The sequence below is a fragment of the Misgurnus anguillicaudatus genome, chromosome 7 (assembly GCF_027580225.2).
Source record: "Misgurnus anguillicaudatus chromosome 7, ASM2758022v2, whole genome shotgun sequence".
NCBI classification, from domain to species: Eukaryota; Metazoa; Chordata; class Actinopteri; order Cypriniformes; family Cobitidae; genus Misgurnus; species Misgurnus anguillicaudatus.
In genome coordinates this window covers 4130357-4202445 of record NC_073343.2, presented here as the reverse complement: position 1 = coordinate 4202445, position 72089 = coordinate 4130357, and the positions used below count along the sequence as shown (strand labels likewise).

Below are 72089 nucleotides of genomic sequence, written 5' to 3'. Positions count from 1 at the left end.
TGAAAGATCCTCTGCCTCATGTGCAATATATCACACCCTGCGTGTGGAAAAGGGCTTTTTAGATGGTAATACACTGAAGAAGGTAAAGAAAGTTTTTTCAGTAGTTCAGGGAGGAAAGGTTATGTAGTTGCATTTACACTGTCCTCAGTATGCCAGAGCAGAGATAATGCAAAAGTAGCCACCTCAAACTGTGCATGTGTCTTTCAAAAGATCAAACCCTTATATGTGGCAAGAAGCTTTGTAATGCACAATATGCTATTGCTTGAAAACAATTGTCTGTCTTTCTGATTGACTGCACATATTGCTCCTATTGACAGCCTTATATAACGTCTAGCACATTCTCTCTGTGTGTATTTGATAAAGCAAGTTCAACGCGTGCAATTTTGTGTGCAATTTTACTCGGGGGTGTATAGGTACATCAAGTCCAGAGCTAAATTTGTGAAGAGACAAAAAAATGTGTCTGACATCTTTCCTTGTAAATGAGCATTTTTGTCAGTCTATTATGTTAAGGTTAAGTAATTTCACTTTAATGGCAATGAAAAGATTATTAGTGAGTATTTGAAATGCCTTATTTTCACAAATGTCACTAGTCATTTCATAACTAATTTGACTGCAAAACCCTCTAAGTGCATGCAAGCTTTATGACAAAACCTCCACTTCTAAAAATAAAACCACAAGTTTGGACAAGACAAAATGAACAGTTGCAAATCACTAAAGATGCAACTAGAAACATTGCAAATGATGAAAGTTAAAAGAATTCGAAATGTAAAAATTAACAATCTGAACCACACATGCCCTGTGCTGCCACATTCGTGCACTGACAGTTTTAATGCAGATACAAAAGGGCTATAAACGATCACAATCGAGGCACTGTAAAAAAAATCTGTAGAAATTGCAGCGTGGTTGCCGGCCACTAACTTAACGTAGATTTAAATTTATGTTATTTACTGGCAACATTTTGTTCAAAGTTAAATGAACATTTAACATTTACAAGTCTTTGTCTTTACAGAGTAAAACTAAAAAAACAGCATCAAGCAAAACATTCTGGGAAACAAAATCTGAAGCAAAAAACGGAAAAAGGTTGATAATGATTTCTGGTTCCCAGAATGCTTTGCATGAGGCTGTTATTGTATAGTTTTATTCTGTAAAGATAAAGACTTGTTAATATTTAATATTTATTTAACTTTGAACTAACTCTTGCCAGTAAATAACATAAATTTAAATCTACGGTAAATTACCAGCAACCCAGCTGCAATAACATTGTAATTTCTACGGAATTTTTTTTACAGTGTATAGCAAAACTATTGTCAGTTTTGCAAAAAAAGTACTTTTAAACCACACCTTCTCATTTTGCACTAGCCGTGTGACGCGAAAGCGTGAACTTAAGTATTTCGTAATCCTGTTGAAGGGTCACACGTTACATATGTGAAACGCACACTTGCCGGCCATTTTAAACAATAAATTGACACAAATACATTAATTGGTATCATTCCACATACAACAACTTCTGAATGGTGATCTTTCTCCACACTTGTAAACACTAGAGTGGTAGTTTTGCATACATCATGCGTGACCTTTTGACGGGATTACGTAATACGTTTTTGGCGAAAATGACAATCGTTTTGCTAGATAAGACCCTTGGTTTGCATCTTTAATAGCCCTTTGAAACTGCAATTTTAAACTGCACTAAAATCTTAAAAACTGTTGAGGTCCACTAAAGTCAACTATATGAAGAAACATCCTGGAATTTGTTTTTAAAAGATTACTCAATTTTCTTACTCTTAATAACTTACTCACCCCCATGTCATTCAAAATGTTAATGCTTGTCATTTTTGGCAAAAAAAAAAAATGTACTTTTAAACTACAACTTCTCGTCTTCCACCGACCGTGTCACCCACCAGCGCGACCTCACGTAATTGCATAAGCACCGAGGGGCAACCTTCCGATCTCTCTGATGACTTTCTTTGTTCAGTTGAGAAGAAATTAAGACATCAACATTTTGGATGACATGGGGGGTGAGTAAATTCTCTGGATTTTTTTAAAGGAACAGTATGTAGGATTGTGGCCAAAACTGGTATTGCAATCACAAAACTTGTGGCTAAAACTGGTACTGCAGTCACACAAATGGTGGCCAATACCCAAAATGACAACATAAACATCAGTTGAGGGCTGCAACTCCACTTTTTAAATGACAATATCCTGGCCAGACCACTGTTGTCAGTGATATAAGTATTTGAAATGAAAATGGTTTCTTAATGTCTAGTGACATTTCAAGGCCATTTTATGATTAATTGATATACATTTCTTACATACTGTTCCTTTAAGAAAATTGAGTATTCCTTTAAAAAACATAATTTCTTCTCAACTGAACAAAGAAAGACATCAACATTTTGGATTACATGAGGGTGAGTAAATTATCAGATTTTTTTAATGCAAGTGGAATAATCTTTTAACTGTAGGCTACATTTAAAGGTACACAGGTCCTTGAGGTACAGTAATGTACCCGAAAAGGTACAACATTGATTATGTTTTGTATACCTAAAGGTACAAAACGAAACTTTACGGCACCACCTCAGTGACAGAAAAGGTACAGTTTTGTATATATATTTTTTGACAGTGTGTTGTATTCAGGTCCAAGTACTAACAAAGGACTCGAGTGTAAACATTATGTATGGTCGTTTCACATTCGTCTTTCGTGCACTTTAAGTACTTTTTTAAAAAACTCGACATGACGATTTATATAACATATGTTTATTATTATTATTATTATTATTATTAATGAATGTCTTATCATTCATTTGGAGAAATGCACACAAATGAGACTATTGTTGATTGAATTTGAGTTCAGATTAAAATCTCTGACCTTTGACTGCAAACATCTGAGGATGTCTGAGCACAGTTTGAGATATTGATATCTGTAACTTTAAAGCAGACACAAGTATACTGTCGTCTTTTCTTAGAAGAAAACATTTGTGCAAAAATCTCCTTTTTCTCTCATTTTATTCCCATTGCTTTCTCGAAAAAACAATTGACAGATTAAATAGATTTTTCTTATGAGTGGGTACCTCAAGCCAAAGGCTAAATATGTGTAGAGCATGGGGGAAGAGACAGAGTATTAATAGGCATTGACATTTTTGTATGCATGTTCTGCAAGATGGGTTCGAGGCCATCTGGTCTTAATAGAACATCAATTGATGTGAACAGGAAAAGAGACCAATTTGTTTTCTCACCAGGGGGTTTAGGGCTGGTTTGTAAATCTCGCATCCACACACATACACACACTTTGCGATACTAGAAAAAGCATTCTTCTTGATCCTTGCTATTGTAAGACGACGGCCTTACAGTAGAGACACCCAAGGCAGCCTACATACCCGCGCGTGTGTGAACGTTGTTTTAGGGATGTTAGCGAACACAGGCAGAAGGCGGCGGACACCACGCTTCCTTAAGATGTTCTCGGGGCTGTTATGAAAGGTTTCGTGTGTATTTGTGTGTCTGTACGCATCGAGGCGTCTGTTGAGGGGTTTGCTATTGTGAAAGGGGTTGAGGAAGGCATGAATACCCTCAGTCAGCCAGCTGGCAGTCTCGGGTCTTTGTACAGCCCAGCTTTTCATATTGTCTGCTCAGTTTACAAATAAACATGGCTGGGGATGAGGCCTACAACAAACAGATAGCCCCATTCATTGTGCCTGACAAGCTGTGGGGAAAGCCCAGGCCCCTGTTTCCACACACTACTCATTTCAGCATGCACATTCAGCCAAAAATGTCTTCTTATAGCTTCGTACGTATACATTATACAGTACACATACAATTTACATAACGCAGTCCTTATGCTTCCCATCCTGTGGTGTGTATTATATTTAATGTCATACCGGGGGTTCAAAGAGATTGAGACCATTGGTGAAGATGCTTTAGCATGTTTAAAAAAAAATTCTATTGTCAAAATAACAATTTGAGGGTTAAATTGAATTAGAAAATTAACATGAGTTGTTTAGTATTGGTATCTTCTCCTTTAACTATAATGGTAACATGTACCTGAGCTGGCATGGACTTCACAACTTAGTGCAAAACCTGAGGATCAAGGACATAGGTGCCAATTTCTTTTTCCGCTGATGGGTGCTCGGCACAACATCATGCAGCACTTGGGTTGCTTAGCAACAGCAGACGCTAAGGGAGCGCCCAAGCACTTTGGAAAATATAAGGAAATTTAAAAGCCTTTAAGATTAAAATTAAAGTAATAGTTTACCCAAAAATAGGGTGATCATATGTGCTATTCTTCCCGGACGCATCCTGGCCAGGATTTTGGTGCGTCTTCCGGAAGTCGTATTTGTTGACCGCATACGCCATTCAGTTAAAAACATAAGACATACAATATTAGTTTCATTCTTACCTTAAAATGTAACGGTTGCTTTTCTGTAATAATAATAATAATTCTCTATGACGTATGCGGTCGACAAATACGACTTCTGGAAGACGCACCCAAAATCCTGGCCAGGACGCGTCCGGGAAGAATCGCACGTATAGTCACCCTACCCAAAAATGAAAGTTCTGTCATCATTCACTCTCATGTAGTTACAAACCCAAATCAATATCTTTGTTCTGATACTGTAATCACGAAGGAAGATATTTTGAGAAATGTTTGTAACCAAACCGTTTGTGGACCCCTTTACTTCCATAGTAGGAAAAAATAATCCTATGTAAGTAAATGGGGTCCACGAATGGTTTGGGTACATAAATTTCTCAAAATATCTTCCTTTGTGTTCATCAGAATCAAGAAATTTATACAGATTTGTAACAACATGAGAGTGAGTGAATGATGAACTATCCTGAGTATGGACCAGTTCAAATGATGTAAACAACACTGGTCCAGAAACACTTCCTGTTACAGTTTGTGACAGTTATTTTTTATTTCACATATATTATTATCTTTAAGATGTTTGTTTATCTTCATTTAATTCAGGTTTATATGTTCTGTTGGTTTATTTTATCCCAACGTTTATCTAGTGTTTAAAAACGGAAACAGGAAGTGCTTCTGGACCAGTGTTGTTTACATCTTTTGAACTGGTCTATATCTGGCATTTTTTCAGGGGTGCTTGAGCTCCGAAGCACCCAAGGGATCGGCGCCTATGACCAAAGACTTCTGACCTTTCTTACTGTGGGTTCACACCAGACGCGAGTTCTACGATCTGTGCGAGAAGATTACATACAAAGTCAATGCAAAGACATGATTATATGCATCCTCGCGTGGGGCGATGCGAATGACGCGATATGGGCAGCGCATTTGACGCGAAAACATGCATTATTTGCCTTAAACGTGTCTTCGCCCAAGTTGAAAATATTCAACTCGAGCGAAAAATGACACGAACTTAAATCCCGCAAATAATAGAGCAAGTAACGCGATGCGTTTGGTGTGTACGTAGCATAAGACAGGAGTTAACATGGTCAGTGTCCCAAACTGGCTTATTTGTTTAGTGACATTAAAATAGTGCCAGCCTGGTCTGGCAGGAATTCATAGCTATGATATAAGGTGGCTAATTTATATGATATGAATTATATCAAAATGTACGATTATTAAAAAAGCACTAATGAAGCATCACCCTTAAGGGGGTCGCACAACGGACGCGCTGCACCGTTCTTAAAAAACCTGAACACATTGTTTTCTATGAGTATATGCACATCGGCGCTGCCAGGTGGTGCCTGTCCGTGGTGCCCAGCTACAACTCAGGAAGTTGCTCAAATCCCTGTCACACCACAGAACGCCACTCACATAGTTTAACATTAAATAACATCATATTTGTTCCAAATCATTAACAATTAACATTGGCTGGCTGCTAATGTATATTATGCATTTTGAAGTAGATGCTATCTGCCTAAGCCATGGGTCTTCAACCGGGGGTCCGGGGCCCCCAGGGGGTCCGTGACGGAACTGCAGGGGGTCCGCCAAATGATGTTTGACCAAGCTATTTTTTGCTAAAACGTAAAATATATGTACAAAAAATGTTACATGTCCCCTTTAAGTTGTGCACGTGCGTGGCCACGAAGGCGCGCGTTCAGTTTAGCAAGCGGACCAAAATAAAATATCTGAAGATTATAAATGTACACTCAGGAAGCAGCAGTAGCGACAGAAAAGGCATCATAAAACAGGTAAATCTTACAGGCATGTGTGTCTTTCTTTCAGAAAATTATTTTAGAATCAGTGCGACATTGTCTCATCTAAGTTATATTTCTGAACTTGGATGGCTGTTTCACGCGGTTCAGATTTAAAGCGCTAACTCAACAGGCAAATGACACCACACCTCGTATGCATTTTAAACTGTGACAACACTATCGCTCTCATTTAAAAATGAATGAAACTCGTGCCGTGTTGGTGCTTTGTGCAAGATTCTTAGTCAAGTTGCTATCCGACTATCAAAAAGTTGCCCCAAAGAGATGCGCGCGGACTCAATGCATGTTCTCCTATCTGATATGAAGTTATGCAGAAAATAAACCTGCGTTACTCAAACTCGTGACAATATGACGATATACGAGAAAGGCAACAAACCTCTGAATTATAAAGTAGCACAACTATATCCCCACCAGAATAGAGAGTCTTTGTGCCATTCACCATGATCAGTCATCTTTATAAACTGAAAGCCCAGGTTCAGGTAAATTCACAATAAAATGAAAATCTATTACACTGCAAATACATTAAAATAATATTATATTATTATTATTATATTCATATTATTCATATTATTTTTATTATTATTATATTCATATAAAAACTAAATCTACTTTAACAAAAAAATTATGCATGTACAACAACAGCATAATAGTGCCAATGTACTGTCTTAATATAGTATGGCTGTGTGACAATATGGTTTGTTGCTATTTATAAAACAGTTCCAGTCCTTGATTCTGATTGGTCAATAGTTGTCCTTTACTCCACTTTGCGTTGTGCCTAATACGAAAAGGCAGCCTCTCGTACCTTACTGATTACTTAAATATCAGTTTTACACATTTAGTATCAGGGGGTCCCTGCTCCATGCCTCTCTCATCTAAGGGGTCCCCGACCCAAAAAACGTTGAAGACCCCTGGCCTAAGCTATTTAATGTGCACCTTCGGTGTACGATACCTCAGAGTTGACCTAGACGCGGCGCGGCGCTGAGCTGCGCATCCGGTGTGTGACCCCCTTTTACCCCACCCCCAACATCACTGTCAGCAAAAGTCTCCAGTGAATTACGAATATGAATTATGACTTGGCTACATCGTTAAATAGTTACAAAGTTTATCTTAATTATTTTACATCATTGCTTAATTTTGGGGTTTTATTTTAATTTTGAATTTTATGTATTTTTTATTTCGTGACTCTGTAGACTTTTAAAGCCCATGAACTGCATGGACGACGTAGTGTTTGTACTGTATTAGCCTTCAAGCCTGTTGACAGCAAAGTGCGGCTAGAAGGTTTAAGCACAGATAAAACATGACAAAAGACCTTTTGAATCAAATGCTCTCTTTTCACGCACTCTAAGTACAGACTCTCTGGCTTTCAGATGCTCGCTCTCTCTCTCTCTCTCTCTCTCTCTCTCTCTCTCTCTCTCTCTCTCTCTCTCTCTCTCTCTCTCTCTCTCTCTCTCTCTCTCTCGCTTTTTTTTTAAGGAAAATAATAGCAGGTTGTATGGATCCGCCTCCTGGCCAAGGGAGCTACTTTGTCTTAATTACCTCAGGACGAGCGAGTGGCCCCTGAAGCAATCATCTTTGTTTGTTAAAACAGCGGTTATCTGCTTCGGTAGGGTCCATAAATAAAACATAGCCCAGATTACAATGTCATGTTCCTTAGGACTTTAGAACCTGGGAACCGATCACAGCAAGAACAAAAAATCCCTGAGCGTTGTACACACACAAACACACAAGCATGGGTATCCCTGTTTGTGTGTGCGTGCGTGCGTGCGTGTGTGCGTGTGTGTGTGTGTGTGTTGTTATTTGATGTCAGCTTGTCGAGACTGTCAATGCTGAGTGATCTAGAGCGAGCTGATTGTGGGTATCCACAGATGTAAATAACCTTTTTCACTAGTTCAAGGTGGGACATCTGTCCACTGTCATTTATTTAGTTTATTACTATGAACTGAGGGACAGCACCAGTGTGTGCTGTAGGCAGCAAAAGCAATAAATAATGACCTTTCTGTCTGAATTATAATCACCAAAGTGTTGCCATGGCACAGATCTGTGGCACTTCTCTTAGCAGCAGGGAAGCATCCAATCGTATGCCGGACATATGGATCCTGCCCAACCCTGAATATCGAAATGCATACTGATAAAATACACCTAGATTTCTTGTCTGTTAAAAGTTATGTCATCTTTTTAGTAGTTTGATGTTTAAAATAGTGTGACATTAAAAAGTAAAATAAATGCTATAGTTAGGCTTTACTGTCATGTTACAGTATGTCTATCAGATATAACCACAAAGGATTTCTTGACACTTCCCTTTTGTTACTTGAAATGACTTTTATACCGTGTCCAGTGTTTGATGTCACATAAAAAATGGGGAATAACAAACTATTTTGAAAACAAACTTTAAGGATTTTAAAACAAAACTTTAGCAAATATTTATCTGCACTATATTGAGAAATATCAAATTTGAAGCCAGCTAATATCTGAAAATTTATTACAGGCTTTTCTTCGAATATATAAAGAGAGATAAACAGTATTCATCAATATTGCACACCTTTCAGAGCAGAAAACTTTCTGAGCTTTCATTTCAAATTGGGAGTCATAAACCACCTTGATCTTGTATGCAGGGTAAGACTTATGAAAATTTCCCATGCCTTATCAACTTTTGTTTCATTAAAGGGAAGTGGAACCAGGTATGTGCAGGAACCAAATTTTACCAGGGAAAATTATGGCCCGTAATGTCTCCGAGATTCAATCCATTCTTGAAAATCTGCATTCGACAGTAACCTTAGAGAAAAATCGCCCGATTCCAATCTCTTGCCTGTGATGTAAACCGAATCACAATCACAGGAAATGAATCCAATCACCGAGGGGTGGTGCAACAATCTAGGTCAGTTTTGTAAATGACTGCTACAGGCAATAAGATTATGGAACGCACAGATTCGGTGAAATATGAATCAGTAAATAAGCTCTGAATGAATAACACTTTGCTTCTGTTCCGTGTCCTGTAATGTTTATATTTCAAAGTTATTTTTTACGATGAAGATGTGAGAAAGAAGCATAATGTATCTTTGTATTAACAGTACAGTAGATGAATTAGTAAAGAAATATATATATATATTTGCAGCATCTACCGGTCGCCAGCCATCTACTCCCCCCCCCCACACACCTTCATTTCTCCAGCTTAACTTCATTGTTTCAATCCCTTTCTTTCATCTTAAGACAAAGATTTATGTAAATCTTTGGGCCCGGCGTTAATGCGAGCCGCAGTGTGAGAAATAGCATTCCTAAATCGCAGTATTGTTGTTGAAAATGACAAGGCGGCCCCCTAATCCCACAATGCGATCATCCAAATGTGTCATAATGCTCTGTGTAGGCAGGCAAATCTGAATATCAAAAAGACGCCACGCACCTCGCCAGAGTCTTCAGTTCCTCAGAACCGCTTTTTTAAAGAACTTGCCCCGTTGTCACTTACGGAAAGGAAAAAATATAAAAAAACACAAATGTGACATTTGAGTGACTGGCTCAGTGTGCTGTTAAAGGCATTTTCTTTCTTTGTCTCAATGTCTCAGTCCTTTTTGTGCTCGGTTTGTGTGTTTTTTAATATGACCTTCTCAATCCGAATCTAGGCATTGTGATTTTTTTCTTTCAGATTTTGACTAGGAAAGTTTGATAACAGATTCATTGATCATATATTCAATATGCTGTGTGTGTGTGTGTGCGTGCGTGCGTGCGTGCATGCATGTGTGTATATGTAAGCAATAAGGTACGAGAGGCTGTGCTGTATCGTGAATAAGTAACGGCTGAAGGGCGTTGTTAGGCACGACGCGAAGCGGAGTGCCTGCAACCCCTTCAGCCGTTACTTATTCACGATACAGCACTTGCCTCGAGTACCTTATTGCTTTTATAAAACGGTTACCACACAATATTAAAGTAAAAAAAATATTAGTGCAACTTTCATGAAGTTAAATTAATAAAAGCATTCCTTCCGCTAGAAAAAATAGTCCCTGACTGCGAAAAACAACATGAAAGTTCAAATAAAAACAACAAACTGTTCTCAGACTTTGTCTCATTATATGTTTATGTGTTGCTAAGGGTGTTGCTAAGGGCGCAGTGATATTAAATAGAACCGTTGGGTGAAGCGGTCATAGCAGTGTTTTATTGCGAATAAAGCACACCTATTGACCAATCAGAATCAAGGATTGGAACTAACCGTTTTATAAACTGGCAATACTTGTCTACTGTTTTATTAATTGGATTTTTTTTAGACAATTTTATATTGTAGAAAGCAAATTCTTAGACAGAGAGAGAATATTGACTTCTTTTCTATTATTGAATACAATCGTATTATTATTATAGTTAAATATAATAAAAAAAAACTTTCTGTATACAGTACAGACTTAATTTTGACAGACTGTCAAAAATAAAGGTACAAAAGCTGTCACCGGTATGGTACCCTTTTAAAGGGTCCTAATATGCACAATTTAGGTACAGATATGTGCCTTTGAGATACCAATATGCACCCTTTATTTACAAAATGTACTTTTTGAAAGGGTTCCACCCTATTAAAGGGGACATATCATGAAAATCAGACTTCCCCTTTTTAAGTGCTCAGTGCTTCCATCAACCTAAAAAAATTGAAAAAGATCAACCCAGTAACTTAGTTTTGGTAAACCATTCTCTGCAAGCATGTGAAAAATATGTAATTGAAATTTGGCTCCCCTGTGATGTCAGAAGGGGATAATAAACAGGGGTGCACAGAACTGGTGCGCAGGTGCGCGATTAAAATCAAAAATGCGCACCAGACACTCCTCTTAAAGGCGCTTTTGTGTACTGCTGGAATTTTAGGGATTGCTCCATGCATCATTGATAAGATAATTATTACAAACATGTTAACAGTAATGCGTGTTAGCAGAGGTGCAACAGTCACTTGCTCGATTGGCCAATTTAAATATTTAAGCACAACAAGACGCGAAACAGATCTCACCCGATATCTTTACTCACGTGTTGTTTGCGCGCAACTCAAGCGCGAACACGATCCACATCTCAAGGTTTTAGACAGCTTGCTAGTAACTGACAGCGCGCAAATGCCAACTGAGTTTGTTTTCTTGCACTTGAGCGGACATTTTAAAACTAAATCATCTCAAAATGCCGTAATTATAGTAGTAAAATTATTTTACACATTAACTCTTTCGCCGCTATCTACATCAATCAAGAGAAAACGCTTCCCTGCCAATGACGAGTATTTCCGGCTTTCCACAATACCGCTATTATCCACCAGGTGGCGTCCTTCCGCAACTTTTTAAATCCGGAAGTATTGCCCTATGGCAAGCGGCTGCGTGTCCGTGTCTGTTTTAAAGATCGCTATGAATGGGATCTCTATGAAAAGTCCGTCACAAAAAAAAATGGAATTATCTTTGCTTTTTGCTCAAAATGTGGTGTTTTTGCAGAAACTTACCCATATTCAAAAGCTGATTACAAAATAACTACTGAAGGTAGGATGAAAAGTTTTTTTTGTTTGTTTGAAAGCAGAGGGTCTGTTCTTTCATTTGATATATTGTATGTCTATATATTTAAAGAAAAACATTTTCTGGAAGGCATCAAACTTTTGTGAAAATCATGAAAAACGCTGGCGCTGGCTGGCAACTTTTTTAAAAAACGCTGGCGGTGAAAGAGAAAAAAATGTGTGTGTAACAATGTACTGGATTCATGCATTTAAAGTGACAGTACACCCATTTTTTGAGTATAAACCTGATGCGGTTTTTAATATTAATCAAACCACAGACAAACAAAATCATAATTTCCTTGTCTTGACTAAATAACTTTTGTAACTTTTAATAAGAATTAATCCAATATACACAGTAAAGACTATGCAGTATTACCTGATTACTTACTTGAGTTTCTGTACTCTACCTGAAAATTACAGACCAGCCTGAAAACATGAACAGCACTGTTTATTTTCATTTGTATGTTTGTTCTATTGTATTTATTTGTGCTATTACTCATAATCAGATTTTTTTATTTTTGACCATTTACTTGTCTTTAACAATATTAGAATTTTATATGAGTTAGCAGACATTTATAAAGATTACATGTGTTAAAACAATAACCAGGCATATTTTATTTTATATACATCATCGTCTACCATGTTTAAACCAAAGTGATATGGCGAAGAGAGTAGTCAGGAGATTAATGATGTTAACAGCATGTAGGATGTCTGTGCTACGAATAGTGTACTAGGCTCCTTTAAGAACCAGGATAAAAAAGTTATGTGCACTCCTGATAATACCGCCCCTTAATCTGCACTATTTAACCACGACACTGCCATTTAGTGCAGATATCAGCTGATTTGCATTTAAAAGGACGCACCCAAAAACGGCACATTTTTCCTCACACCTACAAAGTGGCAATTTTAAATTACCTGTGGGGTATTTTGAGCTAAAACTTCACATACATACTCTGGGACACCAAAGATTTATTTTACATCTTAAAAAAGTCTTGTGAAATGTCCCCTTTTACAGCTTTTGTACCTTTTTTTACGAGACTGTATGTGTGTGTGATGTTTTGATATTTATGTGTCTGCTGCAGTTCGGTCTAACTAGAAATGCTGCATTTGTTAAGCCTCAAATTGATTTAAACATATTTGATTAGTTTTCTTGTCATTTGTTATGCCGATCCGTCCATCAGAGAGACAGAGGAGAGAGTCGATGCTTTCGGAAACTGCCATGAAACAGCCATGTCAATCAATTGGACAAGGACCAGTTAGTTGAATAATAATGTTAATAATTACACAAGTCTAGGGAATCCCTGATTCGCCATGGCTCGCTCATCGAGCTATCTTCCACAGAGACTCTTCACGTCCGATAATTAAAAGGACCATTATACTTTATATTCTTGTTTTCTGCAATTCCCACTGGGTCAGGTACGAGTAAAATAGAAGAAAGTAGAAAGTCTCCACACCTCACTCATAGATCTATTTAGCAGTCTGAATTCGCCCCCTCCCCATCCGACAGTAAAATCTTAGGCCGTCACTCGAGGCCCGGTGGGGGATTTTGTGGGAAAGAATAGCCGTGTTGATCTTGAAGTCTTAAGTCTCAGCGTACCTGTCAACACTCAGGCTCAATGGTAAAGACTGTGGCTTTAAGTCACTTGAAGTTGCCTTTTAATGAGTGGGGAGGTTTGCACACCCTGTCAGACTGAGCCGAAATAATTCCATACCTTCTGAATAACCCAAGCGTGTCTTTTAATCCTGGTGCTGTTTATGTAATGGAAATAAGCAGGAACAGGTTAATGAGAGGTTGAGTTCTGGCCTGCACACACACACACACACACACACACACACACACACACACACAGGATCAGGGCTGCTAATACTGTGAATTAAGTGTGAGGTGTGTTTAAATAGACATGATGCTTGCCGCCTCCCCTAAACAAAAACTTGTAATAGCAATTTTGGCATTTTTAGTCAAACAGATGATGTCATTTCCTTCTCCCCAACTCACATAGAGAGACTTATAAGCTATTTTTAATTTACTAAAAGAAACATTTGAAGCTAAACCAACATAATCATATGGCAGTTCGCAACTATTTTACGAGGTGGTTAATTCGTACAATCCTATTTGTACAATTTTGTACAGTCTGCTCCCACCCCAGTTATTGCTTTTTTCAATAATCATGCATTTTTGCACGATTCACATTGTACAAACTTGTTACCTCATAAATAGTTGCGAATTCCTGTGAGATCAGGCTGATTAAAGAGTTTATTACAGTTTTTTTTTAGTTTTATTTTGTTTTTGTAATTTATTATTCATATTGGGTCTCATTCACTAATAATTGTGTACGATTTTCTTATTTATACGCACACTTAAACTTCTCACGGAAACTTTCCGCCTCAATCACAGCACGTGCGTACGGACACGAGTTTGTTCTTATAGTTGTTCTTACGTTAGTTAATTTGGAGTGTTTTACATGAGCGGCCGCGTGCACGGGGTTGGTAATTTGCATAAAACACGCCCAAACCAGCTCCATATAAGGGCTTTTTCCTAAGTGCAGGTCCACAGAAAACTTTAGAGCAGTTTGTCATAGAAGCAAAAGAGCTCGAAAAGAAATCTATAATCATATTTATTATTGGTTCCGTTTTGCTTTGCATTTTTTATTTGAGAGGTTTTGCTGTCGCTGGAGGAAGCCAGTGCTGTCCACCGACCGGAGAAGTATTGGATGCTTTAACAAATATGACATTTAATTAATATCACAGAGACGCACATCTGTATCTAAAATAAAACAGAAAGGAGATCAAGTGATTAACGTTTGAACTTCTCATTACATTTAAATGACGTTTACATTGGGCATTAAGCAAACAATTTCATATAGAGATTTAGAAAGTGAGGAAGGAAAGTGTGAAGATTTGTCATTACGTGTATCTTCTTTATATGTTTAGAAAAAATAAGTAGGTTATATAATAATATGTTATATAATGTATATAATAATAATAATAATAATAATAATTTAGATCATGTATAATAATAAAATATAATACAGAAATATTATAATATAAAATATAATCATGGAAATTTTATATATTAACATTATAATAAACATTATAATTATAGCCTTGTATTTGATTATAGTGTACGTGATTATTGCGTACGAGTGGTTTTAGGTTTTCTTGAATTTTTCTGTACATTTATAAGACATTTTGATACAAAAGTTTTTGTTGAATCACGATTTGTTCGTGAAAACATCCGTGCGCACATCTCACGCACAAATTTGTGCTTGCACATGTTAAGTGAATGAGACCCATTGTCTTCTTTATATGTTTAGAAAAAATAAGTAGGCTATAATAATATATAATATAATGTATATAATAATAATAGATCATGTATTATAATATATAATACAGAAAATATTATAATATAAAATATAATCATGTAAATTTTATATATCAACATTATTATAAATATTATAATTATAGCCTTGTATTTGATTATAGTGTACGTGATTATTGCGTACGAGTGGTTTTAGGTTTTCTTTAATTTTTGCGTAAATTCAGAAGACATTTTGATATATACGTTTTTGTTGAATCACGATTTGTTCGTGAAAACATCCATATGCACATCTCACGAACAAATTTGTGCATATGCATGCTTAGTGAATGAGACCCAGTGTCTTCTTTATATGTTTAGAAAAATAAGTAGGCTATAATAATATATAATATAATGTATAAAATAATAATAGATCATGTATAATAATATATATACAGAAAATATTATAATATAAAATATAATCATGTAAATTTATATATCAACATTATTATAAACATTATAATTATAGCCTTGTATTTGTTTATAGTGTACGTGATTATTGCGTACGGGTAGTTTTTAGGTTCTTGAATTTTTGCGTACATTTAGAAGACATTTTGATACAAAAGTTTTGTTGAATCACGATTTGTCATGAAAACATCCGTACGCATATCTCACGCACAAATTTGTGCGTACGCATGCTTAGTGAATGAGACCCATTGTCTTCTTTATATGTTTAGAAAAAATAAGTAGGCTATAATAATATATAATATAATGTATATAACAATAATAATAGATTGTGTATAATAATATATAATACAGAAATATTATTTAAAATATAATTATGTACATTTTATATATCAACATTATTATAAACATTATTATAGCCTAGTGTTTGATTATAGTGTATGTGATTATTGCGTACGAGTAGTTTTTAGGTACATTTAGGAGACATTTTGATGCAAAAGTTTTTGTTGAATTACGATTTGTCGTGAAAACATCCGTGCGCACATCTCACGCACAAATTTGTGCTTGCACATGTTAAGTGAATGAGACCCATTGTCTTCTTTATATGTTTAGAAAAATAAGTAGGCTATAATAATATATAATATAATGTATAAAATAATAATAGATCATGTATAATAATATATATACAGAAAATATTATAATATAAAATATAATCATGTAAATTTATATATCAACATTATTATAAACATTATAATTATAGCCTTGTATTTGTTTATAGTGTACGTGATTATTGCGTACGGGTAGTTTTTAGGTTCTTGAATTTTTGCGTACATTTAGAAGACATTTTGATACAAAAGTTTTGTTGAATCACGATTTGTCATGAAAACATCCGTACGCATATCTCACGCACAAATTTGTGCGTACGCATGCTTAGTGAATGAGACCCATTGTCTTCTTTATATGTTTAGAAAAAATAAGTAGGCTATAATAATATATAATATAATGTATATAACAATAATAATAGATTGTGTATAATAATATATAATACAGAAATATTATTTAAAATATAATTATGTACATTTTATATATCAACATTATTATAAACATTATTATAGCCTAGTGTTTGATTATAGTGTATGTGATTATTGCGTACGAGTAGTTTTTAGGTACATTTAGGAGACATTTTGATGCAAAAGTTTTTGTTGAATTACGATTTGTCGTGAAAACATCCGTACGCACATCTCACGCACAAATTTGTGCGTACGCATGCTTAGTGAATGAGACCCATTGTTTTTAATGATTAATTTATTATCTATTAAGAATCTTATTAAGTCGTGAATGATAGGATATTATGGAGGATGAGAGAGGGAATGTGTTCAGGACACGAGCTACACTGTAAAAAAATGACTGTAGTAAAACTAAAATAACAGCCTCATGCAAAGCATTCTGGGAACCAAAATCTCAAAAGAAAATAAAGAAAAAGTTGATGAGGATTTTTGCTTCCCAGAATGCTTTGCATGAGGCTGTTATTTTATAGTGTTATTCTGTAAAGATAAAGACTTGTTTATGTTTAATGTTAATTTAGCTTTGAACAAACTGTTGCCAATAAATAACAAAAATGTAAATCTAAAGTAAATAATCTACAGAAATATTTTAAAGTGTAGAATCAAACCTCAAACTGCTGCATCACAGCTCTTACATTGAACTATTTTATCATGCAGGTCTATTGATGCATTTTGTAGTAAAATCCGTGTTCCCAAAACATAGTGGTTGTTTTGTTGTTTAGTTTATTAGACGGTGCATTTGTGACATTAAACAAATTGGTCCACATAACACCTTAGTTGCTGTTCCAAAGCTTCTTGTCTGTTTCCTACAACCGTGGAATTTTATAGAAACGAATCCTGTCTTGCATTCTTTCATCCCCTTTCCTTCATCCCTCTTTTTCTTGCCTGCTTTTCTTTCTGTACTCCATCTTCTCTCTTTTCCTTCACTGGGAATAATCCCCCCTACAGGAGACTTCAAAGAGCAGGGACAGGCTTAATTACCTCCCTGCCTTTAAAATGATGCCAAATCAAAACTTGTTCTGGTCCATCTCTGTCCCTGCCCTGGCAGTGCTAATTGTGGCCTTGGATTCTATTTTGGATGGTTTTGAAAAATTTCGAATTAAATCAAAACAAGAAGCGCATTGGAGGCCAATCGCATCAATTTCACATCACATGGCATTTTCTTCAGCTCTGTCTGATTGATGAGTGTTTTTGGAGGTATTTCAGAGTCGGATATAATATCATCTAACATCATCATACTGTATAGAGCAGTACTTGTGGTGCAATAAATAGCACATCATTCAAAAGTCGAAAGGGCTGCGCATGTTAAGAGTGTTTTGTTTGGCCACTGCTGCTATTTTGTGGGGAAAGTACTTCCATACGCCCTTCGTGTTTTTATCTTAGAGGGGGTATGAGGATGGGGTAATTCGATCCCATTTTTTCAAGCTTGTGAAGTTTTTAAACCCCTCCAGGATGTGCCGGGAGGTTTTGATGGCTGGCCGAGGGAGAGCATTACGTCGGGGTATTTAACACTGTGGAGAGTTGAGAACGAGGGGGTTTAATGACGACGTCGCAGACGGGATGAGCGCTAATTCACCTCCCAGGGCCCGCGATAGATGTGGCACCTGCGGAGTCAGCCATCAGTCAGCTTAGCCACCCTCGACAGGTCCCGGGAGGAGCTCTGTATCCCTCCAACTCACATTCACCAAACTCGCGAGCTGTCGCGCTCCACAAAATGGCCTCATAATGATAAATACACAAGCACGTGTATGTGGTAGATTGCATCTAAGTGAGGATTTTAAAGTAGAAGACTAGGAAATTAATTTTTCTTTTCAGTCTGTGACTAAATGATGACTTTTTCAGCAATCTGTTCAGAATAAACATGCATGATCCTGAAAAGCACATCATGTGCTTTAAATTCAAATTAATAGGTTTTTATGCTCTAAACTATTCCCTTAAGATTTTAAATCATGAAATATTTAAAATAATGTGTTTTGAATACTTATCAAATGAAGCAATTTCTAAATAAAAAATTTAAATGACAGCCAACTAAACTTTGTAATGTAATAACACCAAACACTATTCGTTTATATCAGATTTATATCAAGTTTATAATATAGAAAATGTAAATATTGTCTGGACCCTCCCAGTGTTTTCACTTTAGTTACTTTCAAAAGTTTTATTACAACTCTTTTGTTATTTTCAAATAGAAACAATTTGACCAAGTATTAGGAATTGTGTAGTGAGAAATAAAGAGTAAACGGCAGTAAAAATTATTTTTCTTTTTATTCAAGACCTGCATACCAAAGTTGCTTCAGTCCAAACAAGGGGCATCAGCTTCTAATGCTCAGAAGAAATATGGGAGGGAAAAAAGACTAAAATATACACAGAAGGGCGGTTTTCAAAAACAACAAGTGAACATAATCTGCAGTTTGAGATGAATGTACTGTATAAATGAGTGGACAAACAGTGTCACATCTTTTCTTAGATGCCACGTTAATCCAAGATTAATGCATTCTGGGAAAAGTTTGAAAATATACATGGTGGGGTCAGCTTGATTGATTCACGTCTGTATGAGTGTGGTCAATTTTAGTAACTCTTTAATTGTAGCCTTTGGTCAGAGGCAAAAAGCTTTGATGTGAATTGCACACAATTAGCAAACCGTCTATGTAGAATGAGGTTTGGCTTGGCTATCCTGTTACCTACACACTTTAAAGTCCCCTTAGAGTTGACTATGTTGATTATTTTAGTAATGTTATGAATATGTGTGTTTCCTGTGTGTATGTGCTTGAGAAGAAAATTTGAAAGAGAGAGAGAGAGAGACCTTATAAACGTTCCAGACCTTTTCTTTACTTCCTGATTAGAAAATGACAAAATGACCAATAATAACTTGGACAACATGTTGTATTTGTGCTCTATTCTTCTCATGCTAGAAGACCTGCACTTCACAGGCCCCATAAATCATGTATGAAGCCCCGAATCAGAGAAATGAGGCTTTGTTTAAAAAATAAAAATAGTCAAAGGATCCATCAGAGAAAAACAAAACAAAGACTGGGCAAGCATATAAAATTATTTACAACCAAGATAAGAGTGAACAAAACATTTACTGTTGTATATGTAGCTACAGTAAAAGGTCAGACAATCTCTTAAACTCATCTGTACATTTTAATTTCAATTTTCACAATTGTATCCTGCCAAATGTGTGTACATATACAGTCTATATATACACACGCACGCACACACACACTCACGCACACACACACATCATAGTGCCTACACATGTATTTCATTCCAGCCATTAAGAAAATCCATTAATGAAGAAGAAACCAGAAAGATATACATAACAGGAACCTCTGTATTTCTCCTGTAAACATCTTTCTGTATAATATCGCTGGCCCTTTCGCCTACAGATTCTGTTAGCAATTCTCTTTTATTCAATTTAATCTTTATTTTTTTACACCCAAGGCAGATAAAAATTACTAAAACTCAAGACTTTTACAGTTACAGTGACAAAACATTTTAGAGACCCACAATTTAAATTGGACTGCAAAATGAAAATTAAAAAAAGACAGAAATTATAGTTGGGAAAAATATATTTTTTCTTTTCAGTTTTTTTGTAAAATGCCCAGGCATTCTCCAATATTACAAATACTGGTATACTTTTACAGTAAACAAGAGAAATGTCATTATATATATATATATATATATATATATATATATATAAAATCCCGTCACCAAAATAAAAAAACAATATACACACGCCACTATGGCATTCAGAGAAATTTTATAAGCAAACTTTGAATAAAGAAAAGAAAAATTCTTGTTGTTTAAAACACACATACACAGACATATCATTTTACCCTTGTACTTGTTTCAATACTGTAAACGTATTTTAAGACAGAGTGCACTAAACGTTTTACTTTTTCTTTTTTCCTTTTTTTTGTCTTTTTTAAAGATTCTGTAGTTCCTGATTTTTGTCCAGTCTCTTTAGTAACTATTTGTAGCAAAAAAGTCATCCATTATTTTCAAGGGACGCAGTCTAGTCCTGAAGTGAAAAAATTGTACATATATTTATATATATATATACTATATATATTTGTCTATTGTGTGTGTTTTTGTGCAGTTATATGTACATATGCATACATATATACACACATAGACACACATTAGTATTGTGCTGGCTACTTTCAATTTAACTTTAAATGATGTGAAATCTGTTTTATCATTATTGTTTTAGAAGCAAATTAAAACCACATGGACTCAAATTTTTTTTTAAATCCTTTGCTTCACAAAAGCGTTGCATTTGTCTTATAAGACAATAAATAGGAAGATCAGTATTCAAGGCACACTCATGTCAAATTGAATGGCAGTACAAAAACTGTCCAAATAAATTAATTTCATTTTTATAGTGCCAGCATTGTGAAAGCCAAGCCTATCAACGCTGGCACTTCAATCTCAAATGCTCCCACTAGCAAGGCCCAATAAATCCATTTTTGAACATAATTTCTTGTTCAGAAGCCGTTTCTCTGTTGTTTTCAAATATGGAAATCAAAATAATAAAGTGCGGGTCAACTGCAAAGAGCTGTGTATGTTGTGTACTTTTCTTTCTTTCGCTCTCTCGCTTTCTGTTTCATGATTATTATTTTCTTTTTGAAACCACAATATTCCCTCAGTTCAATCATTTGTGGTGTTAGGGCATCTTGTCGAAAAAGGGTGTTTAACTGGCAACAAAACAGGTGTGTGACAGAGACAGCCCTTTTTAATAAAAAAAAAGAATAGAAGAGGAAAGAAAAGAGAAAAATCAGCTGTGCATTCTGTAAGCGTGTTGCTACTTCTGAGAATGCTCTCAACTACACATCACAGGAAGTCCTAAATGAGAGGAAAGAAAGAAAAAAAATGTCTTACTGTTTTAGCACACGCTCAACAGGTCATGACAAACACTCTTACTGTGCAATTGACTAAGCTGCTGATGGTTCTAACACACGGGACATGACCAGATTAACCAGATAAGTCAATAGCATACACGTTTTAAGTCTATAATCAGATTTGCTATGCAGTATAAATTTGTTTCTCAAAATGACTGATAAATATATATATATATAGATAGATAGATATATGTACAAAAATGCATAGGGCTGTTTCAAGTGATTTAAGAAACATTGTAATAGAATGACAGTATTACTCAAAGTATACTTGAATTAACTACCATCTAATCTGGTTAAAGTGGTAACTCCCTAACTGCAGACCCTAATGAAACCCCATAAATGAAACAACAGAACCAAATGCAAAAGAAAAGTGTTCAAATTTAAATGTCAATGAAAAACACAATGGTGGCTTTTGACTAATGTGCTCTAAGCTTTATAAACCCGAATTGGACTGTACAGACCCCTCTCTCTCTCTGTGTGTGTTTTACGCTCTCTGATTTTAACTTTTATTTGTGTGGTGTGTGTGTAATTCGCTCTCCTAGTGTGTAACATTTGTTTTTCCTCTGTACGTTTTAACTTTAAAGGGATAGTTCACCCGAAATTTGAAATGTTGACACAAGTCACCGTTTGACTTTTTTCCTGCATGGAACAAAACTATGCTGTTTAGCAGTTTATTCATCTTGTGCTTTTCCAAATGGCTGTGGTCACCATTCACTTTCACTGTATGGAAAAAGGTAGCTTGGAAATTTTGAATTTCATGCAAGAAAGTCGAACAGATTTTTTATTTTTAGATGAACTACCTCTTTAACTTACACAAGCCAATTTTATGTGAACGATTGAGTTCATTCATGACATTTAGGGGAGGCTGGCAGTGTACTATGAAGTGTGCGGATGAGGGCTGTGAATGAGCTGAAACAAAAGACTGGACTATTTTATCAGAGAAGACGGCTGAGATCAGATAGCGGACTTGGCAGAAGTAGCTATGCAGCTCACCCTGAGTTGTTTTAAAGCTCACAAAAAGAGCCATGAAGCCATCTTTCTTCTACCCACTATTGTGCTGTTCAGCAAAATCAAACTGCTTTGATTAAGTGCAATGTCTATGGAAAGGGTGCTGGGGATTAAAATTCTCTATGAACGATTGGAGTGAGACCGATTAGAGAAAGTTCTATTACTAGCGTTGTCTGTGTCGGTACTAGGTACCAAGAAGCAGCTGCCTTGGCTATTGTCTGTTTTATAGTCTCCTCTCCCTGATTTCGGACCTGAAGAGTTGACAAAGGTTTTCAGCCCCACAGTCCTCTTTAGATTAACTGTTAGAACTGACATTCAGTGCTACATACCCAATTAGGTTGACATGTTTAAAAATCAGTTCGTACTACACGGCCTAAGGATTGTTGTCCGCTCATTTAATAAGTATGAATAATAAACAAAAAAATGTAAATGAAAAGAAGAAATAGCTTTCTCAGTTTGAAATTTGAAGATCAGATGCGGCTTCTCTTCAAGAAATTACATGTGTAGCTTAAATAACCTACATCGTAAGCAGCGGCCTATGGATTTCTCAAACGATACTCTAAGTAAAAAAAAAAAAATCTCAGGATGTCTCTTGGGTTTAAAGCAAAATCTCAGTATTTAAAACAAAATGTAAGACAATGGAATAAAAAATGATGAAATAAAAATGAACCTGCACATGCCAAAACACTTAAAAAATCCAATAAATACAGAAATTATTGCACAGTTAAAGGCTCCATTTAAAATATTGACTAATGTATCCACTCATAGATTGCTAGAAATAAAAGCCGAAATAGGCGATTTAAACCAGCTCCGAATTAAATTTCCCTTTTCTTTTTGCATTTTTCCTCTTCTTTAATGTCTTTATCATTCTCAGATGGCAGTTTTTTTTTAGGACAAATCTAACTCAAACCATTAACTTGAAAACAAACAAACAAGCAACCAAACAAAACAACCAAACTAAAAAAACAGAGTATCCAGCTACCCCTTTTAGAATCAAGGAATTGTGAGGCAAAATAGGAAATCTGGCTTAGCTTCTCTCTGCTTGTTCAATTTTGACCTCATTCGTCATCAAATGTTCCCCATGCCACTTTTTCATGTGTTTCTCGAGCGTGCTGTAGACGCTGAAGGGCATTTGGCAAATGTCACAGCGGTACACTTCCTTACCGAGCTGGCCGTGCGTCTTCATGTGGCGGGTGAGCTTGCTGCTCTGGGCACAGGCGTAGTTGCAAAGCTCACACTTGTAGGGCCTCTCGCCTGTGTGACTGCGTCTGTGCACTGTCAGATTGCTACAGTTCTTGAACACCTTCCCGCAGTACTCGCAGGTGTCACTCCTTCGGCTCTCTTTGGAGCTGGGTCGGCCGGGTCCTGGTCCCCCACCCAAGTGCGGAGTGCTGCCTCCACTAGCGGTACCGCTGCGGCCGGAGAGGCCCCCGTCCAGCAGGTCCCCTGGCGGCGTGGAGAATCGCAGGCTGCCGTTTTCGGACGAGTGCTCCGAGGAGGTGGCGAATGGAGATTGTCTGGAATCAGTGAAGCCAAGAAAGGGATCTTTGATGAAGTGACGAGATGCGGCGTAGCCCACCAGCCACTGGGAGTAGACATTTTCGGACGGGATTAGGGGAGCTGGGGGCATGTCCAAATCCTTCTCTATTTTGATCCTCTTGTTAGAAGAGTTAGAGAGGCTAGGGCTGGTGATAGGAGTGGGCTTGCGGGGAAACAGGCCTGAGAAAGAGTCGCCAGATCCACAGTTCCTTCCATTTACAGTTGCCCGCTCCACTTGCTCCATTTCCCTAACTACCGAATCGTCATCGCCCCTCTGCACATCTGAGCCCCTTTTGGAGAACGGAAGCCTTTTCCGATTGTCAACTATTAAGTTACTGTACTGCTGGATGGAGCTGAGTCCCGCATTTTCTACCATTTTACCCAAGGAAAGATTTTTATCATCTGAAGGTGGCTTTGAGCCATTTTCCCTATTTCGACAGAACTCAGAGTCCATGCTAAAATTTGACTCGGGCCTGCTCTCATTTTCCAGCTCTTCCTCTTCTTCCTCTTCCTCCTCCTCTTCGTTGTCAGGCCCCATGCCCTCACCTCTGAAGTCTCCATCTCTGTTCTTCATTCCCTCGCCAGTGACATCACTGGTGCCCGGCTCGGGTGAGCTAGTAGTGGAAAGACCATCATCGGAGCGGCCCGTCATGGAGCCAGACTTGTGCATGTGGGTCTTCATGTGCCGTTTCAGTTTGCTAGCTTGAGAACAGGCGTGGTCACACAATTGGCACTTGTAGGGTTTTTCGCCCGTGTGGCTTCGCCGATGTACAACCAGATTACTCTGAAACTTGAACGTTTTCCCACAGAACTCGCAGGACTTTGACTTGCCCTGTATCTGTGGAGGAGTGGTGCTATTAGGGGGCATGGGGGGCAATGGAGGGGTGTTCAGAAAGGGCGATTTCGGGCTGGGCTGAAAAGGGTTGGGATTGAGAAGGCGATGCATAGGGTTGGCACGACTCGGTGACAGCGGTGGAGTGGAGTTGTTGTTTCCAGCAAGCTCCCTTAGCCGACGGGAGAAATCCATAGACTGAGACTCCATGGCCATGGGTGTCATGCGCATCACTCTCTCAAAGGCACTGGGATGTTGGGAGATTATACCCATTTCCTCTGCGCTAAGGCGTTCTAGGCGATGCGGATCTAAGTGATGGCGGGGAGGGGGGCTGACGAAGGGAGGCGTATTAGGGAGGCGGCTTTCCACGAAACCCGGTGGGGGCTCCCGGAGTAGGGGTCCAGACATCCTTAGGAGGTGGAAGGGGTTATTGTCCCCCAAAAAGCTGGTTAGTGGAGACTGTGGTATAGACTCAGCACCAATAGGAGGAGGAATGGTGATCCGAGGGGTTAGGGAGGTATTGGATGGGTTGCTCTCCAAATAAATGCGGATCCCGTGCGTGTTCTGAACGTGCTGCAGGAGAAACCAGGCGCTGGTAAAGGGCTGTTTGCACGTCGTGCATATGTAACTTGAAGGTTCATCTCTACCTGCAATCAAGCAGAAAACAACAAAAATCTTTATTGGAAAAAGTCAGGTGACTTCCACAACACAACAAATTCAATTTAAAGACATAACCCACATGGTGGAGCTGTGCTAAAAGCAGAGCTCATGTGAAATGTGGCATGGGATCAAGGAATGATTACGTGTTTTAAAGAACAAACTTTGAGCCATCTGACATATCTGTAAAATGTGACTCGCACTTTGGGCAATGGGCAGAGTCTCACCCATCATTGCTGCCATTTGAACAGGACAGCTCATACTTAGCAGGCTTGTGACAAGTGCATTTACATACTACACTGTGAAGGCCTGCTGCTGTGGGAACACTGCATTCCCTATTTTAGCTTGTCTTTAATCTTCGCTTTTACAAACGGCTGACTCATTTTCGAAGCGTAATGCCAAGCAAGAGCACTCTAAACTGGGAAACCCTCCAAGCGCTGAGACTGTCCTAGGATGCCAGAGTAATATGCCACCAAATTGGAAAAGTACAACTTAAACTGTGATTTAGGAGACTCTCATCACTATCAAACAAATAAAGTTGTCCCCTCAAAGAAACAAATAAAAAATGAGAGAGGGGGCTGGGGGGAGGAGAGCACATCAAGATAAATGGTTTCAAATAAAGAGTGAAAACACTGCCTGTGATTTAAGAGACTGTGGGGAAAAAGGGGAAAAACGGCTCAACTGTCTTAGTGTTAAAGTCTGTGGCATTTAAAACAGCTCAAGGGTATTATTTACTGTTCCATTAAGAATTTCTCAAGATTGTTTTTCTTACTTCCTGTCACGGTTTTTTTTTTCTTATTGTTATACTTCCTGGACTCCACCCCTTCATGACATCACAATGAGTCATTGCAACAGATCATAAAAAGATGGCTTGAAGTTGATTATGGAAATAAAAATAAATAAATAAATAGCATTCCCCGCAAATTAATTGCAAAAAAAGGCTATGGCTGAATGTGTTTTGAAGTCGCTACGCTACCGCATTAAAACTGGGTAAAGGTAAAGTGTGAAGTGTATCGGTTCTCGAATCCGACAATGCGTTATAAAGCAAAGCGGCTCCTGTGCTCGGTGTGGCTCTGGAGTTTTAGCTTAACATGACTAATTGATGCTACAACTTCACAGAAACACAGCTTTCGCCGTGCAAAGGGGACTCATTACCGTAGCAGCACAAACAAGGCGGGTGTACTGAGTATACAATGAAAAAGGATGCTAAACCGTCTCTGCTTCACTCCTGGGGCACAAGTGTAGAAAAAAGATCAACACAGTCCAAATGGTAATTGTGAACTAGGAAATGAGTTTCATTTATTTATTAAATGAAAGCTTGCTGTTCTGACCTAATGCAGCAATTTAGGATACGCAGGAAAACATATGCCGCGGTAATTGTTTGGGTGTTTGATTTCTGGCTGTGCTTTGTGTACCTTTATGAGCGTTTTCATGTGCATGTATTTGTACGAGAGAGAGAGAGAGAGAGAAAGAGAAAACAACGGGTGTCAGTCACACAGAGGAGCCAAGACCGGGAAGCCCTCATGGGTGTCTATTCCAATCATGGCCATTGTAAAGGATCAAAAAGAGCCGAAAGAATGGTTGGTATCTGTTCTAGCGTTCCTTTACATGCAGTTGAAGAGCAATGCTAAACAGAGAAGTGTGTTTTCATAAGAAATAAACAGAAACGTGGGATTATATACAGCTGTAGCCCGAAGCTGCATTTTGTTTGTACCCTTGATTTCATCAAGGAATTTGAATAGCAAGCAGACTTAAATGTAAATTAGTAAAATCAAGTACTGCTACCAGGACATGCATGTATGATTTTTTTAATTGCTGTATTAAATACATAAAAATGCCATTTCCATAGCAAAAATATGTGCTTTTATTAAGTTCACCCCACATTAAAAATTCCTAGGATAATATATTTTTTAAAATAATGCTCTTTTCTATAGGCCTATATACTGAAAGTGAATGTTGATCACTGACTGCAGTCAATTTGTATTAAAACATATTTTAGTATGTTCATCACTCAACGCTGTAGTGTGACTTTTTAAATAATCTTAAAATAAAGTATATTCATACTGTCATGACGCTTCTGTGGCCTGTGTAAGTCCTTTTGAGTTTCTCTATCCATTTAAGTGCATGGACGATAGCAGATTAATATTAATTGAAATGTTGCATTTTATATGGAGGAAAGTCATGCAGCTATACAGTAAATGATGACAGATTTTTTTGCATGAACTAACAAAGAATCTGAATATTATCTGAAAAACAAATGCCCAGTCAACGCCTTTTCATTTATAAAGATGTGTAAAAGATTAAGTATTAAGGATTGCTAAAAATACATTCCCTCCGGACGTTATTATGTAGCTCATGTATGAATTCTGAAAAACATCTGTTTACCTCTGCAGTCTACTCCTGTCCTGTAAAACCTTTGACTTAATTACAGTGGACAGACCATAAGCTCTTGCACAATGGCCATTATTTTCCCTTCAGCCTCTTCGGGCCTACAAATATGCGCACACACACACAGACACACACAAACAATCGTCCACCCTCCTCTTGTTTTATGGCAGATGCTTTCAAAGACTAATGCTCCATGTAAAGGAGACCTAGAAAACAAGCAGCGTCTGTGTTTACTAGTCAACGTTTTCCTCGTCTGTGTGTGCGTGCGTGTGAGAACCCTTCACTAACTACCAGGGCGTAAAACACAGGCTACTGTACTATCTACTATCTAGCGTACAAACAGAAGTCATCAGGGGGCCGAATGTTCATTTCTGCCCCACAATTAAGACGAATCAATGGCCGCTGCCTGAAATGGTATTTGTGGCCGCGCTGAAGGGACTCGGGCACGAGTTATTGAGAAGTGTTCAGCGCCCGCTCTCCCGGGGGGATTGGAGTCCGACGCAGATGGCAAATAAAGTATGCAGCCCGAGGCGAGAGCACATTATGCTAATTCTAATGTCAGCTGTACTTTAATATACAGCTCTATTTAATCACCCTATTATTTCACATTTCCATATGAAAAAAGGAAGAGAGAGAGAGAAATAGAGAAAAACCTTCCCTTGCTACTAACACGATGAGTTTGCTTAGGTTTAGGTGAATATATCCTAGTATTTGTGTCGGCACGGGGCGCTGTAGCTACTGTATTCGCTAGTGAAGACAACACTCATTTATACCTAAATAAACCGCTTTGAATCATACACATTGAAACATCAAGACACACACATTTGTACAGATAACACTACAATAAAGATAAAAATATGTGCCAATACCTAAACTAATACTTACTGATACATTAACCCCAGTAATGAAGGAATACCTTTACTGTAAATTTTTACCTTATACAGGTTAAAAAATTACACAATAACACCCATACACATATAAACAGTAATGCATAATAATGCACTGGAGTATATAAGCACATGCATTTGCATGACGTATGTATGCGAATACATAAAATAAAATGCAGCTATTTAACATAAAACAGAAGTAATGTGCAATGCTTAACAGCACTTCCATAATATGAAATATTCAGGAATGTAGGTTGGATTGTAAATCAGGTTATTATATAATTAGTCAGTCATTGCAAACACCCTTGTTTACTTCAGCAGTAAATATCTTTCAGAGATGTAAAGATAAAAAATTACAGGATGCAGCTACAATAATGTTTAATGTCATCTGAAATCATATAATAATATAAATAATAATAACTTTGCACTGATGAATCATGTAGGACCATAAACATTATATATAAATGTTTTTCTTTAAATAAAGTTCAAATAGTGGATTTTGATCCACTTTACTATTTGGTACAAACACACACTATATATATATATATATGAAGAGTTTGGTTCCAAAACGCAATAAATCCATTTTGACAAATTCCTGTAAAAACGTGTTTTCTATACCAAGAAAGTGACAAGATGAAAACCACTATTTTCTGTTACAAACTTTCACATAGCATCTTTAGGTTATAAAAACATAAAATATTCAAATCCATAACTTGATTTTCAAAGATTTATTATATAATATATAATATTTTTTCCACAAAATGCAATAAATCCATGACAACTTTTTTTCACAATGCTATTAATCTATTCAATCAATGTATAAATGTGCATTCATCTTTGCCATGATATATTCATTTAGTTGACTAGTGGTATACACTGATTAAAAAAAATAAACATTAATGGCATTAATCAAAACACTTACTTTGTTATATTAATGACACTGTCACTGCTGCGGTTATACTTGACGCCGTCGCTTAACATTTTTCAAAGCGATCAGCTGTAAAATGTTTTGGTCCTGCTCGATTTTCGTTGACTTTGAGTAAAATAATGGAAAGTTTTTCATAAGATCCCCTGGGGTCAATGTGTTAGAATCACATAAACTTCACAGATGCTGTCGGGAGAACAAGCACCCGTCTCCCGAGTGCCTCTCGCGTAAATTATTGGATGTTGATGACTTACAATCTGTCCCGTCACAGAAAACAATCACAGGTTTACTAATGCCATTAAAGTATTCTTTCGCTTTTGTTTGTTTGTTGATCTCGAAGTACAAAGTAGATGAGGAAGACTAGGATTCTGTGCACTCAACGCTTACAGTGAGTGGAATGGTGCGCTGTAATATCTGGAGCGGATTTATTGCGTTCTGTAGAAAAGGAGGAGTGGCATATATCGCGTTTTGGGAAAAAAGGGAGAAAAGATGACAGAATAACACTGGGGATATTGGATTTTGCATAAAATTAAGAATTTACTTTTAAAGACTGACCTGATATAATACTGATTTTGGAGTTTATCGCATTTTGGAACCAAACTCTTCATATATATATATATATATATATATATATATATATATATATATATATATATTTATTTATTTATTATTATTTTTTTATTTATTTATTTATATTATAATCCACAATCCAGATTTCCACACACTAAAGACATTTACTTCATTGATGCTTCAATGCAGAAATTCTCTCAGATTTCCCAATTTTTTAAAAGAAAGGGCCAAAAAGCAGCATGCATGTAAGTTTGGAGTGATTAGTTTCTCAAGCTGAGCACTGACTGATTGTATTTTCAATTAGATATTCCCATCGAGGCCCAGCTGCCGGGCGGGAGATGGGTATGAGGACGAGGTATTGTGCGAAAGAGTGTGTCATCACTGGCATCAGTCGTTCATGCAGACCCCAATTCAATTAAAGCGAAATTATCACTAATAACAATCGTAGCTCTCCGCACACACGGACTTAAACGGCATGCAAATGTCTGGCTTTAAGACACACTGAGCGAAAATAGAAAGATGGCTAATAGGTTTCAGCATCTCACTGAGAGGTACAATGAACCACTTTAGCTTTCAACCTCAGAGACATGCATTTCTTGGATATTTGGCGTTTAGAAATTGAGTTATTTTGTGCTATAGCTATTGTTGGATGGTAAAAGAGATGCTTTGCGTACAGATTGACTTGTTGTTAGCACTGTTGACAAGATTAAAAATAAACCCTGAATCGTTTCAAATGAAGCATTGTTTTGTTTTGCAGAGGTTGAGGACAAAGCATCAGAAATGTCATTCCATTTTTGATTTTTGACACAATAAAGGCGGTTATAAATTGAAGGGATGAGGGATGCTGTGGGGGGGGGGTGTTGGGGAAAAAGGAATATAGCATCTTTTAATGAGGTGCTCATTTGCTGACAATGGTTTTCACTATAGGGACTTCATTTAGGCTGTCATTAAGTTATTATCTAGCGTAAAGAATTTTGCCGTCCTGTAAGTAGCGTGTTGGGTCTGGAAGCTTTTCTCTGTCTATTAGTGGAAGCGTGCCGCGCTGGCCTGGACGACTGCCTGTGTTTTGTTTGGCTGTGGTTCACACACAGCTTTGGCAGGGGGCTTCTTGGATGGTTTACAGAGGAAAGAAGGAAAAGCGCGCGCAGGAAAGAAAGGGTGAGCGAGAAACAGAGAAAGCAGAAACTAGCTCGTGCACGGTAGCTTTTCTGAGCCCACGAGGGGTTCCAGTGTCCCATTTTCGGCATTTACAGTTACGGCATCCAAATTTCCAACTGCAACTACTGTCATAGTACAGTAAAGAGACCGATCCAGAGAGAGTCACGCTGCTGACCGAGACGCCTTTAAGTGCTTCATCGTGGCGGTCTGGAAACATTTTTCAGTTACGCAAAGCAAAAATAATGGCCGAGATAAAGCTGTTGAAAAGTGAAAAATTACTATAATTGTTAATACGAACAGGTTAAGGGTACATGTGTAGAAAATGCATTCAAGAGCAGCATGATGTGCTAAGACTGTGAAGTTTAAATGAAACCAGCGAACTTAAGTCGCATGAGCTTTAAAAAGCAATCTCAGATGTTTCATTGAAAATTCCTTTGAAAAAATCAAAAGAGTTGCATATTTATCAATACAGTAATACTAAAGTTCTACAAGATTATATAGCATGGCTCTGATATTCTTGTCTTTGATTTGAGTTCATATTATGGATGAGATCTCTGCTAAAACTCTACAGGAGAAATCTGAGATACAGGAGACATTGCTATTGAAAAAAAAAAACTTTTGAGATTTTAAAGAAATCTAATTTAGATGATGACTTTGAATGTGATATTAAAACAAATTTCAAAAAATAAATGTTTTCTAATCGACTGTTTACATTAGATTTATTGCTCTGAATTCGGTGACCGTTCCAACTACAATTACACTTGCTTAGAGTAAAACGCCAGGCTTGTGTACGAATGTCTTCTGGGACATCTCTAATAAGCCCCACCTTCTCTTGGCCTGATCTCCCAAGCTTTTTTCCTATTGATTAAGTGTAGTCTGGTCCTTAATGATAATTTAGAGGGACTAAACTCCACAGGCCTCTGGATGACTATTCCGTTGAATGATTATCAGTGTGGACACCCTGCTCGAAAATTAAGTTAGATTCTCCTCGGATAGATATGCAGAGCGACGCATGTCCCATTAATTAGGACTCAAGCTGCTGTTTGCGGAGCGGAGACGAGTCTCGTGAAACATGGCGGCAGCCTCATTCAGGCGCGCCGTCTGGCTGCAAAGGGCCGGGCAGCTGAGTGTAAAGAATCGCCACACGTCTCTATTCAACCAGATGAGCGCATCAAACAGAGACGCAATTGTGGGGCAAAATACTTGTCTGTGCGCATCTTCAGACGGAGAGAAAGCCGAACGAACTTGCGTCCCTTACGGTTCGATGATTTAAAATGTTTGTAACAACTGGACAGGCAGGAACGGGAAAATTATCAAATGGTATACCCAGAGAAAAATGTGAAACAAATGGGAACACTAAGTTGACATACAGTACAGTACAGCAAAATTGCAGTAAATTACAAATATTCAGATCATTTGATCATTCTTACAGAAACATTCATAGCAGATTTTGGTATCTTGGCCAATCTAAACACAGTTTAAACCATTGCTAAGACGGACACGATTACTGGGAACTTTTTTGGAAAAACATCTGAGAAGCAGAAGATTTGCTCCGTATTAACAAATGAAATATTAAAGAGATCTAATTTACTAATATTGTTTCATATTGGCATGAACAATACAGGGCTATTTTACAATCACCAACATAACGCAGAGATTTGTGTTTTTCTCTGTTATGTGCTCACCGAGCATGCGCCACCAAGACGTGTAAGATTAAACAAACGCAACTGTAAACATGGGCAGAACTGAGATGATGTTACGGCTCCACGATTTCGACACACGGCCGGCCACCCTTTGAGGAAGGCAGGGTGTAGGATAAGCCTGTAAATGAGGGCCGCGTGCATACAGTAATGCCGATCTCTGGAATGATGAATGCTATTGTACTGTAAGAAAGAGGTGGGTGGTGCAGACAGAGAGGGAGAGAGAGTGAACGAGAGAGGCGCACGGCATTGTGGGTCTCCCCTGCTGTTCGTCCCTGGAGTACTGTGATGTGTGCTCTTCAAAAGAGCTCCTGTCACTGTCACCGCTTCATTTAAAGTCAGACTCCCCTGAATTTGCATCTTGCAACGTCTTACAGGACGTGCCATATGCCGTCCGAAAAAGACAATGCTCACAAATAAATTGGCATCCCCCACCTACCCCCCCTCCTCGCGCTCAGAAAAACAACATCTGAGGCGAGAGGATGTTGTTTAAAGATGGCACACAACAAAATCCAGGCACCGTCTGTAACAAACCAAATAACAAAACATCACCTCGGGTTCGAAGCGAATCAGATCCGCTTAAAAATTCGTTTTTTCATAATGACTGCCTTTATACCCGTATGAGGTGTTAGTGGAAAAGGCTGGTTAACACCGTTCGCGGCGCGGATCTGAGGGAGAAATATTCGGCTGCGTTAATTTATCCGGCTAGCTCGTGTACTGCAATCCTCTTAGGAGCCTGCGTAGGCCCCAAGCGGAGACTTCATACCTCACAGCCCAGTCTGAAAGTGCAATAACGAATAAAAATGCTCATTACCGAATGATTTCAGTTTTCTCTATGATTCAATTTGCAGTAATTACTGTGGCCTGTGCTAATAAAAACTGCTACAAAACGCGAAGGTCAACTACCAGTTTGCCGTGTTCATTTTCATCTCAATGTATTCATCCTTGCCGCCTAATGGCCCAATTTTCTCCTCTCGCTCTTCAATAAATATTGCTGGAATTACAGGTTAAATAGCTAAATTAAATCATGGCTATTATGGAAGGCTGCACCGGTCGGTGAGGGAAACAGGTCTACCTCTAGATATACAATCGCTCGGGAAGTGCCAATCACTAGACAGTTTACGATTAATGTCAACTGTGTCGAGGCCGTCAAATTACAGCGTTTATTCCCTGCTCCGCGCCCTGCGCTGTGAAATAAGAGAATCGTATGCAAATGCCTTATTACTGCAAAATCAAAAGGGTGTTTGTCATGCTCTGTAACAAATTAGGCTTTTAAACAAACTAGGCGCAAGGTAACTTGGGAAAACAGACAAAATGGAAACAAGCGAGACTTAGCTGGTCAAGTTTTTAAACACTTTGCATGAAGTTATTAGTTTAACCCCTTCATAAATATGATGATGGTCGAGATGCGCAGCGAAAGGTTTAATTGCCAAGCGCCGGGTCTTGGAGGTGTTTTTTAATTGCTTAGGATGAATTTTGTTCCATCTGATTACCCGGCGTACTCTAATGACCAGGGCTACTTATGACAACTGCAAAGGTGCAGGCAGATATTGAGGCTAGGAGGTAATTTGTATAATGACTGCAGAGACCAAAAGTGGAGAGCAACTGATTTGGTACCTTCATTCATCGTAGGTTTCCTGACTCGAGCACTAGGCAGTCTGTTTGTGAAGAGTCCCCTCATTATCCGTCCTCTCGCCCCTTAACGTTTAATTAATATCTTAACCTTTTGAGTTATTTTGGGAGACTCTGTCTTTTCATGCCAGAGAAAAGAGCAAAGGAGGCGAACGAGTGGAAGAGGAAAAATTGGTCACATGGGACTTCAAATCCTACTTCAAAACTGGACATCCTGTTAACCAGGACTTACTCAGATAACCTTGGAATTTCCAGAGCGTTAGAAGTCTCCCTTTCTGAGCAACAGTCTCTCTTTGAACTGCCTGAAGTTTTCACACACTGGAGTTCTTAAATTATTAAGGTCAAGATTATATTCCTCGCATTTCATGGTACCTGCCGACTAGGTGGATTGAGTTTCTGCGAACAGATGCACTTGCAACGTTCTTTGTCGCGTTAATGTCCTCTGAGTGCTCTCTCCTGCAAAGAGGATTTCAAACGAGAAAGAGAGGAGAACAGAGACGGAAAACACAAAAAACAACTACTCGGTGTTGTGGATCGATGAAGCAGGCAAAGAGAGGGTCCAGCGTGCATCTAGACCTGACAGCAGTTGCGGGCCTGGGGTGTCAGAGCGTTCCACATTTGATAGAGTCAATGTCATGACAAACTGATTTGCATTTAGAACAAAGATGACATGAGCCCCAGGCACAGGGTACCGCCCTCCCGTCCGCCCAGCTTGTGGAAAGTTTCCTGACATTTCTTGCATTATTAAGCCAGGGGCTTCATTACCATGTGTGTGATCTGGGAGTCTCCCAGGCCTCTAATTCCTCCTCACCTTGAATTGCTAATGTCTTGTTTATGACTATCATGGCAAATCGGAGGCAACAATTACATGCAAATCGGTCCCTGCACATTGTGCCGCTGCGGAGAGTCAGAAACGTGTCCGCAGTTTTCCTCATATGGAGGTACGCTTCACGCTTTGACACGTAACATGTGACGTATGCTTGTAGCAAGATCTACACCTGCTCCGAAAAGAAGTGATAATCCAAACGAACTAGCTATGAAAAGAGGAGCAACCGTAAAATTACGCATCTCAGAGCGTGCTCAGTGGGGACAGGACGGTCTGCCACAAAGACAGTGGGCAGATCTGAGGGGGAGAGATAGCATTCAGCAGGGGAGCAGGGAATCATGGGTGATTTACTAAGTGTAAATGAGGCAAAGGAATCTGGAAGCAGCTGTTTTTTACAGCCTGCTTGACATACTAGTGCAGATCTGGACTGGACAGCACACAGCCATTTCCCACAGCTAACATCTGCTTTACATTCTCTGCCTCGATCTGCCAAATCCCCAACTGGACAGGTTCAGTTCAACAGGATAAACACACTTCAGCAGTCTGGACAACACTACTCCATGACTTTTCTTTCCTTCTCTATTCTTTGCTTCTTTTTGTCTTTTCTGTCAATTACATATAGAAATGTCATCTGGTCTTATGTTCCTCAATTTTTCTTTATTTTATTTATAGGGACAGTGGATGATTTTAAATGAGAACATCATCTAAAAAAAGTTGCCAGATTCAAGAACATAACCCTCATCCAGATTAAATTATGCAAAAATATGTGTATGCAAAACATTATGCAATGATTAGCATGATGCATAAATGTGTGTGCTAACCACTTATCCACAAATCCAACTATATCATGTCTGTAGTATCTAAGTGGTACAGAGTGAGAAGTGGGAAAACCCAAAGTGAAACTGGAGCTGAATGATTACTAAACGCTTTAAATGGACAGGAAAAATCACATCGCTCCACTCACAACCTCTGCCTCCCAGACCAATGAAGTGAGTGGAAAAAGTCGTGAGTCTGTAACTGACAGTACTCAGAAATGTTCGCCACTGATTAGCCATTTTGACTTGGTCTTAAAGTGGAGCTCTAAAAAACCCTTATGCACGTCCAAAACCTCTAGCCCCATAAACACGAACGTCCATTATCCTGTCATAATTTCCTGAGAATTCCATGGGAACTGACATTTATATGACTGTCTGTGTTAAAGCTTCCCCTGACTGACAAATACGCGCTCCCCTCTCTGAGATCTGGGTGCGCGTGGCATCGCTGTGGCGCGTCTCCTCACGTGAGATTAGGGGAGCGGGGATTAAGCAGGTTGGGAGGGGGTACGAAGCCAAAGGGTTACCGGCATTATTTCTTATGAATTTAAACGAATGCTGAGCGGCTTAGTGAAATCAGAATGAATTAAATTCATTAACTCACCCAGTGACAGCAAAGTGGCAGGGCAGAGAGAAGAATTAACACTTTCTCACCAATGAGGTCGTGTCGTTCGACAACATGCCCCAACGGTAGATAGGCGGAGAGCTTGTGTGGGTCAGAACTTTGAAGATCATGTCAGGAAAGCACGCCTCGGTGGGTCACTGTCAAGCAGAGGGAGCTAAAGGAGAACAGAAGGTCTCATCTTGCTTCATCCTCTCTGCGGACGGGGGAAAGGTGGATGTCAACCTGTCATTACCAGTCCACTGGATGTACTGCCGCGGAAGAACATCGGCTTTTAAATAAGGCTTAAAAATTACCATAAGCGTGGCCGCGTGTGTGCGCGCGATGGCGTGAAAAGGTAGATGCTTTCACGAGTTTCTGGATGGGGAACCTGAGCTAATATGGAAGGCCTATGTCAGCAGCTCTGTGTATGAAAGCCTGTGTCATGTTAACAAATTAAAAGGATTAAAGGTGAATGGAACAGACATGGCTTAACATCCACATGAGGCTGGTCAGCAATGGTGTATGTGTGGGTGGGGGGAAATGGGCAGCATTTAGATGAGGTGGGGGTGATCCAAGCCCCCTAATCCTTCCACAGAGGTCTTAAGTAGCTCCTGCCTCACCTGCATGCCTGTACCTGCCTCAAAACACATCTCTGAACTAAAAATGTTGTGAGTTTAGGACATGATGGAGGACTCACCAGTTCAATATTTAATTTTTAACATCAGTATTGCGGCTTCTGCTTCCAGTATATGAAGGCACCATAAATCTCACTGTACAGGACTACAAACTGGTAGATTTCGGGACAACCTTTTATGTTCGCCCCCCAATGCCGCATTGAGTGAGCACGTAGAAAACATGCCAAAAACCCCACATGATATTCTTGCTTTTCCTGTCTCTTATTGGCTCAACACTACCTTTCTGCCTCTAATGTAATACGTTTTCAATCTGTTGAGACACAAGGTCTACCATTATATTCTTACAGTATACCGTAACACATATTTTTGGATATATTTATACATTTGTTAAAAGTAAAATAAAGAAAATGAAACCAATACAAACTAAAAAAGCCATTAAAAATTTCCCTAGTATAGTTTCAGCCTGGTTTGTGGGTCCCTATACACATTTTCACTTGGCCTCAGCAGTGGCTCCCACGGTACAGTATAAAGTATGTTTTGGCTTGACGTTGGGCACTTTTATTTACTCAGCAGTAAGGTGTAAAGATGCCTGCCTGTGGGAAATTTGAGAAAGGTGCACCCCAAACTCATGCAATTTTATCCAAAGTTTCTGTGCTGGGCTGGTCGGTATCCACCAAAAAAAAAACCACAGCAGTGTTATGATAGCACCATAGTGTTTACACTTTTTGGTGAAATCCACCTACAATGGCTTACTTATAGTTATGGGTGCATATACAACGAGGATAGGAGAAAGCTTAAGGAGTTAGACTGAAATGTGGATTAAATTTAAGAACAGAAGTAAACAGGAGGTACAGTATGTGTGCATGTTTATGTGATTTAGCAGGCAGCGTCCGTGAGCTCTGGCCGAGGTCTCTGTGTTTACACTTTAAAGACAGAGTGAACTGGCGAGCTGTGTCCTGGAGTGCAGATTCAGACCAGACGCGGGTTACAGTGGGAGGGGTGGGTGCGTGTCGTCTATCATAAACGGTCCTTATAAGGCCTGATCACACACAAGCGGCACCTGATGGACTGCACAGAGACACAGGGCAGCAGACTGTCGGACCACGGGAGTTAAGAAAACACACGCATACTCATAGTAACCTGTGCGAGAGGTCCTTCCTACCATCGAGCGGTCGACAGTGTGAAAGGCTCGTTTTAACAAGTACCTGTAAAATTTAATCAGGCGTACCGAATGCGCCCAATAATAGCGCCATCCATTGTGTGCAGGCCCATTCTCTACTTCAGACCACGGCTTGCAAAAACGGACTAATTGCACAAGCACTTGATTTTCACAGCTGAATGTAAATGTTATTTTAGGGTGATGCAAAACAATCCCTTAACTATACTGTAGCATTTCGGCGTGAAACACTTAAATCAAAGAGGCAGGCCAGACACAGTGGACTGTGATGTAGCCGCAATTACCAATTTAAGTTTGAACAGGCCGCAGTGGTATGTTTCTAGATAGAATTCAGCTCGACAAAATAATACGAGAAATCGGGTGCTCCAGTCGACATAAACAAAGTACCCCTCCATGTCAGCGCAAGGAAAACATTTTGCAAGGAATGATTATAACAGTGAGCCGAAGTTGTAAAATGGCCCCGTTGTCAAAGAGATAATGATAATCACATGACTCCCAGCAGCATGAACCTGGCATGCTCAGCGTGTCAAACCACATGCTTGAAAATGCTCTTTGTAAGTGCGATTTTGTGTTGAAACCCGTTTTTTCCCTGACAACGTAAAGAAATGTCTGAAAACGATAAGCGCGATTACAGGAGGGCTACAGCGAGCGGCTCTCCTTCTGTTTAATTCCCAAGCGAAGAAAGGGGCCGGGAAAAAAGGGAAGCTTAAGAAAAGAGCGCAGCAGAAAGTAATGCTGGAAAAAACATGTCAGAGACTGTAAACGGAGGATAGGGTGGTGGTAGTGGGGGGTATGGCATTCACACAGTACGCCTGTCTCCAGTATAACTGAAACCAGGCCCTCTCTCATAACCAGTTCAATCTGTTTTCATTTGCCAGAAACAGAGCTCCTTGAACACCCCCTTCTCTCCTCCCGATACCCTGTCCTCGGCGAAGGAAGGACTCCAAATATCAAACTGTACTCTTTTTGCTGGTAGACCATCGCCACTCCGGCACATTGTAAACAGTGGAACTGAATTCAAGGGATTGTTTTAGCTGCATATTTCCAAACATAAACTGTATTTTTTACAATAAGCACTTTGGAATTTTAGAAAAGTTTTTTATCACACTCACTTGTTTATTTAAATTGTCTACCGATAATCAAACATAGCACAGGAGATTGTTTCATTTTGTTATCCTTGTAGTATTTCCACAAAAGCTTAGTTTTATCAATACAATGTAATGTATTGTGTTTGATAACATTCTGTGCTGAATCAACTGGCATCTCAAACACTCCACATTTTTGGAATAAAATGACCCATTCCTTTTGTCTTGGTAGGGCAAACTTCGTAGCCAACATTTCATGTTCAAGTACAAAATTTAAATGTATTTTGTGGAATATGGCACACTTACTGTTTTAGAGAGTCAGGGTCTAAAGTTATCATAATTAAAGTTTTAACAGTACCATCTATTTGAACAAATAAAGACAAACAAATGAAGGCAATAAAAAGTGTTCAAGCTTTAAGTGACCCTTATTAAACAAACAGCTCAGATTTCTAAGTTTTACTGAAAATTAACCTCTGGAACATAAAAAGTGACCTAAAGTTGCAGAAACAGCCATTATACTTAGTACACCGACACCCTGTGAAATCTAATTATTCTAGTAAATCATAAGAAATAACAAGGCAACAAGTCAACAACAGAGGAAATGTGCCAGAACGACACTTGTATCGTGTTAAGTGCAGGTCAAGTTAGTGGATATAAAGCGCAGTGTGGATTTTGCAAATGAGAAGGTAAACACACTAACATTTTTAAAAAGGTTGCCCCAGTCCTTGTCATCAAGGGGGGGGGGGGTGTGAACGTGAGACCATCCAACACCGGAAAACTGAAAACCTAACTGTCAGAGAGAGAGAGAGAAAGAGCCAATGGCTCCTGGCACTGCCTCGGTCGAGAAAAAAATGGACTTCAAAAATTGCATTAGATGAGCTTTTCATTTCATTCGAGAGAATCTACATCACTGCCTGGGAACGATGTCACAATAAGAGCTAAAACGGACCGTCTTTGCCTTGATTCTGGCTCTGCTGTGGTAGAGCCTAGCCCGAAAAAAAAAAAACGTCAAAGTGTCTCAAACGCCCAGAAGAGGAGCACATGAACAAAATCCACAGAAAAGAGACAGAATAAAAGCCTTTGTGTGAAGCGAAAAGATAATGATTCATTCTCTTTTAGTCTACATCAACCGGAAATTACTAAAAGCCAAATCCTTTCTGCCAGTTCGACCCTTGAATTTTTGTGGGGGATCTGCATGCGTCTATTTCTCTGGCGGGTTATTGATCTTGAGCGGTCAACAACGGAGACCTCCGAGGTGCAAAAGGGGAGCAGAGTGGAGTCCAGACGGTTTTGGGAGCTGAGGCAGTGAGAGAGAAGATGGGGGCTTGTGTTGAGTGAATTAATTACACGTGCATTTTTGGATGGCGTGTACCATAATGAGCCCCAGCTGGGCCAGGCATCCAGCTCCCTTTAAATGTAACTATAAAAAGCTGGGCATTCAGCAATCCCTTCACAAAGAGAGCAAGGCGCTATAAAAGGTCCCTGTGATGTGTGTAGAAATGTGCAGGGGGCAGGCAGGGAGACGTGCCAGTTGGGGCGTCCAGGCACACGTTTTAGTGTTGAAGGTTGTAATTGCGTGGACGACACCGGTTCGATGAGAGGTTTGAAAACATGTCACGAGTTGGCTGACTTAGAATAAGCCGATAACAGTTTATGAATCAACACCATCAAAATCTCACAAATTTTGACCAGTTCCTTTTGGCTTCAACGGAAATGAGTTGTGTTTGTGTTCGCACACGCCACAAAGGTTCAGGAAACAAGGTTATCTGGTAAAAAGTTAAATCAAATAAGTGCTGTTTAGATTTACTGACAGACTTTACACCAATCATTTTACACCTCGAGGTTTTAACAGGGTTGATTGATATCACTACCATCTGAAGACGAGGTCGATTACCTTCCGCCTTATTTCAGCTTTGCTGATTAACTTTAATGATGCTCATTTAACCTTGTGATTCCTATCTGATTTCTGGCCCCAACTAAACTGAGAGAGAGAGAGAGAGAGAGACAGACAGCGTGTGTGAGAGAGAAAGAGAGAGGGAGGGAGTTTTTAAATAGAGTAAAGGGAGAAAGTTGACTCTTCAGCTCCAATTAAACTGGACTGATGCACTGGCCTCTATTTAATTTAATTTCACATGCTACCTCTCACTTTCAAATTAGGCAGATGGCCAAAGTTCCGCCAGAGGCGAAATTCCACATGGCATCCTTTTCCAACAACGGCGGCCATAGACTGCGGACGGAGCAATGTTCCCAGTCGGCGATCTACAGATCACTCCTGTCCAAGACAGACCCACCTGGGACAAGAATACACGGCACGTACTAGACTATCATAAGTGTCAAAAATGCTTACCATAAACCAACAGGGTGGCCTTATTCGTCAACCCACACTGTCCATGTGCAAATAATGCCTTCTTAAGAAAACTCTGGACTAATAAAGGGTCTAGAGAGGGTAACGAAATAAAAGTGGCTCAATTACCGGAAAGATATGCCTTTCATCTTCAATTTTACCTTCAAGTCATGCCAGGTGCATTAACACCTCTCTTCACAGACAACAGGGGTGCCATCTTAAAATAACAAGACTCTCTCCTCTACCCCACTCAACCGCCATGAGCAATTTTGCTGGATTAACTGGCAGGTTTCTCCAGTGGCTTTGAGTGCTGTGCTGAAGAAAGTGATTTATTTTCCTACTTCTAATCACAAGGACGTGTATTAAAGCACAATTAGTGACTAAGATTGGCTGTAGTCCAGCATTGTTTACAGCTAAAAGCTCCTTGAGCTTGCAAATAAAGTAGCTTGCCAATGGGAGGCTTGGCCTTCCAACAGGTTACAACAACAGCGGCTTTTGTCGCCACCGTTAAATTATCAGTCATGCACGGTTATTTGATGCAGGGGTTTGAAAAGTAATCATTTAAAAAACCCAGTTGATTCTTAGTAAGGCAAACACTTGCATATGGGTTGCCATGTTTTCCCAATGGATTAAAGGGGCGACTGTGTTGTTGTTGTTTTTTCGGGTGGGAATAATTTGATTGTGTTTTGATACAGCCAGAGGTTGGATTAAACGCATAAAACCTAGCCTCTGATAAGTAATTGGGCGGAATGCAGCTCTTAGTGAAACCAGACACCCGCTTGTTTTACCACGCTGCCACCCAGACAGTCCCAAGTGTAAAGTAAATAGAAAAATAGCACCAGATTCAGCCGCATATTCACCCACAGAAGTACAAAATAAACCCTGAAACGTGTATGCGCCAAACCCAAACAGGCACAGTATGGAAACTCTGAAACCACTCGTATGCTCTAATGTACACCAAATGCTGATCGGTCTGTCATGGTAAGGCCGGGGAGAGAAAGGGTTAACCTGACAGTGTCTCGTGGGACGGTCGAACGATGCCAGCCCGTGATCCTCCGCTCCAGCCAGCGCTTTGATAGAGCGCTTTTTCTAAACTCCACAGACGAGAGCAATTACTGTAAGAGAAGCATGATTATAGGTCTGCCATATCCATGCAGGCCTGGCATTTTCCTGCTTTACATGCCGGGGGTTTCAAAGGAAGAAAGACAGAGGACTGTACAAAGCAAAGACAAGAAAGGCAGGGGGAAAAGAAAGAGAGAAAGAGTGAGAGATAGAGACCCCGGGGAACAAATATCAATATTGCAGGATGCATTTCAGCTTAAAGTGGCTAGAGCCGTCACTCTGGCAGGGTGGAATGTCTAGGGCCCTGCTCTGCGACCGTTAGCATGTGAAATTGGGTAGACTTAAAACCCCCTAAACAAGGGGATCAACACGCATTCGTCAAGCTGCGCTGCCCGCCCGTACGCCCCATCCACAGAGCGTCCGTGTCCCTCCGAACGCGCTCCGCCACGCTTCCTACCTTCAACGGTGACAAACAGGCCCTCTGTAAATTGTCACCGGGCTTTAATTTCACTCTCAACGCCGTTTTCCTCCGCCTCTCCACACGATCCACAAACTTTGTATTATTCAACCACCGGCCCCTAATCCTCCCAAGCTAACAGAGGAAAAATGAGCTTTTGTTAAGTGGTGATTTCTCCTGCTAAATGGCAACACCCTTTTGTGGGAAATATTCCAGGCTTGAGAGCCTTGGTTAGACTGTTCGGATTTAAACCGCAGAGATGGACTAATTCCTTCAGACGTGCCGTGTCAAAACCCCAAGCGGTGGAACCTGAGAGAGGAACCTGCGCTAACCTGGTAATCCCATCCTGTCCACTGCCTTCTACATCCGCCCCATTGTTCGTGCCGCCAATCCACTTTTGCCAAAGCGGCTTTACTGCGAGGTATACAGCTGCTGCCATCCAGGCCTGCTTAGACCCAGCCTCAGGGGCTTACAATACGCTCTCGTCCCCAGCATCTCCCCCGCTTTACAAATTCAAATCTTCATGGAGACTAGTTCACAAAACAAATACTGCCAGTTTGACAGAGTCTCCGTAACGATATGCAAAAGGCAAGCGGTGAAGATACTCATTTTTTTCAGAATAGCAGTGAAGCCACAACAAGCTGTGGAAACTGCAGGGGGAGGACCGAGCTAAACAAATAATGATAAATATACTTCCATATATATGTTTGAGAAGTGGCTTCAAGTCGAAAATCTTAAGAGGATTTAAAAGCTGTCGGTTACCTTGAATAATTCCGCGCAAGCGACGCAGGGATAGTCTACGTGCTTGTGTTTCACAGAGCATCTCTGCTGACTATAAAAGAAAGGAAAAAATAAATAAAACAAAGACCAGCGTGAGGGCGAAAGCCACCAGCGTGTGCAAGAGTCCTGCCAGCGCTCGCAATCCAAATTAGTGACAAGTTTATTCCCTGCCTGTGGTTGGGGGAGACTAAAATCCTGCCATATGACAGCCACAAAGTGGCAGAGGGACTGTTTGATGTCTTCATGTGGGATACAGTAACCTCTTAAAGCTTGTACGCCATCCAGAACACATAAGATTACACTCCACAATTATAGAAGGAGGGCATTGTTTACTTCTTTACAGATTGCTGGGGAATCTATCACTCGGTTGGCTTTTATTTTGGTTATTCTTTGTCCAGTACCTTTGCATATACATTAATGCATTTGGCAGATGTTTTTATTTTAAGCAACTTAGTGTACTCAAGCTATTTTTTTGATTGTGGATCGACCCCATGACCTTTGCGTTGCTAATGCAATGCTCCACCAAGTTAGCACACTGTCAGGAAAAAAGGTACAAAACTGTACCTTTTTTGTCGCTGGGGTGGTACCCCAAGGTACCGTTTTGTACCTTTACAGGTATATAAACATAATACAATGTTGTACCTTTTGGGGTACATAACTGTTCCTTAAGGATGTATTTTGTACCTTTAAAAGGTACAGTTAACTGTTTGTACCCCTAAACTCTTCCTTAAGGTACACAATTGGTCCTTAGAGTATAATATTATACCCCATAAGGTACAACATTTCAATGTGTTTTAAACCCATAAAGGTACAAAAGGGTACCTTTTAGGGTACCACCCCAGCGACAGAAAAAATGAACAACTTTGTACCTTTTTTTCTGACAGTGCAGGAACAGCTTTGATATCTTTAAGAAACAATTAGGATGTAAGAGATCTTTATTTATTATTATTATTTTTTTTAAAGTAATGTAGTGATATATTTGAATAATTTTTGAGCGTTCAATGACTGATTTCACAAGAATTCTTACTTGTTTTACAAAGTAAATCGTACAAAACGTTTAATAATAATAAAAACACACATCACAGGGGCAAAATCATACAAAAACGAATTGTACGAATTAATACGAATTAGCCACCTCGTAAAATCCAGACAAATTGCCATGACATTACGTTGGCGTAATAAAACCATATTAGTTCCAATGTGAAATTTAATAATGCTCGACTTTCCTGACTACTTCTTAAAAAAAAAACGCTCCGTCTTCTAAGTGTTTCTCTTTCGAACGTACAGTAACACAAAATGATTGAAGGGTTTAAAAGTGTTTCGGCCATTATCGCACTAATGCCCCACATGGCAGCATTTAGAAAGAGAGCCGGGGTCCAGGTATGCCAAAGCTGTCGCACACTCCGTGCATTACAGCATACCGCTCATATGTTGAGCGTCTGTTGGCACAAAACACATCTCTTTGTTTTGGATCCAGCCCCAGAATCCTCATGCTGCTAAAAGTTGTGTTTAATTCTGTCGCTATATCAAAATGACAAGTAGACCAGCAGATTATGAAAAAGAAAAAGCACACGCTTCTCACTCTTACTTGTGCTGCTAGTGACAATACACACACACACTCCCTTGTGATGCCTCTGCCAAACCACAAGCAAAGGGCCAAAATTCCATAGGCAACGCTTGAACCCAGCAGGGCTCTGACAAAAGCGAAAAGAAAAATCAGTGGAAAGGTAACATTATTTAAGTGCACATCAATTTGTACACGCTTTACTAAACTAAATCCCTATTGTAAGGAATAAATGGAGCTCATTTCGAAGGTAAAATAGTGGGTTATTATTAAAAAAACACAGAGAAAGGAGAGAACTCTGCAAGTGAGACATTAAAAATTTTTATCAGGTTTCATGGAGTAAAAGATCACGTAAGCCGACACTGAGTAAACTGAGGAAGAAATCAAATCGTAAAAATGGGTTTTAATTGCATTCTAGCAATAAGACTAGATTAAACCAATCAGTTGTGAGACTTAAAATGAACCATTGAAATGAGGAGGAGGAGGGAATGGGGAACAAGAAGATCTGGAAGAAAATGAAAATTAAGAAGGTAAACGATCTTTTTTTTAATTCTATTCCGACGACGTCCTCCATTCAAATGGTAAAAATACAGAAGCGTTCCGATGCCAAGAACAGTCATCTTGTTTAGAAATAAATAGGCTAAACAATAGATTCGAAATGCCTGTCAGCAGTTGAAGGCTTGTTTTCTTCAGCTCGCTTTATGACGTTTCATTACATAAAATGCTGTTTAAATGACTGCTCTTTTTCTTAGACCAATTACAGGAGATATCCGAGAACAGCGGTGCAATAAAGAAGCATCACAAAACGCGCTATCGTCTCTTTCTCTCCGGTACATCCGTCCCTGTCTCCCCTTCCTTCTCCGCCTGACCCCCCCCTCAAAAACACGCACACACAAAACCCCGCATCCACAAGCACCACTGCCACCAATCACAGCCCTGACGCCAGGACATCAATTCTCGCAAGTCGCAGAAAATTACCATGCATGAATGCAAAAAAGCCTGATCAGGAGTAATTAACACGGCTTCATATGCAAATTTTATTAATGCAGAACTACAAAGTCATTATGCAAATGCAACTTTCGTCAGGCCTCTTGACAAATATTCAGAGCTCTAGCCAGAGAACAGGTTTTTCTCTCTCTCTCTCTCTTTCCTACTCCCTTACTTTTTCCTTAGCACAATGTATGTTTTTTAGGCTTTTTCTTCATATTCTTATAGTAGTTTAAATCTTAGCAATGATGCGATGATGGCCAGGCATCCGCAATTAAAAAGCTGGCTCTTGGTAATGACTGTTTGGCTTTGGAGCGAGGTAATGAACCTGTAATTCTGGGGGAAGTGTGTGCGTGCGTGCGTGTGTGTGTGTGGCGGGGGGTTACAGATATGAATATGCATGAAGCTCACTGGCTTTGATGATTAAAGAAAATTTTAATATTTAAATGAGCGCATGCAAAGTGATTAACTGAAAAAGGCAACGAGGCAAAAATCTGAGGAGGATTTCAAGATGCTAAGAACAACATGGATCCAGCATTGGGTTTTTATGGTCTATTAATGACTAAAACTGTTTTCTCTCTCGATTTCTCTCTCTCTCTCTGATTCTCTTCTCCTTCTGGCTTTTCCTCTTCCTGACACTGCTGGACGTGGCCCAAACGCGAGGATTTGGAAAGCATTTCAAAAGCCAAGTAAAGGTAGCACTTTTCTGAATTTTGAAGTAGTGGATTAAACACGTGAAGGGGAAGAAATTAAAGTCTGGTTCACCCAAGGGGACGTCTTCAGCAACACCGTGCGATAACTAGAGTAGCGCAACCCGAACTAAGGCCACAAGCGTCAAGCTGTTGCTAAAACCAGACACTCAACTTTATTTACTTTACGTGCAAGTGCGAGACGAAAAGATTTGGAGAGCTTGCTTGTGTTGTAGTGTTAAAAATCCAAAGTTTTATAAATGTACACTAACTGTCCTTCACGCTTTTAAAGGGGACATACCATGAAAATTTGACATTTTCCAATTGCTATAGTTGGGTCCCCAGTGCTTTTATCAACCTAGAAAATGTGAATAAGATCAACCCAGTAACTTAGTTTTGGTAAACTATTCTCCACAATTATGTGAAAAAACAGCTCATTAAAATGTGGCTCCCCTGGTGATGTCAGAAGGGGATAATACCGCCCCTTAATTTGCACTATCCAACCACGCCACTGCCGTTTAGTACAGAGATCAGCTAATTTGCATGTTAAAGGACACACCCAAAGCTCACACCTACAAAGTGGCAATTTTAACATGCTATTATAAATTATCTATATGATATTTTAAGCTGAAACTTCACATATGTACTCTAGGAACACCAAAGATTTATTTGACATCTTAAAAAAGTCTTGTGAAAGGTCCCTTTTAAAGTCAGTATCCATGCTTTACCACACACGCACAGATAAACACACTAATGCATATTTAAACTTCCCAAAGGACACACCAATAAACACACATGTTGGTGTTAAGAATTAAGCGAGCTCATGATGTGTAAGTGTAATTATATTTGTGCAACTTTTAAGTACATGTAGTCCTAGAAAAACAAGTTTCTTTCTTGTTTTTTTTTTTTTTAGACATCCTGAACTTCAATGATACACTCGCAGCCTTATTAAATATGCATCTGCGTCACACATTGGAATTTATATGCATGCATGGAAAAAGAAAGATGCCACATTATAAGAATTTAGACTCGGGCTATTGCATAAATGTTAAATGGCTAGAAAAAATATAAAACGACTAAAACACTAGACAAAGGGGGTAATTACCACTTCAAAATGGCCGCTTGGTCCAGCACTTCAGGCTTTATTGAAACAACGAATGAAGAAAAAAGCAAGAGTAATGTGCCTGAACCAGCACATTAAATCAAACACGCATCTACCGTGGTACACTGTCTGCACACATTGATTCAGGCATAGCCCATGCACCAGTCTGTCTCCCTGCCAAGCCTTTGTGAATCTTAATTGAAAAAATGGCATGTGTGTCATATTATGGGAAACATGTTTTCGATATCTCTGCGCCTGTGTTGTGTCATTATTTATTGAAGGGCCCTCCCAGTGTATATGTTGATTCTGGGCGAGAGACGTGTAGCCTCAATTGAGATGCTCGGCGCAGCGAGGGAGGATCCAGATATCTGTTTATTTTGGTTTGTACATGCACGTCTCTGCTGGGCAGAAAATAAGAAAATACATCATCTTTTTCATGCAATCAAAAATCAGGCAGCTTGATAACAGTGTAAACCATCTAATGGCCAGCGCACGCTCTCTCTAATGCGCTCTACAAATATTGAATTTAGTCGCAACCTCTGAGAAATTATGAACCGTACATGCAGAAAGGACTAAATCAGGCCGGTCTTTGTACAAAATATTACGTAAACCTCGATGAACTTGATACAGCCAACACCTAAATACTAAATTTGTGTACCAAAAAGAAGAAATAAACTCAAAATAAAGCTTTGCATGGTTGATATGCAAAGCTGGCAAACTCTTCTGGCACTACACCATTGCAAGTGAAACTCTGCCGAAACAAATCTTTCTGGGCAAAACCTCAAAAACAGGTAGGAAGTTGAGGGCACGAAACAGGAACCGGCTGGCCGAGCTTTCTCCCTGCTTTTTTAAGAGCTCCACCAAATTCCTCTTCTGTTGAGGAATACATCCATACGATTGAGATATTATCGCTACACTTTATTTATGTGTTTCACGTTGCAATTATATCACAGTCCCAAATTAGTACTAATCTGCATATATAACCACAAAATGCTCCGATATTAAGGGTGTCGGGCCCTAAAAAAAAATTACACGATTCGCCTTCTAAACGTTTTGCATAACACATATAAACAGCACCCGAGAATGCGTTAATGGCAGGTGTGCACTCAGAAGCGAAGGGGGCGAGGGACAGGCACAAGGAGAGGCAGGGTGAGAGAGTAGAGCGTTTGAGGTAAATTTCTTTATAAATATAGCATGTCTCATGAAATATTCACCACGACGATCTGGTGAGCCAAGGGTCAGAAATAACTCCCCGTCGCAGCACTTGTTAGACGTGTAAAGCCGTGCGAGTGTGCTTGGATGGTGTGAGTAGAGAGAGATGAAGGGAGAGAGAGAAGCTATGGCAGAAACAGAAGCCCATCTCGCCCCCCACAACATACGATGGGTCCCACCTATGGTTCCTATGGTGACAAAATGTAAATGAACTGATGCAGCATACTGTGAGCTTTTGGATTTTGCACTTATGCAAAGTTTGGTTATTTTTAAGTCACTGTTTTGAATAAAAAAATTCAAAGGCAATCTCATGGCAATTCGTAACTGTTTTACAAGGTGGCTAATTTGTATGAATTTGTAAGATCTCATCTGCTTTGACTCCAATAACGTTTGGTTTAGGGGTTGGGCTTCATTCTTGCTTTTTTATCATTTGGTTTTGTTCAATGAATTTACATCATATGAATTCATACGAATTTGCCACCTCGTAAATTAGGTACGTTTTCCCACAACACAAGTGAATCGTGTTTTTAATGCAATAATCTCTAACTATTAAAGTGATATTAAAACTATAAACATCTTCAAGTGGCGTAAAAGCAGTAGTTATAAACAGTGGTCTAACCTAGTCAGATTACAACATTCCTGTGTCCTAGTTGACACAATGATTTAGAGCGGAGCTAAAATACCCAAAACTGCTCTGTAGGAAATGTTTGCTTCCTATTTGTCACTCTTATTTGCTTACTGATATTTAAGCTAACCTCAAAATGCAGTGTTGGTTTGGAATGGTACATGGCCACATCACCACACTTGCAGACTGACAAGTGCTTCATTACAAACCAACACTGAGAAATAAGCCTTTATCTACGCATTATTTACACATACTTATAACACATACTTTTCTTACAAAACCAAAATACTATCATTACTGATGCATACTGTAAAATTCAAATCATACACAAACTTTAAGATTAAAACAATTTTATATTTCTTCTTCACTTATGCACTTAAAGTTTGTGCTGGGGAGTATGAATATTCACAATATTTATGAACGTTTTGCTAGCATGACTAGCCTACTGTGCCAAAGTCTTAGGCCACCATCACCACTTAAGCAAAGTTTTAATGTCCATCCATATTTATTTTTCACACTTTTTTAAGATACAAACAGAAAATACAGGAAATATGTACACAAAATTAGAAACAATACAATTGTCAGAACTAAATTTTTTCTTCAGGCATCAGTCAGTATGTAGTGTGACCTCTCTTGGCACAAAACACATCTTGAGATTTTTTTAGGAGACTGAAGTCCCAAAGTCATTTAATTAGAATAAGAAATTAGAATTTAATTTGATTTAGGTTTAAGAGATCCTGCAGTTTCCTGGTATTGCTCAAGTGGAAGGGAAGTTTAAATACTTGACACTCCAGCTTTACTTGTATACTGTTTTTAATACTACATACACATTTCCTGTATTTTCTGGTTGTATTCTAATTAAAAGACTGATAAATAATTATATATGATCACTGTACAATTGCAAAAACAACAAATCTAATGGTAGCATTGTGGTTTGCACAGTACTGTATATGCATACAGTATCATTTACTATAATTAAATATAACGTCTTTCCAATACTTAAATAAAATACCAAATTGATTCATTTTCAGTTAAAGGAATCACTCAAAAATGTTTTTTTTTTTTCATAATTTTCTAACCCTCAAACCCCTGTAAAAAAATCTTTGTTCTGCTGAACGCAAGATATTTGTAATCAAGCAGGAAACAGGGGCACCATTGACTTCCATAGTAGGAAAGAAAAATACTAGAAGATGTGAGTGTAAATTTAGGTAAACTATCCTTTAATAACACATTTATTCATTTTATTTAAATAAACTTTATTTTATTCTACACTCTTAGAAAGTATGTGTAAATTTTTACACATCTTTTTATGTTAAGCTTTTAACACATCATGTGTAATTTCAACATATTATGTGTCATTTTCTGTTGATTTTGTGTTTCAATAATAACACAGAGATTCTGGGACAAAACTCCTTTCCTTACTATTTATTTTAAATTGCTATATAAAGCTATAAAACTACAAAAATACCTTCAGAGATTCAGGTGTCTGAAGATCATTTAGTTTGGTTGTTGCATTCTCATGTTTGAGGTTCATGAGATCCTATTAAATTATTACTTTTTAATTAAAGCATGCACGCGGCAAACAGTTTCAGCACAATGAAGCCGCCGCACAGCACTCTGTGGTTCATAGCACCTCTATCTGAGATCAATCCATAATTAAATAACAAGTACCATTAAATGCCTGACCAGCTTCAGCAGGCTAAGCCATCTAGATGCATTAAGGAGCCGTAAATGTCTTATTTATTTGTTTATTTATGCACTTATTTATTTATTTCACATTTAGATTGCTTAATGATGCACAGTGGCTAGCCAGCTATGCTGGCCCCTATTTTTTAGTACCACTAAACTGTTTTAAACTCACTGTACGGCAGATAGGGGGGCTCCGGTGGCCCTCCGTATGCCCATAGCAGAAGCTTTTACCGCCCGAGGGTATGCAGAATGTCATATTTTATTTAATTAGGGCTATTAAATATAATTAAATTCCACCGAAACTTAAGACGGCTAAGTGGCAATACAATGCAACGCCGAGCGGGCCTGTGTCCTACTGATATTTATGCAGGAAATATTGAATTCAACCCTCAAGTGGTTCCTCTTCAATGGCTGTTCTATATTGTCATAGATAACGTTGACTTTTTTCATAGGCACTAATAAAGCAAAGCCACTGGGAGAATTATCGCTAAAAGCTATTTCGCTAATCAGAATACTTTATCATGAGGTCTTTTCGACTGATTATGCGTTTTCCAGATCAAAGATGCAATGTTTAGTTATCATTACGCCGTCTCTGGAGAACGCTTACGTATGACTTAATGAAATTGCCGTTTATGCATATTGTGTTACGGCTTTCATTGAGCCACAAACAAAGAATTATTTTTTTTCGTAAAGGACTATAACGTGCCACAAGATGAGCCGTGATATTGGGCTGTTAACTTTAGGAATTAAGACCTGAGATGATGATTGGTGAATCACACAATGGGATGGAGGCTGACGTTTGGGAATGAAACGGTGGAGTTTAGGACCTGTCACAGCATATGCGTCAGACTATTTCATCAGCACATGCATGTGGATATATGTTTATCTTCTGCATTATGAGATATATAAATGCTGAAACAATGAAAAGACATGTGCACAGTTATCTATTTTAAGTATTTGTCTATTGATGTAAAGTTTAAATAATAATTTACAAACCATGCAAATGTAATCATGATTTACATAATTAATGTACTACTAAGGATGCGAGTTTGCATTTGAAACGAATGCCAAATACAAATAACGTTGTATGGGCCTGCTCTAAAAAAAATGCTATGTTGTTTTTTACCCATGCTGGGTAAATATTGGACAGAACACACCGCTGGGTTAAAAATTACCCAGTGCTGGGTTGTTGTTACCCAACCACGGGTTGAAACAACCCAAGATTGGATAATTTTTAACCCAGCGGTGTATTCTGTCCAATATTTACCCAGCATGGGTTAAAGACAACACAGCATTTTTAACGGTGATGTTAGTAAAAAATATTTGTGTTAAATTCTCCCTTGATAATTTAACAAGATCAAAATGAACGCTGGCCCAAAAATCTGGTTTTAGAAGTGAAGTAAAATAATGTTGGTCTGATCAGAGTTAGCTTTTGAAATCTCATTGATGGATCCAGCAGTAGCCTTCCTTATCAACATCTCTCGCATGCTCACACTCTCCCTCATTTATCCACTTGAAGCTGGCAGATGGATATATATTATATAAAGGAAAATAACAAATTCGTGAAAAATGATCTCTGCTTTGGCGAGCAAGAGCACCATTGCTTTTTCCGAGGCGGAGAGCGGCTGGGTGTTTTTTGCACGTCATTTTCTGTCTCACGTCAAGAACAAATGGAACAGGAAAGGTTTAGCATAAAAGAATACTTTAACCTGCTGGGAGGCAATTATGAATACAAGGCAGCCTGTGAGTGTTTAGCTGCGTGCACGGACTGACATTCAAGCGTCTTAATCACTTTCACAAGACGTTTCATCTGTCGCTACGTTTTCTTTTCTTCCAACTGCATCTTTCTCCAGCCCTGAATTAATGAAAGGTGTAAAATTTACTCTGCTAACTGCAATGCGATTTACAAAGGCAAATGTTCACCTTTCATTTTAATAACCCATTATTTAAATTCTCAAGTATAAATGAGATTAAAACTATCCTTCTTAACACTGAGCTTATAACGAAAGCAGGAGAAAATAAAGAGAGTGTAGTTTTTACACCATATATAATGTAGGTATATATTCATATAATGTTGATATTCCTTAAAAAATATATTTTTTTATTATTATAAAAATGCAGTAACTAAACAAAATTGGTATAATTATGCAAATATCATTGTGCATGAACGTCAACAGGATAAAATGGATATCTTTTTTAAGCAAATTGTGTGGTTTGCAAAACACATGCTTGTGGCTCTCACCAGTCAGTACTCTTTTTTTTTAAATCAGGGATGACGAAGTGTAGTAGAACGATTTGCACGTAACACTGGAAGGACGCTTGCATCATATTTCACAAGCGCCGCCAACACACTCGGTGTAAGCAGACAGTCAGTCAGTCAGTCTCAGAGTCGAGTCTGCCCTACATCATGTGAGGTAGCGAGTAATTTAGCAGCGCCCTCATTATTTGAGACATTTAAATACGTGAGGCATTGTGGTGGCACGGAATAAATTGTCTCAGATGCCGCGGGTAACTTTCACAAATAAGGATTGTGAGGCATTAAAAAGCGACGTTATTAAAAACCGAGGCAGTGTCATAAGCCGCTCCCCTGCGTTTCCCCCGGTAACTTTGTCCAACCTAGAATATTATTTTATGAGACCCATTTCCCATGATCCCTCAGGCGTCTTTGCGAAGGAATTGACTGCGCTGTTTTGCAAGATAACTGTGAGAGTTCTCACCCTACAGCTGGACTAAACTAAACTGCCTCTTTACCCCATTCAATAGGAAACTCACTCACTCTTTTAATCTTACTCTCTTTCTCGCGCCCCCTCCCCTCTTTTTATTTTATATATATATTTTTATGGAGTATTTGAATTTTAATGAGCTTTTCACCTTTTAAGCAGATGGCTCAGGCTGGATTTCTCCATGGAAGTGGGGTGAGATCTCTGTCACGTCTTGCACAATTTGTTTCAACTACCAGAGTCCTTCAGGGGGTTTTAGGGTTTTCAGTCAGTAATTTGATGTTTCACTCTGTGCGGTGTAGGCTCCCCTAATGAAATCAGCTAAAGGAAAAACAATCTCTCTCGAGGCTTCGAGATGAACGGTATCACAATCACTACAGGACGCCCAGAGTCCTACCGCGGTAAATGAGTGTGTGTCTCCTTTTTGTCTAAAACTCTGCAGGCAGTGTGCGTGTGGTTGTTTCCTATGCATTTGTGTGTATGTGAATTGGAACGCATGCTGGTGTTGGCGTCACTGATCGCACGACTTTAAAAGCCTAATCTGAGTGCCTGTTAAAAAAAACTTTTCGTAGAGAGTTTGACCTACCTGCCAGGCCACTTTCTTGCTTAGGGCAAATTCCTTTTGGGGGCGTCAACAGTCTCTCGTCCTCTTCTTCTGGTGTCACCTGGATTCCGATTTCGACCGGTTCCACCACTTTCCTCAGCTCGGCGCGGGGCGGCGAGGGGCTGTTGCGGTCCGCCATCTTGTCGTAGCACCCGTGGCCGGCCGGCAGAGACTGGCACTGTTTTTTCTTGTGCTCGATGAAGAGCAGGATGTCTCCCAGTGGGAAGGTTAGTTGGCACTGACCGCAGGTGAGGAGGTCGTGGTCACCCAGGCCGGGGGGCAGATGCCCGGGCATGCTGGGGTCCAGCAGCGGGTGAGGGTGGAGATCGGCCACGGCCAGTCCGGCATCCACATGCTCAGCTTCTGCTGTGAGAGACAAAATAAAGACGCATTTTAAGCTGAAGACAATTTAAAATTGAAACCCTCAAAATGTACGTTTCTCACCCGCCTCTAAAACAACATTTTCTGATGACGTAAGGCCTTACAGGATATTATCATAACTAATAATAACATATTTAACTTGTAAAATGTTGAATATAATGGTGGATGGGACTTGGTTGAATTCATTGGAAACATAAAACATGTTAGGTTACACTGTGAACCAGTGGTTCTCAAACTGGGGGCCCTGAGATGGTGCCGGGGGGCACCAGGTAAATTACATTATATTATAAAATACATTAATTTATCATAAATTCTGTGTAATTAAACATCAGAAAAAAGGCTACTAACACTACAATTTGATATGTTTTGTTTAAGTTTTGGAATGTTTAATGTCATTAATTTTCTTTGATGGGGCATGCAGCGTATACAAGGGGGGCCGCACGCCGAAAAAGTTTGAGAACCACTGATGTAAACCTTTTAAACCTTTTTATTTATAGCACATACATTTAAATGTATTCTCGCTAATAAACCTGACTGAAAAACATCAGTGTAGAAAATAATGAATGATGGCATGAGGAATGAGGCATAATCACACAACTTGGGGGTCATTTCGAAATTTGGCAGCCTTTTAAAATAAAGGAAACTGGGGCTCATTTAACAGTTCACCTACGTCCCATGACAGTCACACTAAACTTTCAAATCACAGAATAAAGGGAGACGTCTACTGAATCATCTCGCTGGCCACACACGAGGCACCTCTCCCTTTTCAGCGTGTCCTGTCCTGTACCCAGCCAACTTCTGATAAACATCCATATGTGAGGCCAAGACCCAACATCAAGGCACTGTTATTAATATACAATACAGTACTTGTGCGGCTGAGAATGAAAAAGAAAGACAGTGAGCGTAAAAAAAGAAAAGTGGAGGATGAGGAGGAGGGGTAAGGGCTCAGTTTTGGCTGTGAGAGATATTTGCACAACCGTGAGAGCAAGAGGCCCTGCAGATCTTCTGGTTGATTCTGTCACCTAGATAAACAACGAGGAACGGCGGGCTCTGGAAACCTCAACGAAAGCCGGACAACCCCTCGGTCCCTCGGCCTCCATTTTGAAATTTCAGCCTCACCTTTCAGCACTCGGTCCTTTGTAGCCTGATGCCGGGGTGCGAGAGCAGTTTTATCAAAGACAGTAGAGGCCCTTGACAAAGCCCTCTCGGGACCCTCTGACAGACAGCTCTGTTGATGTTACATTTGACAGCTTATCCTTGCGCCATACTAATCATAAGATCTAGACAAACACCTCACTGACTGCCACTTTACACTCCTCGACTTCCTGTCAGTGCTTTCATGCTCTCCCTGCTCAACACGCTGCATGATTTGGGTGAAAGCACAAAAAATTGAGATGAAAAAAACACTACCATAGCAACACTTAAAGCCACACAGCGAGCAGGTGTGGATTTTTGAAGTGCACATAAATCTGCTATAGGACAATGCCGAGAGGGATTCTCAAATTGTCAAAGACTAAAGAATAAACATCAGGTGGTTTTATTTTTTTAACGAATCAACAACCTCGTGAAACATCCTGACAGCGTTCATGACAAATTAAGATCTAATTGATAAGTGTGGTTATTTTTTTTCCATTTAAAAGGGACGTGCCCCCCCTTCAAGAATGCAACACGCTACTAAAGGCCTAAAATCGCTAACATCACAAGAAATGTGTGAAAGCATGCCGCTTTTGAGAACGGTCGCAGAGTGAGACAAAGCACAACATACTGCTCGCACAACACAGGTAGCCCTGTTTACATCTCCCATAGGAGTCGCCTAACCACTAATTTTCAATGATAAATTATAACAGCCTGCGCATCCGTCTGCAATTTGTCCACGGTCCAAATTATGAATGCGGACAGATTTGTAACGTCAAGTCCAGAATGCGAGATGAAACGAAACCACCAAACCCTGTTATCTGATTGAGCGGATGCAATCGACATGTTAGATGTGCATCCTGTTAAACACTATATGCAATCATGTATTATAGATTGTACACCCAAACACAAATTAAGTCCCTTACTAATATCTATGGGTAGCAGTGGAGCAAAGACCCCCTCTGAGTAAAACCAGGCCATCTGTGCATTAAATTAATTTGCAGTTCATCTATGTAAATAAAGAGAGAAAGGCCTACGCAGACTAAGAGACTGTGAACATCCTAATATATCTAATATAGTAAACATGCAACTTGATATTTTGCAGTTAAACTGTGCTTTTGACCAGCTATTATAGCACAACATTTTCAAATAAATACTTTGATTTATGTTTTTTGTTTAGTTTGGATTGGTGACATTTTTGTTTTCGAAAGTATTTTGAATACAAGGAAACAAAAATGATTTTATGGTAATATGCAATATAGGTTACATATAGGTTAAAACACTGACACTGTGTAACATACATATGCAGTGGGGGTGCATCTATTTTGCTATTTACATAATGCTATTTATTTTCAATGCACATTAACGTGTAAAATATAAATTTTGTTTTTTTTTAGAATTTCGTAATATTTGTTTTACTTTTGATTTAATGACAGCATGCACTCAAACTGCCATGGACTCCACAAGTTTATGCAAAATACTGTATGATCCATGTTATTCCAGAATGATTTGAGAATGAGTGCTTTATTTTGCATATATTTAAAAAAAAAATACTAAAATACTTTTTTATTTAAAAAAATCCAACACCGTGTATATTTGGACCCCACTGTAGGTACACTTTTCTGTAATTGGGGGAAGTTTTAGTGCAACCGTTTTGCATACATCAAATATATCTACACCTGTGAGCACATGCACAAAAGCTTATGCATTTGAACCAATAAATTGAAATTGCTTGCAGGCATGAGCAATAGGTGTGCATGTGTGTCGGTTTATGTGTGTGTGTATGTGTGTCATGCATTTGTGCATCCTGGGAAGCTGCAACAGCAGAGGTGCACACACACAAACACATACAGGAAGAGGTAGATTATTTACAAGTTTACAAGACAACAAGGACCTACAATTAACACGTACCTATAATTTCTCAGCTTTTTGTGTGATAAAAAGTTATACGCTCTCAGACTATGTGTAATGAAAGGTAAAAGTGAAACTGTAGCCTGAGAGAGAATCTGAGGTACGCTGGTGGAAAGCGTTAGCTTAATGTGTCACAGGTCTGGCACAGACTTGAATCAAAATGACAGAAAAAAAAGAACGAACACAGCTGAAATTCTCTCTCTCCCTCCACATCATTTGCTCAGTCTGTGCCAACCACAGGAAACACGCTGCTTGCAAGCAATGCCGCTAGTACGCACTTCAAAAGAAGGGACCCCCGTATGCACGAATACACACACACACCAGGTGTAAAGACACGTCACGAATTAAAGTCCGAATGAAATCGTACAGTAGGTCAAGTAAAGCACTTACATTAGATACCCTTCACACAACTCTCTGCTAGCCATGTATGAACATGAACTATGCAGGCCTGATCCGCCGGTGTACGTTTCCCGCTGTAGGCAAACAGGTGAGAGTGTGCGATTCCTCACAGTCACACACACTCACGTCCACCAGCGATAACAATGCTGTCACCACGGTAACATTACAGCCCATGATTTTCTCTGATCCCTCAACAAATACTCCATATAATTCTATCAGGGCCACTGAAATGTCAAATGTTATTTGTCTTTATCAAGCACTCTCTGGCAGCCGGAGAGAAAGATAGTGAGAAGGACAGTTGAAAGCCTTACAAAAATATGTACTGGTTAGAAAACGACTGTCATATGACGTATACAAAGGTGGCACATTTTATTATTTTATTTTTGAATGTTGCATTTGTGAATAATAAAACATTTTTTTTATAAAAATTGGCATCCTGTAATTATACTTAATACACACTAAAAGATTTACCCTGTTTAAGCGATAAGCAGCCTCTTTCGGCATTCTCATTTACCCTACACTATATGAGTCAGATTGCACACTAATAGGATTTCTGTAAAATGAAACCCATAAAAAAGATGAGGCTTTTAAAAATAAAAGCACTTTAATTCACGTTTAAAAAGCGTCTTTTTTCTGTTCCCTCCTGAATTTACGCACCATTGTCGGGGAGCCCGTCTGACTCATACTTACGGAGTCTTTTTGTTTGTGAGTGGAACAAAATTGCTGTTGACAGGTATTTGGCTGATCACGGTAGAGCCTGGGTTTCCCTCCAAAAACACAAAGGTCTGCATGTTACGTAACGTTGCATTAGCAGCCCCGCGTTAGCGTAACTTTCATCCGTACCAACAAACTAAACCACAGTTAACGCTTTGCGCTATTTGGCTCGCTTCCGTTGAGATTTGCATATTGATGTAAGAAAGTCGCAAACTCACACAGGTTTCATCGCTACACTTAAGGCCCAATTAGACACCATTTAACGGATTTCATATCGTTTTTTACTGACTCCATAAATTTCCAATTTAAATCTTGAAAGACTTTGTAATGCTGTCCAGATAGAAAGATTTACCCCGGGCCAATTAAAGCCATTCACTGTGTGCACATTGAAAATGAAAGCCAGAGAAAGGCCCTAATCAAACAATAAAAGCTCCGCTTTACTGTTTGTGCATTATTTTCCTATGTTTCCCATCAGCCCGAGCTGCACAAGAGCAGAGACGGTGGGTGGGGGCTTAGCTATTTGCGCTGCTACGTACACAAACCTGACCACACCAGCCCACAAACTCCAATTTTGAAATACCTCTTATGTGTAACACAACCCACTCCGAGCAGCCCAAGATGCATAACAGAGATGTAGGCTAGCGCCCCAGCCTCAATGTTTGTGAATGAACCTGTGACTATTTTTGTTTAAGCCTTATACTCAGATGGCATGCAGACAAACAGGCCGGCGAAGAGGTAGCAAGCAGACGTCTTTCCCATCATTTCACGTTTGCAAAGCGTGCAGAAGTGCCGTGTGGCACATGCGTGCATGCACACGCAGCTTCAGCGTTCACAGGAATTTATCAGGAATTAATTAGGCTGCCATTAATCTCTAACCTACAGTCAAGCGCACCAACGCTCAAAGGGAAGCCGCAAACCTCCGCCTAACGTTTGACAAGCTAGGCCACTAGTCTTTCCTGTTTTCTCATGCTTTAAAGTCTTCTCAGACGACCATACCTCCATGTGTTTGTTTTCATAAATCTATATCATCTTTTTTCCCACAAATGACACCGTCTGATGTTTTAGTCTCGCTTTAGCTCTGAGTTTCTTAGCCTGAAGGCTTTCTAAAACGAAACAAAAGACTCTTGTTCGGGATATTAAGTTGCTGCGAGTGTCTTGCAGAACGTTTCTGTACAAATGCAATGGTTTTAAAATGCTAGTAATTGAATGAATGCTCAGCGACTGTGTGTGTGTGTGTGCAAAGTGCAAATGAAGCTGTTAACAAGAGCAGAACAGGGATCATCGTGGCACGCTGCTGCGGTGGAATTTTAAATGCGCGATCCTCGGCCACTACGGCCCGTTGTTTAATTAAAAAAGGGAAGAAAGGGAAATTTGTCGTCTTGCAGGTAATGAGAGATTAACATGATGATGTCCACTGGGAGCCTGTCTAAGCATCGCTACCACTTTATCTGGAAATCTCATCGGGGAGATATTACCTAATATTTTCACAAGGAGAAAAAAGATGGGGAGAATTATGGGTAGCTAAATATCACCTGAAGCTCACTATCTCTACTCTTTTCCTGGTTAAGCAAAGCTTTCCAATGAAATGCATTCAGCGCAACATGCATATCCCAATCAGAAAGCTACAGTAATACAACTGATGCAGACATGCGCACAAATCTGCACAGTAGCTCAGAAACCGGAGTGTACTGTGTTGCTCGGTCAGCCAGCTGTGCGACGTCAAACATCCAAGCCACCATTAAGGCCCTCCGTGTCTCATAAATCAAGCTTGCATGGATATGCCCACTTTTGATTCCGTCGTCTTGATGCATTTATACTGACAGACAGGCATACACATACACATACATTTCATCAGAGGGAGGCAACGTGCTCGCTCTCCCTCATCGTCTCGCAAACAAAAGGCACCTGAAACGAAAGGAAGAGCGAATATGCAAGCGTATTAATCAAATGTGCCAGGCAGACATTTTGCCCATTGTTATGAGAGAATTGTAAGCTCTGTAGAGCCTACCAATTTTTTATATCGAAGACTCGAATTTATTTATTTAGATGGGAAGAACAATAGGTCCTCAGTCAGATGGGCCCGGAAGTTCCAGAGCCACTTCATCATTTACTTTTTTTTTTAGAGGCAACACTCAACTTTAAATATTGGTTTTGTGGACTTATCAGATCCTCTCTTTATGCATAAATAATGTGAAATAATTACTTAACTGCCAAGGATGGAAAGGAGTGATACAGATGACAGGCCGAGTGTGTTGTAAGACCAGCTGCTGCTGAGAGGCGTTGACAGTTTGTCTCCGAGCACGTGTGTTAATGGCAATATCATTTCAAACATCTTTGCAGAGTCGTCAGAAGCCGCAGACCAGTAGTTCATTCGACTTACACATTTAAACACATTTAAGAAATATGTTTTAACACTATTTCTGCCTCCCTCCCCCTCTGGCAGACTAAGAGCTCCCCCTAGCAGGTCAACACCAGCACACTCACTGCAAAGCAAGCCGGCACATTTCAGCAATGAAATTAAAACAAGGACGCTTCATTACCTGAACTCTACAGGCATGCAGAAAGGAAGCTGTAAGACCTGTTTACTGAAGATCATGTCTTTTTGCATGTAAAAATCTCTTTTCATGGATGCTTTTGATTGCTTTGATTTAGAAATGAATATAAAAGAAAATATAAAAACATTTATCATCTTTAAATTCCTTTGGATCTTTGTAATAATGCATGTGTCTGCATTTAAATACCTTTAACATTCAAGTTACAGTATTCAAACATGCCACTGCGTAGGTATATTTAAAAAAGTAATGTAATATGTTTTTATTAATCGTTTACACTAGATTTGATGACCTAACTAAAAACAAATATAGCTGAAATATACGCATTCAAAGCAAAGTTCAGATAAAGAGCCAGCTTCCTGTGCTCACATGTCTAATGCAAAACAAGCATCTTAACCAAGATCTAAATATTTACGGTGTAACTTTGTAATTCTGATGCTCAGCGAGGGAAAAATACCTCTTTGCTCTCTTCTGATTTGCCTCACTTGAGGATGACATCTGTTACTTCGCATTTAGATTTATTTTTACAGCGCTTCACCTCAATAAAGACACTTTGTGCACTGACATGAAAAATTGAACAGGTGTCAAAATCCAATTTAAATTCAGCCATTTCAGTGACGACTGCAGATATTTCACTAAATAAACATTTAAAATTTTTAACATTTAAAAAAGGCCTTTGTTTGATGAAACACAACTTTGTTTTTGTTTTACTTAAAAAAATCAATTCTTACTAAAAACTATGATCATCAGGTGCTGAGTGTATATGACAGATCTTGCAAAAAATCAGATGCATGCAAATAATCAAAATGTGCAAAGAACCGCAAACGGTCGCATTTCACATAGAATTAATCAACCACTTGGTTTACAGAATATTTGAGAGTCATAATGTAGCACACACAACCACAGGCTGCTAAACCATTAAAACTACTGATGTACAGCATTGCAAAGTTTGCAGACCGCTCACGCCGAGAACACATAAATTACCATGTGGACACATAAACTACACGCTCTTTCTCTCTCCAGCACTTGAGCAGACAAAAATTGCCTCTCACTAACTCAAGGCTAATCCTGCTAAGACACAGTGGTTAACAAAAGCTAAATACCAAAGAAGACATTCTGAAAAGCAGACATTCACACACACTTGCTGTGAACGTTTAACATTTCAAGCAATATCGGCGAAATTTAAAGGGGGGGGAATTATTAGAGAGAGAAAACCTACGTAACACCTCTTCCCAAATTATCTATCACTCACAATTCCATACAAATTTTCCTGCTCTACAAGTACAGCCATTTCAAATAATCAGCTACGTCTAAAACAGAATAGGCTGCCACAATATTTTCCAGTGTGCACACACAGTGGGAAGGCATTTTCATAAAGTACCTACAGTACCACAAATAAAAACACTGGTGACATCAAAATCGTTGCCACATTCGCATGTGATGTGAATTCTGAACTACACGAAAGAACGCAGCCTTGAGTTTAGATGCCTATCAGCTAACACCTGGCCTACTTGCCCCTGCATAAAACCACTAAGACCTGATACGTTTAAGTAAAGCTTATATATTCATTCATCGGTGATGCAATAAACGCCCTTCAATCTGTTGGTTCTAAGGAGAAAGTCAAGCACCCTTCTATTCTGCATGTTAAAAAATATACAAAAGCTTGATGTCTATACTGGCGTCTGCTTTGCTTTGTGCACGCCTGCATTTGTGTCCGTTTGTAAATGTGTGTGTGTGAGAGAGAGAGAGATGGGGGGGGGATGTGAGAAAGAGCACACAGGGAAAGTTCCTTGGTGTAACTGGAGCATTCTGAAATTTAAAGCCCAAATTAATAACCACAGCCATTGTACATGCAATGACTGATGGGATATGGGATAACTATAGCGACACATTTCCAAAAGGCCATTTTTTACCAAACCAGCATGATTGTTTTACATGCACAACGCACAGATGACATTTAATGTATGGTGAAAATCTAAACACACAATCTGTTCACAAATGGTGGTACATAAAGATTCAAGTGCATGGAGTTTGTACAATTAAATATGAAATGGTTAGTCACAAATGCACACGCGGCGACTTATAACAAGGGCCGTGCAAGCCCTGTGGCAAATCTAGCCATGCACGCATCAAGCTTTAAATATCAAACACACTCTCATTCCGTCATAAGTCAGAGTCATTTTCAAAAGACTCAGTCATTTTTATAAATTTAACAGTAAATTCAAAAACACAACATAGAGGCATGCCAAATGTTTACAGTGCAACCGCGCACATACTGTATATGCACACACGTACAGTATAAGTGAGCCATTTAGTGAAAGAATGGTGTGTGTTAGAGTATTTGCAAAGCATACATGGCCCTAACCATGCAATACAAAACAGATTTGGGTGGCATTACATCATTGGTCTCTGTTATATATTATCTGGATTGGCACTGTAGACTACACTTAAACACAGGAGAATATGATACTAAGTCTGGATATAATTCACTGGATATATTTACACTAAATAAGCTGAATCTAGAAAAATCATGCATATTTAAATTAGTTGGTGGATGTGTGGCCATATATTTTGTAAGTTGTCTCTAGCAATGAAAATGTATCAAATAACAGAACAAATCCTGTCTTTGTTTGTCTGTAAGTTTTGTTGTGAAAGGTCTGACAGAACTACCCACATTACATTCGCTTCACATTCACAACCTTTACTCGGGGGCAAACTTAAGTGTAAGAAACCGTATTAAACCTCTGTGCTTGCTTTGTTGTGTTGATTGTGCAAACGTGCATTTCCTTCACAAAAGTAAAAGCATTGCTTAATCAAGTTTACTTCTGTTAAAGCCCAATTCTAAAAGTTCACATTTTATTTGTCACATGGTTAATGTTAAACTAAAAAAAAAAAATTGACATTAAGTTGACATTGACATTATTTTGTTTAAATATTTTTATGCTCTAATGCCTATTTTCAATTTTCCCTGTGCAAATTTAAAAATTTTAAAGCACAAATGTTGCATAATTATATAACTTAACCTAGTTTAGGAAAAACATCATAGACTCACAAATTTGGTTGCAACCTTGCAATGTGTGCACTAAAGTCAAACCTTTAACCGTTCCTGTCTTTGGTGGTTACAGGTAGCTGTTCACCTCGAGAACTACTATACAGTAGACATCTTCTTGTAAAAAGTAGGGAGGACTTTGATTTCAAGATAAACAAGAAAATTGTAACATTGTATTTAAAAGACGGGCCTACAACTAAAAACGTGTTACTTGAAAAAAATAACTTAAATTGTTATGTTGTCCCTAAATAAATTATTAAAACGAGCATATGACAGTATATTTATATAATGCTTAAGGAAACAAAAATACACTATAATTATTGTAAACGAGCTCTAAAATTACGCGTATATCTTAACACATAACTTGTGTAACTGATGTAACGTCAGTCTTCTTTAAAGTTTAACTTTACATAAACTTTACAAAAGTGTTTGAATATCAGTGTCCAATGCAAATTCTCGTGGCCTGCAAACAATTCAAATTCAAACTGTCTGATATTAAAATTAAACGAAAGGACTTTTATAACACCGAGTGCTGAGCTTAGAATTGTGCTGTATTTAACAAATATTTAAATGTAGTTTTATTAAAATGCCTATATTAAAAAGTCTATAAACCTTCTCATGGTTAAAGTGAAACTTGAAATACTTTCACTAAATATATTTTTAATTATAGGCTACAACTAATGTGACTATTCTAGTTTATTGCGTTTGAAAAATGATTAATGATTTAATATTTATTTTTAATGAGATCAGTCCATCACTAACAACAAATAAACCTTAAAACAGTTTCTGTGCTGCACGGAAAAATGGTTTAAATCAATCTCTTAAACACCAAAAACAACCTCTTAAACACAAATAATTAAAACAAATAAGCGACTTACGTGTTATAATTTCTCTTTGCGACAAATGTTGAGGGTTTCCCTGCTTGCGACGGGACATTGCCCTGGCATTTACACTGGCATCGCCCGGAGACCAGCACAAGGAATAGTCGGCTCGCTTCTTCTTTCCTCCGTGTCCGTGGTCTTCGTCCCCCCTCACTAACTAACTTTTCCCGGGACTTCCACAGAAGTGCCACAGCTCCGGGCCGTGGATGTAGACGGACGTCCCTTGAACGTGAGGAAAGAGAAAGTGTCTCTGCGCTCCGGAGCTCCAGATGACCAGAGACGCGCAGACGCTCAGTATCTCACCGACACACACACATGCGCTTCTGTTGTGCGATGAGGGCAACCAAAAAATATCCTTGAAGTTTCACGCCTTTGAGTGACAGTTGTGAAGAAACCACTGTAAATGTCTCTTGGAGCTTGTGAAGTAAATCAGAACGCGATGCCCGGTGCGTTTGGAGAGGTTGGACACCAAAGTGGTTCTCTTCGTCAAGTCAGCGGCGTATACAATTGTCATAGGCAATTAATATTTTTTTTAAGTCTAAACAATAATTTAAGAAAGAAAAAACGACTTATTAAATTGGATGAATCCAAATTCTCCTTGAGTGTACACTTGAGTGCGCTAAGCGCCGGACAGTTCTTCTTTCCAGGGCACTATTGCATGCGATGCCCGGTTACTTCTCACTCCCTCCAACTCTTTGCACTTGCTCCCCCTATTCGGCTTTGCGGACCGGAGACCAGGGATACGGACTTGCCACCTCCTTTCCAGATGAATGAAGACCTGCGAGGTTTTTTCCCCTTTTCTGCCTGTATGAAGATGGCGGAGTCCTGTGTCTCCGGGAGCTCTCTGTCGCTCTGTGGCGAGGGCTGCCTCCGTACAATGGGATAAAATTCAAGTTCAAGTGCGGACGTGACGTTAAGTCTACAGTGGGAAAGGAAAATTGGAGACTGCAAGAGCACTGGGGGCGACTAGTGGTGGCTTTTCACAACTATCGGATCACCAGAACAGCGGTGGAGAGCGTGGACATCGCGAGCCGCTGTCTCACACACACACACACACACACACACACACACACACACTCTCTCTCACAGACACACACAGACGCGCACACACACAAACACGCGGCACCCGGCACACTGCTTGACTGTATTCACAGCAGCGCAAATCCAACAGTGTGAGATCGTACGCGCAAGAGCATTTGCAATAAAAAAAGAAAAGTTTATTTTAAAAATAGCATAAGTCAGCCTTGGTCGCAGTCCGTTTTTACATTTAATTGTGCATTTAAAAAAAATTAGCATGCTAACAAATTAATAATTTAAGATGTTAACGGATATGGATTGACATAAAATATTAAAATGAGAAAAATCTTAAATGATTTAATGGAAAACATTAAGGAACGGACGGGCGTGCATGAATGCACCTGCTGTTTATCTCATAAGCCATAAATGATGAGATGAGACAGGAGTTGATACTCACACATCACATTTGTTTTAAATTTGCCTATAATATCTTAAACTTTATTGGTTTATTCACAGTTTAAAATGTATTTATTTTTGTCTATTGTGGATTTCCTCTTCAACATTTCTGACCTTTACCTTTTGGTATGTAATCTGATGAACATTTTTATTATTTTGGCTACATCAACAGATGACATTACGAACGTTGTGATTTTTTTCTTTTATTATTTTCTTTTTAATGAAGTAATTAATTACATGGTGGCAAAACTGTTGCATTTGCATGACTGAATATTGCAGGAAGCGGCTGTCATTTTGCAAACAGGGAGGAGTGTTATTTATTGAGCAAATAGTTGCATGATTTGAGTTTACTGGGTGAAATACAGTCAGTGTTTGTTATTTTGCCACAGTTTCTGTTTAATGCTCAGCCCGCATCACTGATCTGAAAGTTGGTCATGTGGAGTATGTTTGTAGGCTAGTGTATTTTGGAAACATTGAAAAGTGGACGTAAGTTGTGCGCACGCGTTCATACAGTAGCTACTGTATTTCCCTTTATATTGAAATCATAATCAACTTTAATTTTCAAATTTATATGTTTATAATTTATATATGATATGATATGATCCACAGATAACAGTTAATATCAAAATAAATGTACCTTATTTATGCATTTTGAGTAGTCGTTTTATCAGTGCGCACAGGGCAGACGGTGACCTGTAACTTACGCCGAGGTCTGTCCTGAACATTGTTTAAAACGTCTAGGAGTTCAGTGTTAAACTAAGATGTTCTAATGTGGTCGTTTGTTTAAAATTGCATTTTGATAAAAAATGTAAACGTTCATACTTAAATGTTCATGCGTATTTACATAAGTACTAAGTAATACTAATGAACTACACGTCGGCTACTAAATATGCAATTATTTTCTAATTATAACTGCTTGTAATTACACATTTTCATTGTTAGTGATATAGTAGGATACTTAATTACAGTAACTTGTTATATGCGAACATGGATAGTGCAAATTGTAACCAATTGTAGCCTCTATTGCAACCAAATTGAAGCACGCCGCGCACAAGCAGAAAAACGCAATGGCACTAAGAAAAAATGAAGGATTGTTGTTTTTTTTAGCAAAGGAGAATATCTGCATTACTTGTGATTGTTAAGTTGTTGCGTAAAAGAGCCATTGCGCACCCAAAGGCGCAGAGAGGGTCCAGGCTGTGCCAGTTCAGTGGCAGGTAGATTTTAGGCGGAGCGCCCAGATGAGAGAGTATCTGCGTCGATCCATCTGCTCATGATCCATCATGGGATGTGATGCTGGGTGGCAGAGCCTCGCCAACAATGCCATATATCCTACCGATGTCCCTGATATATCCTCCGCCCCTGAGCACAGCCCCTGAACTCTGTGTTAAATGATACGCAACTTTATCCGAGTTTTATTCTGTTCCACATTTAAACCAGCAACATGATTTTCATTAGGATGAAGAGAGTTGCACACTGAAACGCGCCTATTTTGCGCATATGGGCCTAATAGTTGTTGATGAACAAAATAAGCCAGTTTGACTTTTATAGATAGATAGATAGATAGATAGATAGATAGATAGATAGATAGATAGATAGATAGATAGATAGATAGATAGATAGATAGATAGATAGATAGATAGATAGATAGATAGATAGATAGATAGATAGATAGATAGATAGATTTGAATTGCATGCACTGGTCTCTGAGCTATTTACATTTGCAATTCCAGGTGTGTTTTTGTTGCCAAAAAATGAGATTTACAAGGATGTTTAAATCTGGGGACACCATCTTCCTCGAAATAAAGATTAGAGGAGGCTGTCGCTGAGACAGGCTCTGCCAGTGCTGGATTATTCTTCCTATAAAAAGCGTGAAATGTTCTCTGAAAAGCAGTGGTTGCCTACAGCTGAGAATCCCATTTTATTGCATGAATTCATTGGACACATCCTGTACTTTGGTTAGTCCTCTATGTTGCATTAAGTTCTATCCCTTGTGCCAATAAATTTCTCTCTATAACGACAGCTTTGGCTCAAACACTGCCTGGACCACAAGCAAAAAGCTGAACGCCAACTTTCTCCTCCATACATTACCAGTGGGTATATATAAATAGCCTCTTTAGTTCTAGTTAACCTCAGTACATTTGGAAACTGAAATGATCTACATCTTTGTTAGCTGAGAAACATGTGCTGTGGTCTCCACTTGTCATAGTCTTGTAGATTTTGCTATTGTAATCATTGCATCTGAATTTATATAACCAGTGCACACTATCGCTGCCCATTACAGTTTTAGACACTTTTGGTTTAAAGTCATAATTATTGAAGTTATTTGGGCATGTGGCCACACATCTCAGGTGCTTCTGGGAAAACATTTATACATTTATACCTGCTTTCATGTATTTGCCAACAAATGACATAAAGCAGAGTTTAATACATCACAATGAAGTCCAAATTAATTGTGATTATTGACCATAGCAAAGCACTAACATGATAAAAACAAATGTCACTTTTATCACCACAAAAAACAAACAGGCCACTAAAAACCTCTAAATTGCGTATATAAAAATTACATTTTAATTATGACCACTTATTGCATTTTAACTGCAATATAAATATTAAAATAGACAAGATTGATTTTTGAGCAAATAATATCAGGTCTATGAACAAAGTGTGTAGGCTACACCACAGTTGGACAAGATATATATTAATTTGTTATTCGCTATCATTGGCTAAACTTGCAATGCAACAGTGCCCTCTGTTGGTTGATTAATGCACCACAAGGATTCACAAGCAAGTATCTCACAACACAGGTTGTGTATGTTTACCAATCATCTGTGTTTTAGTTTAAATTAGGGGACTAAAGAATATGAACAAATTGGTTAATGTTATTTTAGATAGCTGTTTTACAAGTCAATTACTTGTAAAGATAAAATATGCTGTAGCCTATCTTCAACATGTAATCAAGAACAGATTAAAGGACATAGTTTATTTTGAAATTGATACTCGCAGCTGGATATTCTAAGATGCATATTTATTTTCCTCATTGTCTGTCTTGTATATTTTTTTTAACTTCTCACAATACATAAGCAAGTCCCAAGTCTCCTCTCTGTGCACTTTTTTGCAGATGGTAGAATGTAGCAAATTGACAAGTTATTAAAACAAAGGTGCTGATAAAAATTTTATATTTTTTTAACTTCTCACAATACATAAGCAAGTCCCAAGTCTCCTCTCTGTGCACTTTTTAGCAGACGGTAGGATGTAGCAAATTGACAAGTTATTAAAACAAAGGTGCTGATAAAAATTGACAGAATTACATAGCACATGTACGAATGTTTATATGCACTACATTAATCGTGGCTGTAAGTTGTCAAAATAGCCTGATGTGCACTATAAGACAAAGACAGAAAATATAGACTTCAACTGTTAATTTGTGACAATTGTTAAGATGTCAGGATGTTTCTCTCACATTTTCGTTCACACACACACGTGATGATTACCAGGTGCACACACACACTTTCCATTAACATCTGTATTGTTTTATACTGAGCTAACAATATCACAAAATCATTCTTTAAACATTATATTGCTTAATAAAGTGTTTTGGCAGGTCCTCACAATATACTCAAAACCTGAGCCACACACAAGACGTACTGTAGTACAGAAGCAAACCTAAATCAGTTTCCAAAAAGCCAACAGCCACAATGAACGTGAACACGGGGAGTCATAAAGTTCATTAAACCCATCTTTGCCCCACCTTTCTCTCTCATCCTATATCAAGAGAGAAACATTAATCTAGTAAAACTGAAGGAATGTCAGCCTTAATTGCTGTTCAATGAGGAAAGAGAGATAAAATGGAAAGACATAGCTTCGTCAAGCAATAAAATATGTGAGCGATAAGACCTTCTTATAAATCATATCTTAGGTCCCTGTCATCATTAAACCCGGCCTGG

The 72089-nt window shown here is 38.9% G+C and overlaps 1 protein-coding gene across 4 annotated transcripts; it reads right to left on the bottom strand.

The window, feature by feature from the left end:
- Positions 1-18723: 18723 nt before the first annotated feature.
- On the bottom strand, positions 18724-67735 carry bcl11ba (BCL11 transcription factor B a). 4 transcript variants are annotated; one of them, XM_055172558.2, is made up of 4 exons: positions 66670-67733; positions 55634-56017; positions 23554-25407; positions 18724-21325 (listed from the first exon to the last, which is right to left on the bottom strand). In XM_055172558.2, exons 1-4 carry the CDS (start codon positions 66725-66727, stop codon positions 21303-21305), a joined length of 2319 nt encoding a protein of 772 aa, XP_055028533.2. In that variant the 5' UTR covers positions 66728-67733; the 3' UTR covers positions 18724-21302. The 4 variants fall into 4 exon arrangements, with proteins under 4 accessions (XP_055028533.2, XP_055028532.2, XP_055028531.2 ...); XM_055172557.2 differs by having other exon boundaries at positions 18724-25407; positions 55634-56014; positions 66670-67735; XM_055172556.2 differs by having other exon boundaries at positions 18724-25407; positions 66670-67734.
- Positions 67736-72089: the final 4354 nt, after the last annotated feature.

What these genes read in the sequence shown, in the direction of transcription:
- bcl11ba (XM_055172556.2), bottom strand. Translation starts at nt 66,727, where the DNA reads ATGTCCCGTCGCAAGCAGGGAAACCCTCAACATTTGTCGCAAAGAGAA. An exon ending in GCAAAGAGAAATTATAACAC is followed by an intron (nt 56,018 to 66,669) that starts GTAAGTCGCTTA and finishes TGTCTCTCACAG; the next exon opens with CAGAAGCTGAGCATGTGGAT. An exon ending in GCAAGAAAGTGGCCTGGCAG is followed by an intron (nt 25,408 to 55,633) that starts GTAGGTCAAACT and finishes GCTTGATTGCAG; the next exon opens with GTAGAGATGAACCTTCAAGT.